Below are 72,089 nucleotides of genomic sequence, written 5' to 3' on the forward strand. Positions count from 1 at the left end.
TCGGGCCCGGCAAACAGGAAGCCACCTCGGCATGGGGCGCCCCCCCAGCCTCCCGCCGGCGCGTGACTGACAGCGCGCGCGGCCAGTAAGAGCGGCAGTGGCGGCGCGCGCCAGCCAATGACGGCGCGCGCGCGCGCGGGGGGCGGGAGTTCCGGGCTGGCAGGCGGGCGGGCGGGCGGCGGTGTCGGCCGGGCCCCCTCCGCCGCGGCAAGCCCCACCTTTCGGCTTTCCCGCACCGTCAATCAAAATAGGAAAAAAAACCCGGAGCGGGCTCGGGCCGCCGCCGCCGCTTCAGCCCGCGCGCACAATAAGCATGTCCCCGGCGGCGGCTGCATAGCCCCCGCCAGCGGGGCCTGCGTGCGAGCGACCGAGCCTGCCTGCCTGCCCGCCGCCCGCCCGCGCAGCCAGCCGGCCGGCCGCCCGCCGCTCACACCATGACCGGTACGTACGTAGCGCCCCGCGGCGCTCCTGCTGCGGCCCTGCGCTTCCCGCCGAGCGTCCGTGCGCGAGCGAGGCGAGAGCGGCACTGAGAGCAGCAGCAGGAGGAGCAGGGGGAGGAGGGAGAAGAGGGGCAGGGGCAGCAGCGCGGGGAGGAGGAGGAGGAGGAGGAGGAGGGCTCCGTGCGGGAGGGCGGGGGGAGCGCCGGGGTTAGGGGGGGGGGAGCGGGCGGGAGGGAGGGAGGCCGCGAGAGGGAGGGAGGGAGGGGGGTGATCGCGCCCGTCAGTGACGCTCCCCTCCCCCTCCCCGCTGCGCCCGCAGCTCCCGAGAAGCCCGTGAAACAAGAGGAAATGGCTGCCTTGGACGTGGACAGCAGCAGCCACGGCGAGTACCTCCAGCACGGCAACGGCAACGGCGCCAACGCCGCCTCGGCCTCGGCCGCCGCCGCCCCCCAGGTAAGCGCGGGCCCGCCCGCCCTCCCCCCCCGCCCGCCCTCCCCCCCCGCCGGTGACACGTTGTGAGCGGGAGCCGGTGCCGCCGCCGCTTCCTGTGCGCGCGTCTGCGGGGAGCGCGGCCCCTGCCCCGCGCTCACCGCCACCCCCGTCTCTCCCTGAACCCGCCCCTTGTGGGTAGGACGCGCAGCCGTCACCGCTCGCTCTGCTGGCGGCCACCTGCAGCAAGATCGGCCCGCCGTCGCCGGAGGAGGACGAGGCCGCCGCCGCCGCCGCCTCTCAGCCTGCCGGAGCGGTGAGTGCCCGCCCCGCCGCGCTCGCACGGCCTGCCGGGGGGAGAGACGGCACAGCCAGCCCGCCCGGGGGGAGGGACGGGACACACGGCACTGCCCGCCCGGGGGGAGGGACGATAGCAAGGCCGACCTGCCAGGAGAGGGGTCCCCGGGCTCCCCTGCCTCTCCAGGAGGAGCCTCCTCCCGGGAGCCCGGCGCCCCCCCTCCCCCGCCGCCGCTTTCCAGAGCGGGGGCAGGCGGGAAAGCCGCCTCCCCCGGGCCGGGCACGGGTGAGCGGCGCCGAGGCCGCGGGCATCCCACCTCCACCTCCACCTGAGCCCGCCTGCCACCCGCGCCGCCGCACAAAATGAAGGCTGCCTGGCAGCGGGGCCGCTGCCGCATGTAAAATGGCTGTTTAGGAACCACCGCAGCGGTGGAGAGCTGCTTCCTGTGTCAACGCTGTCTCTTCTAGGTACAGTTATCGTGCGGCCCCTTGTACCACAGCCAGGGCTTCTGTCCTCATTTCTCCTGTACTCGCTGCTCTGAAAGGAGCCCTCGTGACCTTGGGACCCTGGGTGATGAGATGGATCTTGTAGGTTAGAAACCTACATTGGTGGAGGCCGTTTTAACCACCTCTGTAGCAAGAGGCTTCCAGAAAGCTCCATGTGCCTTAGCTGGTCAAGCCAAACTTTTTTTGACATGTGCTCATAAAGCTTAACATAGCCACTGGGAGTTAGTAGAGGTAGGGCATTTTATAGTAACTGTGGCCTAAAATATTGGTATATAGGAAGGGAATTACTCACGATGGCTAAAATGAACAGATTAAGTATCTTTTGATCCTGGTCCTAAGAAAATCACATATATTACCTCACTATAAAGAAGATTTTAAAACAGTCAAAAATAATCTTTTTGTATTTAAAGTAAATCTGGTGTCTTTTAAACTTGCTATAATAGTCTTGAACATAGTTGTGATTCAGTAAACTGAAAAAAAAAAGACTGCAAAGCACTGTACTGGTGGGCTGGTACAGTGATAGCTTTGGAAGACTGTTAAGAAAGGTCAAAACATTAATGATAATGTTAAATACGCTAATTTAAGTACATAAACTAAAATATTCAATGTTTTCACTTGTATGTTTTAGCATACTTTATGTAAAGAGAAACTGAAGCAAAATAGTTGTCTGCAGTTGTGCAGCAGGAATAAAGCTAATGACAGAGACTGCTCTTAAAAAGCTTTCTAGGCATTGCTAGGTGCCTAAATACCTGTGAAATCATGTTGTGTAATATCAGATGTGCACAGTGCTGCAGTATAGAGTGTCACCTCTCTTGCTTAAACATGCTCATTGTAATATGAATGATAATATAAGATAGTTTCTTCCCCCCTTATCTGTCTTAAACCTTATACCTTATTGAAGCTGAAATGAGGCATTTTGAAACTGAGTTTATTGCTTAGTATGAGCAGTCCTAAGGCTTGAATGGGTGCTGGAGTGCTGGTACAGGACAAGTAGTTCTTAGTGGTTCTAAATTGACAAACTAATCTCCAAGAAGAACATTATTCTTATTAAATTTGTGTACAATTATGTTTGTGTGTAACGGGGCTTTTTGGGCAATGTGGAAGCAATTTGTGAGAAGCTGAAACCTTGGTTAAAACTTACTGTAAGTACAAATGCACTTATTAGTGTTCATACATGCAGAGAGGCCCCTCCCATGGATCTGAATGTGGGACTAAATATGAATTGGATACCTACAAAAACTTAACTAAACACTGGAGTTATTTAAGATAATTTTTAAAAAGGAAGGGGAGGGAATCAAGTCCCTGAAACATGTTCCTTTTTTTTTAATTTAATGTAATTTAATGTAATAAAGATTTTTTTTTTTTTTTACTGGTCCATGTATGCATATTTTCAAGGAGTGGGAGAAGGAGGGAGGATCTAAAACGGTTTGAATTTTAGGTAACAACGTGTGTGGAAAACAAAACTTAAGTGCAGGGACACATGTATTTTGTCTTCCTTGGAACTGTGATGTTCTTCCATTTCCCAGGATTATAGATGTATCTGTTTGATTTGTGTGTATAGGTGATAGTGCCTGAGTAACTGCAAGTGCCTTGCAGTTGGGAGCCTTTCCCAGTATCTTCCATACTTGGATTGCAGTTGTGACTGCTGAATGTCTAGTAGGGTTCTCAAACCATGTAAGTGGACAATAGAAGATAAATGAGTAGGCATTTCCTTTTAGAAGCAGTACCATGGTTCTCACATGTGAGTATAGCAGAACTATGTTCTGAGGTTATTTGTTAATGTTTTACTGACATTCCCTCGGTAGGAAATGGCAGGGCTGGAGCCAGTATGCTACACTAGCCAGTTATTGCACACTGCTTTCCTGTCTGAAGTGGTATGCTGCAGCTGCTCCCCAAGAGACCGGGGGAGTGATTTAAAAACAACAGCAACGGCAACAAAACTCCCATAGGAATGCAGGGAATATGGCATGTCTGGGATTTGGGGAGGAGCTGAAGCAAATGCGGACATGTTTGCTGTGGTCTGGTTGGCCCTGTTCTGAGTCCAGAAGTTGGATTGAATGACCTTCAGGGGTCCTTTCCAACTGAAATTACTCTATGATTCTATGTCTGTGTACCCCTTGTATGCCACTGAAATAATTAGAGTGGGAATAAAGAGACTAATGAATATGACCACTGCTGGGTATTAAAAGCAAGTGAAGAAGACGGTTTACAAGAACTAGACTCAACCCTCTCTTCCTGTTGATCCTTCTGTCAGTGAACTGAACAGACTATCTCTAGTCCACAGTTTGGCTCAGGATTCCGGTTACAGCTGTACTTACTTTTGAAGGAGAAAACATTAGCAGACATTACTACTGATCTTGTCTTTGTGTCTTGATGCTGGAGACTGCACTGCGTCTGCTTAGGCTTGGCTGCTGCCTACAAGTTTTATCCTGTCTATGAGTGTCTGACACCAGTGCTTTGTGTCCTGTTATTTGTGTGCCTTTTTTTTTTTTTTTTTAATCTTTGTGTTCATGACTCCCCATCCCCCCACTTGAGACTCTTTCTTAGTGATATACAGCTGCATCTGTGGTTGGTTCAAATGCTGGCCACAGAAACTCCTGCACAGATTATTCCTGCCTGCTTGCATGTAGGAAGCCTTGTTGGAATGGCATGCACAACTGTCTGACCTAAAATGACAGCCCATGTATTTTTGACTTCTCTGTCTGTATTTCTGTCTTGGACATTTGAGGTTTTTTTTTAAAAAAAATATTTATCATTGAATAGTTTCAATATTTATGAATTTGGGGGGAGGGGAAAGGAATGTGGAGAGGGCTAGTTGTAAATACTTATGCTTTAGTTTTCTTTCAGTTCAGACATATGTAAAGATTTTTAGCATGAAGTAAGGAGAAGTAACACAGAAGATGGGAGAGCAGTACATAGGGGAGAAAAGAAGAGAGGAAATGTATTCTAAAATTAAGGTCCAATGTAGTCTTGATAGTCAGACCTAGCTTTAAGAAGCAACAAAGCTGAGATGGAAGCCAGTCGTGTATGTGCTCTTACTTGATTGCAATGCAAAGTAAAGGAGATTCTCTTGAACTATCGTGTTTCCAAGGGTTGTTCTTAACAGTTGTGGTAGGCATGGCTGGGGTAGGTGTTGATACAGTACAAGACTGATGGGAGCAAAGGATGGAAAGTCTGGTGGATAAATTAAGCAGGCTGGCAGGCTGTCTGAGGAGGCTGTTGGCTCTGACTGCAGCCGAAGAATGTCCCAGTTGTGGCAGAGTTAATGGCATCCAGCCAGTGCTCTCCAGGTTGTCCTGATTCTTTAGTGGATGTTTTCTTTGTTTGTATCATTTCTCTATTGTAGACAAGCATTTTGTGTTTTTTTTTTTTTTTTTTACAGATAAAGATGGGACTGTTCTAGGGCTGTGATGGGTTATACTGGACTTTAGAGTTGGCTATCAGGGCTTTACAAACTTAACGAAAATCTGGAATTCCAGTTTATGTTAGCACTGGAGCATTACGTAAGCCCTTTGAGAGGCTACCTGCTAGATTTCACTTTGGGTTGGAATAGTGGTTGTGCTGATAGGATAGAGAAGTGTGTGGGTATCTTAGATTTCATGTTTTGCAATTGGCAAAAATAAGGATGAATGCCTTGCCCTGGTTATCTATGCTTTTCAGCTCTCTGACTTATGTGATGGTTCTGGTGACACCCCAAATACAGTTGTTCTGACATCCACTGGTGATAATGTGGATCCTGATGCTAAATTTATTGATGCACTAAAATGTGTTTGGTCACTGTAGACAACTCTACACAGGATTGTCCTGTATGTTTCTGATTTATATTTGTGCAAACCAGGCAATCTTCAGGTAAAAAAAGTAATGCTTAACGATATTTTTGTTCCCAAGTTGTTCAGAAATTTGTCTTTTAAAGTGCTAATATTGATTTCCTCATTTAAATGATATCTTCTTATTGCTGAATCAGAACCAAGTGTAGAAATTCTTTTACAAGTTTCTTTAGGGCTGATTTTAACAATTTATTTTTATTCCTTCTCACAGTTTTAAATGTAATAGAGCAGCTATGAAAATATACATATTTAAAATATTTGCATATTTAAAAATGACATAAAGAGCATATATGAACAAGTTGTCTCTCAAGTATCAGATATTCCCTGACATATTGGTTGAAATTTTACTAGAACAAACGGTTGAGGCTTGAAGGGGCCTATGGAGATCCAGTTGAAACCACTGCTCAAAACAGATCTAGGGCAAGTTGCTTAGGACTGTGCTCAGAGTTCTGAATGTCTGCAGGGATGAGGACTCCACAACCTCTCAATTTCTTCAAGTTTTTAATCACCATTACAGTTTTTTTTTTTAAAAAAATCTATTTATATGGAATTTCTTACATTCAATTTTTGCCTGTTGTCTCTTGTCCCTTCACTGGGTACTGCTAAGAAGAGTCTCTTCCTTACAGCCTTTTAATCAGGTGGTTACATAAGCTGAAAAGATCTGCCCTGAGCCTTCTCAAGGCTAAACGGTCCCAGCATTCCCAGCCTCTCCTTGTATGTCAAATGCTCTGATTCCTTGCTCATCCTCGTGGCCCCTAAGTGGACTCGCGTGCATTTGTTCATGTCTTTCCTATACTGAGGCTGCCGTAGCAGGATGATGTTCCAGATGGGGTCCCACCAGAGCGGAGTAGAAGAGAAGGATCCCCTCTCTTGGCCTGCCAGTGATGCTTTTCCTAATGGAGCTCAGTTTGTTGTTGTTGACCCCTGTTCAACTCTGGTATCCAGGACCTCCAGGTCCTTTCCTGCAAGGTGCTTTCTAATTGATCGGCTCCCAGCCTATACCGGTGCGTGAGATTAATCTTCCTCAGATGCATGGCTTTGCATTTGCTTTCTTCTCCTTGATGAGAGTTTGTGTTTCCTCATTTCCCAGGCTGTTGGGGTCCTCTGAATGGCAGCACAACCATCTTGTGTATCAACTCTTCTAGGTGTGTACCATCTGCAGACTTGCCAAGGGTGCTCTCTGTCCAGTGTCTTGGCCATTAATGAATATGTTAAACAGTGCTGGCTCACGTGCCAGCTTCTGGAGTAAACTACTAGTGACTGATGGCCTTTGTGTCAGACAGTGGATCGCTACACTCTGAACCTGGCAGTTCAGCCAGTTTTCAGTCCACCTATCCAACCTGTTCTTCATCTGTTTTTCTGTAAGGATGTTAAGGGAGACTGTGTTGAAAGCTGAGATGAACAATGTCTCCTCACCCTTATCCACCAAGCTGTTTAGCTGGCAGTCAGGTTGGTTAGCATCGTTCGTCAACTATCTTGATCACCTTGTCCTCCATATGCTTGGAAGTTACAGTTACTCCTCTGTGGCTTTCCCAGGGTCAAGGTGAGGCTGACCAGTTTGTAGTTCATCACATCCTTCTTGCCCCTTCTGATGATTAGGTAGAGCCACCAGAACCTAAGTTGAAGGCATAAGGAATCCAAACTGTTTAATGCAAACTTGTACTCAAAATTCTAGTTACTTATGCAACTAAATAGAGAATAATGTTAAAAAATGAAATGAAAATGAAATGGAAAAAAAAATGCCGCTTCCTCCTGGTGTCTTATTCCTTAGTACAGTAGTTCTCTTGTTTCTCCTAGGGATGCATCAGGGATAGATCATCTTAGCCTAGATAGGCTGCGAACTTCTAGTGATAAAAACAGGCTAAAAAAAATGAAGGTTTTGGCCCAGTTGTCTGTCAAGCAAAAAGAGGTGCATCTTCCTTAAATAAAAGTGTTACGTGTTAGGTATGGTTTAGCAAATTAAGGATGTCTTTAAAAATAGCATTATAAGCAGCCCCAACTAATACTTTTTTCCCCTGAAACAGTATTTGATTCTCTAAACTTTCGATACTCGTTAATGTATTTCTCTGAGTTGAGTGACTTCATTGGCAGAAGAAGGCTGAAACATGCAACAGAATTAATTTGGCTTAACGAGCACCTTTGTGTCAGTGGAACCACAGTGACTGACAGTGAGCATGTTCTTAACCTAGGGCAAATACAAGATAGAATGCATTAGCTCATGGCTTAATGAAAGAGTTGAAGCAAGTACATTTTATCTTAATATTTGTAATAACCTAAGAATGCACAGATAGTTTGCTGTAGCATGGTAAACACATGGTATTAAACTCATGCATTTGAACACTCAGTCTTTTGTAAAACAACAATTTGGATGAGACACTGGTCAATCTTGTTCATTAAGTATGTGATGCTTCATCAGATTTCCTGATGCTCTTGTTCCTAGACTAACTGGAGCAAAAGTGACTTTCTGAAGTGTGCTGTAAAAGTGGTCCCCAGCAGACTGGTATAGATGAATTAGTGTTTTAGCAGCCAAATACTGATTGCTAAATGCCATGTGTCCAGTTCATCATGTATGGCCTGTTGAAATGCAAGTGCCTACAACATGCATATGATGATGGCATCTCTCCCCTTCCAGTTTACTTTGGTGAAGAGTGTTTTATTTTTTCCAATCCAAGTCCCATCCCTCAACATGTTTTAAGTCGCCTTTTAAGGGTATTTATCTTCTGTATGAGCTTGTCTCTTGTCATCTTCTTCATTTAACTTAATCTTCCTTTGGTTTCTTCTGAATGGATTGAACCAAATGCAATTACTAGAGTTTTACTTATTATGACTCTTCATTATTAAGGGATGGGAATTTCAACTTGGGGAGAGAAATCACATTGTGTTACCTAATGAAAATAATAAAACCTTATTTAAGAATCAAAAGACAGACTGGCGGTCAGTTGCTGCTTCCACGCTTTGGGATACTTGACCTTTGTTCAGGTGAACCTACCATTTGATTTTAATTCTTCCAGTGTCCTGTTCCAGCTACTTTTGCTCTGTTCCTGTCTCGTTCTCTTGTTTCCTGACACTCCTTCCAATGAATTCCTTGTTGCTTCCTGTTCCTTCCTCCTTGGCTAAGCAGTGCTAATGCTGAACTTTCCTCAGATCTTTTCCCCTTCTCTTGACACACGACCTTTGGATTGCAGGCGGACGGCCTTCTCTTAAAAGAATGGCTTCCAAATAACTCCTGTCTGTCTATCAGTTGATCAGAATCGTTGCTTTATCTCTATCCTTTAAGTAATTCTAACACATGGCTGAGAGAGAAAAGCTGTTCAATTTAGGACTGTGCTCTTAAGGATCAGTGAGTGAGTGAGATGTAGATGTTGCTGCTTACAGGACTTTGAGGTTCTAAAGTAATTCTTAATTGCTTCTGGATGTGAATGATAGCTATGTTTTAATTAGGAAAAAAAGACACTCCAAGAAATATCTGACCAGCAGTTCAATCTTTGAGGAAGGATGTAACAGTTGAGCTTGTTATGACAAAGCAATGGCAAGTTGAGGTTAGAGATCATCCTCAAACACTCTTTTACCATAGAGGGTTCTTTCCTGCTTTAATGCTAGTAATTTTGATAGCTGCCAGATAGGTTCTTGAAGGCCTCGCCCTCTTTTGCCCCTCCCTCTTCATAATTCATGTGGCAGTCCCTGATAACAGCTAGCTATGGAAGCACCGTGTGAATAGCAGGCATTGCACACACCATCCACAGAAGGGCTTCATGTGCATGACCACCCTGTCCTTCATCCTCAGGGACCTCTGCAGCATCTGATAAGAAAGAGGCTGTGTTGAACTAACATCTTATAGAGCAGAGTTGGGGGCAGATTTTAAGAGTATTGCAGAAAGGTGAGGAGAGGTGTGTGCCCAAGACGCAAATGGCAAAGGCCATTGATTGGAGATGTGGAAATCAAGATACTTTGGGGTAGGAGTAGAGAATAAAAAAGTAGGTTGTGTCTGCATAGTGAAGAAGATAGGTTCTCTTTGTACTATTGCTAGAAGGGATGCACTTTGTATAGATATACTGTTGCTTATTAAGTGAGTGCAGTTAGAGTCTAAACACTTAACACTTGGTTATACACAGCAGTCTTAGGTAAGCCGGGTGTGTATCCTATTACTTTTTATTTACCTGTTTTAATGGATATTATCAGCATATTAAAATACATCTCTTCTTATAATCACACAGGTCAAGTTGTCGTGATGATTTTTTGGCTTTTCGTATTTTCGGATTCCTGTTTACTTACGACTTTTCTCAGTCTTCTGATGTTCAATAAAATGTTCAGTTAATAAATATTTATGTACTGCTTGACTGATCAGTTATGAACTTTCTTTTCACCATTTCAGCAACTAGTAGCTGCATGTAAATATTGCTCAACATCAGAGTTTTTGTGATAACAGAGGAAAGTGGATTTTTTTAACCTATTTCTATATAGGATGGTACAATATAGAATATTGCAAAAACTTGTCCAATCTCATAAGTGACAATCTTGAAAGACTAAAGGATTTTAATTGATCTTTAAATGAAAGGATAGATAATCACCATGAGAGGAAACCAAATAGTAGAATGAGATTGCCAAAACCCCTTTTTTCTTCTTCTGGTTTTTAAAACGTTAAGATCCTAAAATTAGTTGTTTTTGGTGATTCTGTACCTACTTACTAATAAACTATTTGAAAGCTTATATGTATCTTTCAGGGTAAAAGGAAGGTATTTTTACAGCTATTAAAATAATGTAGAACAGAGATGTGGCTTTTCTTATCAGAAAATAATATAATTTATTTTTTAGAAATAAATAATGCACATTTCATTTTGTATATATGAATTTTTCAGTTTTGCAGCTCAGAATAGAATAAGAAGGTGAAACTAGCAAAGGCCCAGCTTAAGTTGTGGGGTACTTGTTCCCTGATGCAGGGCGTGGGGTTGACTCGGGCTGGCTAAATCCAGCCACATGTTAGACGAGAGTTGCTTCTGGGCTGTTTTTGTCATACCCAGGTTTTATTGTAAAGGAAATCAGAGCACAGCATCAGAAGGATGCTGTGAGATGCTCTCGGTAGGTCCTCTAATAGGAGTGATCGCAGAGTCAGTACCAAAGGACCCACTAGCTTTTATTCCTGTGTACTGTCAACTCTGCCAAGAGGAATTAGTTTCACAGTTAATGCTGAATGAGTTGTAGGACAAGTTACTTGATTATTACTAAATATTAAGTCATTCCACTGAGGTGCTGGAGGACCAGTAGTACTGTATTTAGGATAAACTTACCTGCATGTCTGCATCTTTTTAAAACTGATGTCTGCTTAAAATACCATGTTGGCTGACTACGGAAATCTGAGCTAAGCACTGTAGGATGTTAACTCTAATTCTTAATACTCTATTCTGAAAAAGCTTGCTTTGGTAAAGAAAGGTAAGTGCAATTTACCTTTCCTTTACTGAATAAGAAACAAAGGCGTAGTACATTTATCCTTAGGGTTCTTCAATCATTAACCATCCATGGGTCTGCTCTGAAACACTGACCTGTTCTATTGTTTCAACTTAATGAAGACAGATATTTTTTTTCCTCAAACACATATGACTAATCAAACTGTCATTTCAGTGTAAAAGTCCTTAGTTTTGGAGACCTTTTTTGGTAGCACAACCATAACTCACATAGGCTTACAAATATTAGGGGTTATCTTATGTCCAATTTAAGCAGGGGCTATCCAGTCTTTCCAACCTCACGACTGAGCTAGTTTTTAACCTTCTATGTTGCCAAGAGACACAGACACTCGGACACAACCTGCATGTGCACATGCAGGACTGTGCTCACGCACACTAAGTGATCACACGCACACAGGTGTGCGCACCAGAGAGCCAAAAAGCAGTGGGACCCAGGAGGTAGAGGTGATGTGGCTTTGCTGCACATGGGTGCAATAGGTGTCGGGCCTGGTAAAATGTATAGCCAAATCCCAGGGTGGCCTGGTGATGCTAGAGCTTAGCGGCCACTGCCAGCTCACTTCTTCCCACTGCCAAGGATTTGGATTATCCAGCAGCCCCCCCACCAGAATTACCCTGCTGCTGGTCACGTGGCATAAACATGGCATAGGAGCTGCATTTGACCTGCTTGAGAGCCCCATGCAGCTTGCAGTGCACAGGTTGGTTACCCTCAGTTAGGCATTAGCTCACTTAAAAAAAAAATCTGTATTTTGTGGTTCTAACCTAGCTGCTGCTGTTTATATGGGCTGCATTGCATGTTTCTTGGTAGTTCATCAATCTCTGGTATTGAATTGCATGATTGTTCTAGCATGTACTATATATGTCTTCTGTTTTAACTTTTTCTTTTCTTTTTTCATTCAGACAGGGGATTTGACTTCTGTACAATTAGCAGGAACTCCAAGTAGATGGGAGGTCTTGTCTGCAGCTCCTGCCACTATAAAGGATGAAGCTGGTAATATAGTACAGATCCCAGGTGCTGCCACAGTAACTTCAAGTGGGCAGTATGTCCTTCCTATTCAGAGTTTGCAAAATCAACAAATCTTTTCTGTTGCACCAGGATCAGATTCATCGAATGGTACAGTGTCTAATGTACAGTATCAAGTAATACCCCAGATCCAGACGGCGGATGGTCAGCAGGTTCAGCTTGGCTTTGCAACCTCTTCTGATAATAGTGGCATAAATCAAGAAACTGGTCAAATTCAGATCATTCCTGGCTCAAATCAAACCATAATTGCCTCTGGAGCACAGAATATCTTATCACAGTCCGGTCAAGTCCAAGTTCAGGGAGTTGCAATCGGTGGTTCGTCTTTTCCTGGCCAAGCACAAGTAGTTGCAAACGTCCCTCTTGGACTGCCAGGAAATATTACTTTTGTACCCATCAATAGTGTTGATCTAGATTCTCTGGGACTTGGCAGTGGTTCTCAAACCATGACAGCAGGCATTAATGCAGATGGGCACTTGATAAATACCGGACAGGCCATGGATAGTTCAGATACTTCTGAAAGGACTGGTGAGCAAGTTTCTCCTGAAATTACAGAAACCACCGCTGATAACGACTTGTTCGTGCCAACATCATCTTCATCACAATTGCCCGTCACCATAGACAGTTCAAGTATATTGGAACAAAATGCAAACAACTTGACCACAACCAGTGGCCAAGTTCACAGTTCTGATCTTCAGGGAAATTACATCCAGACATCGGTCTCTGATGACACGCAGGCTCAGAATATTCAGGTCTCCACCGCACAGCCAATTGTACAACACATACAGCTTCAAGAGTCCCAGCAGCCAACCAGCCAAGCCCAGATTGTACAAGGCATCACGCAGCAGACAATCCATGGGGTGCAGGCAAGTCAGAGTATATCGCAGCAGGCTCTTCAGAATCTTCAGCTGCAGTTGAATCCTGGAACTTTTTTAATTCAGGCACAAACAGTGACCCCTTCTGGGCAGATAACCTGGCAGACATTTCAAGTGCAAGGAGTTCAGAATTTGCAGAACTTGCAAATTCAGAATGCACCAGGTCAACAAATAACTCTCACACCTGTGCAGACTCTCACTCTTGGTCAAGTTGCAGCAGGTGGGACGTTGACATCAACTCCAGTTAGTCTAAGCACTGCTCAATTGCCAAACCTACAGACAGTTACAGTGAACTCTATAGATTCTGCTGGTATTCAGCTGCATCAAGGAGAAAATGCTGGCAGCCCTGCAGGTATTTACTCTTTTTGTGTAAAATTGTTTTTATTGCATGTAGTTGGTTTGAACAATGATAATCATAAGATTATTGTTTTGCTACAGAAAGCTACAAAATACAGTGAATTAAAGTGATGGTAGCTTTTATTTGAAACTACTGTTTCACAAGAAACAACGGTAATGATAGCATATACTCCCATCCTACTTCTTAAATTATAAGCTCATATTAGATAACAGCACTTCTAATATAATGTCTAGTAGTGCTTATAAGTGTAATAAAGCAGAAAGTCTATGTTCTGAATTGAGAGGAAGGAAATCTGACTGTTGGCTACCACACGTCCAGGACAGTGATGTCATTAGTTTACCCCTTCCTTCCCAGTCCTGAATGGATAAAGTTTTCTGGAAGATCGATTGCTATTGTTTGTTAGTTCCTGAAAAAAAAATGGACTTCTGAGGTACTCTTACTGATCAACTATTTTATTAAATTAATTTTGTACCGAATTACTATCAGTTTAACCAAGATGTAGAAAATCTCACATAAGCAGAAGTGAAACAAGGATGCAAATACCAAAATGATGGCTATGCTTAAGAGCATACATGATGTTCTAGTACTGATTATTTGCATAGTTTCAGTATGTGCAAGTTTTGGTAAACTTGAAAATGTGTTTTATATCCATGAGCAGATAAGAAACATAGTTTTCTTAAAGCAGGGATTTCTTAAAAGGAGGGAAATTAAACCTGCCTGTTTATTTGAGTAAAATAGTGTGATACAGTGCATTCTAAAGCCAGGGCGCAACTGAGATGATTGAGGTTCAAGACATCTTGCTGTAACTGGAACTGTTTATAATCATGTACTAAAGCCCTGCTTCATTAACATATTGAACTATAAATGTTAAAAATAAATGTATATATTGTATGCCCATTGAAGCGTGTGAGAAGGATGTAGTTGCAAGTTTAAAAATGCCAAGGGGAGCTGCTGAATTGTGATTTCTTTCAAAAGCCACTTGTTATACTGCTCCTATGGTTACTACTTTTGGTAAATCCTCTGTCAGGAATGTGGGATTTGAATTTAAAATAATAATTTGGGCTCTTCTGCTTTTTGTATCGGAAAAGACTTCTATAGGACTGATTTAACAATGAAAAATTAGCTGGGCCAGTGGTCTCTGCTGTTCCTTGGTTTGCAGGTGACAGCACTGAACAAGATGAGTATGTTGCTCACAGCATTAGTTATGCTGGGTAATCTTGATTCTTAACTTCTCTATTTCCTGTGGCTGCAGAAATGTTGCTTTGTCTCTTCGCATCTTGTTACTGATGAGGAAAGGGAGTCTAGAGATGAGAAGCAAAATGCATGTATTATGCATGGTATTACAGCTAAACTCAAACATCTGTGTAACACTTTTTTTAAGAACCTTATGACTAGTATGATATGAAATATAAGAGGAATCAGAACGCCTTTATTCCTTAGGTTTGTATTTGGTGCAGGATCAGTAGATCATGTTATTGCTTATGCAGTAACATGGCAGAAACTTGAGAAGAAAGATAAAAAAGAAAAGCAGAGAGGAGGAACCAAAAGAAAAGACATGTGAGAAGTTGAATCTGCTATGATTCTAATTTGTCTCCCCACTGTCCTTAAGCTGAGAGTGTTCTAGTGCTTGTTCATAATCAGATACAGAGGAGTTCCATCAGGCATTCCTTAATGGTATTTCCCTGTAAGGAATCTCATATGTGAAGGGAAGTGAGTAAATGGAATATATGAAATGTGATCAAATGTGATCAATAGTAGGTGAATAACAGAAACTATTGCCTGATGTGAATGGCTATAAACAGCTGGTTGTACTAGAGAAAGGGTGGAGGATTTATAGAGACATTTTTTTCTGACATGTCTAGAAATACTACCATCCCCTAAATTTGGAGAGAATTTAATTGGTCCCTCCTTATAGTATAGAAAGCTACCTTTTCCAAAGTAACTGTATAAAATTGTTTCTAACTAACAGAATCAGACTGTGTTGTCTTGATTGACCTTCAGTATCTTTTCCATATGCATCTGGTGTTCTGTCTGTAGCTGGGTGGCTGAAGTATCATCTCAGCTGTCTGCTGCTGTTCAGTGGTGTTCTTATTTCTAACTCCCTATAATATTGCATGGCACCCTTTCTTTAGAGTGAAGAGTAAGTATGATGCAGGTAGCTGAATACCTGCAAATAGACGCAGATAGTTGAATAATCATTTTTACTGGAGTGGGAAAATGCATTGCTCTTTTGACTCAGAAATAAGGAAAACGGGTCTTTCAATTTTAAATTGAAAGAGGAAAGATATGTGTAAGAAATAGGATGAGAGAAGCTAAAGCTAAAGGGTGAGAGGTTACATTATGTTTCTTTTCTGCAAACTACAAATATGTTTTGACATGAGATAAAGAGTTTATCTCTCTTTTTCCCCCCCTCACTTCCATCCTCTAATGAAATGCATGCGAAATACCCATGAAAATTATGCTTTTCCTTCAATAACAAATACAATCAAAATGTATTTTCTGTTTTCAGTTAACATTTTTTTTTCTTAAGTCTTGCTAATTATCTGAATTCTGAATAAAAAAGCTGTTACGCAGCTGTTAGCTGTGTAGACTGTAGTTTCTGCTTTAGAGATGGGAAACTGAAGCCTGTCGTGTAAGAGATGTTCTTCTAGGCCTTGCATTTCAGATAATCAATGGTAGACATCTTTACTGTTCTCATAAGTGTTTGAGAAAAAATGTCTTAACCGAGATCCTACATTGTATTCATACAAAAGAAGGTCTTTGCTCTTTGCAACCTTTTTATTTAATTTTTTTGATACTCCTTTTGATTATTCCAGTAGCATTTGAAGAAACTCAAAAGTGAGCAGAAAAAAAATAGCATTGGCTTGAGAAGGGACTTGCTGTTTATCAGCCTGGACACATTTCATCCAAAAGAGCCACCTACATAAAAGTGTAAAACTACAAGCTATTTTCCAAGGTGATGGGGCCACCGTTGGAAGACAGAGGGGTTCATCTCAGCAGTTGACTTCAAGTGCCACAGCCAAACTCTGTTTTTCATTTCTAACATCTTCTTAGCTCCTCCATCTCTGGGCTTATACACAGCTATTTATAGACTTGTGTATTTGCTGCTGTTGCAAATCGTACCTGCTGATCAACTTGCACTGGCAGAGAGTGGGACTGGTTGGCTATTTGTGGTAGGGACTTCATTCAGTTCCTGCCAGAGCCCAAAGTCTTTATCATGCTGATGTAAAGCTGAAATAACTTTAGTAGTCAAAAAATTGCCAAACAGTTTTCTCGGTAAATATTTTCTGAAGTGACTAACAAATTTCATCTGCTGGTATCTTGTGAGGCAGATGTCTAACATCTGTTAGATAAAATACAAATAAAATGGAAGAATGGAGTATTTACGGTTGTATTCTGTGAGACAGTTGAATCAGTGTTTTAGTGCTTCTAGTAACATACTGCAATTTAAAACATAGCTTTCTTCTGGCATCTAGAACGTTGCAAATGATTTTGGCTGATTTTCAGTATTACCCAGCTTAGTTTTTCTGTTTATGTTCCTGTTTCTGACCTCACTGATTTTACTTTCAGTTTTGCTGTTCTTTCTTTTAAGGCATTTTTTTATAGCAGGCTTTTGAGAGAAGAGCAGAGTGTCAACATGAAATTGAATACGATTATTTTAAAAAAATCTTATGAAAGGCATAAAGTAAACTGAAGCAGTGACTTTTAAGTAAATATTTTCATCTGGTAACATCTGTTTTGGGATATCTTTTTTAAATTTGTGGCTATCTGTTTAGCTTGCATAGCATGAAATCAGAATAGTTTAAAAATGATTCTCCCACTGTTCTATTTTTAATATGAAAAAAATAAATTGGAAGCTCTTGACATATTTAAGTTAGTGGAAGAATTATATCTATTTATGTACTAATCTTGGGTAAATAGTTTGCTTTCAGCAGGCTTGAATTAGATTCCCTACTTCCTTATCATTTTCAAAAGGAAATTAATAAATTGTAGAAGAATTAGACGATGATGGTCTTATGCGTTTCACAAGCTTGCTTAACAGCATATGGCAAATTATCTCATTTCAAGTGTAAGTAAGTTTCCATAACTTTAATTAGTCTGACTTTTTTTTTTCTTTTATTAAAAATGCAGTATCTACTGCCATGAAATAGAATTGCATTTTTTTTCTTGAATTCTTGAGAAGATTGAATTGTGGCACAGGTACGGAGGGTAGATGTTACATACTCTTTTTCCCCCATCTATGTTCCAAAGCAGATGAGTCCAGTTCACTTCCCTCTTGCAACCCTTGGTTGTGAGGGGAAGTTTGTCTTGGGCTTGGAGATCCTCAGGATGGTAACAGAGTGTCTTATGCAGTTTGAGGTACTAGCGCTTCATTTTTTCTCATAATCTGTTTTTGCAAAGTCTTCCTAAAACAAAAGGAAAACTCCATTATGTATCTAGGGATGAATGGAGAGTATTCTTGAAGTTAGAGGCATTCTTAATTTTTGAAGGATTTTATTTTCACTACTGCATTACCTGGAAAAAGAGGCTGAAAAACCATGTGCCGTCTTCTACAGTCAGCACTTCTGGTGCGTTGTTTCAGGTTCTGCCCCTTGCCTGCTGAATCTGCTCCTGGGATCACATGCTGAGAGGTCCTCACCTCTCAAACTAACTTTTTCAGGGCATCTGGCTCATAAAAAGCATCTGAAATTTCTACTGAGGATATCAGCAGCCTTTTATAAGTACTGTGAATGCTCACCTGGATCCTATCAGTGATTGCCCTCTTGAAAAGGAAAGGCTCTTGATGCATCAATGTTTAGATGCTATGTTGTAGAAGGGATCAGGTAGCATTACTGCTTGTAGTAGACAGGTTGTTTCAAAAGGTAGAAATCTGTAAGGACAAAAGGAGGGAAAGTCCACATTTTTGGTGACCACGTGCCCTTCATTATTTGTTATACGTAAGTAGTAGTTCTCATCTGCATTTAAAATTCATGCCAATTTTTAACCTGTGTATTCAGTATTCATTTTGTATTTGTTTTTTCTTAATCTAAATGCTGTACTGTACTAAGTCATTTGCTATGTAGAAGTCTCAATTATATTACATCACCTGTGGTGGCATTGATTAATAGTAATTAAAAAAAAAAAAGTATTGATTTAGAATCCAGTGCTCATAATCTCTGAATCTGGAGTTCCCCTAATCTCCATTTCATTTTGGGGGCAAAAAGGGAAGCACCTGTTTGTAAAAATAACTGAATAGGTATGACTGATGGTGAAGCACTGGAATTGCAGACAGGCAATTCATGATGCTGTAAGGGATTTGGTAAGAAGTTATGTGCGAGCTCTGGTTGGGATCTTGTAAAGATGAGTTAAGTAAAAAAGCATGGTGGCTTTCAGCATCTAGGAAAAGAAGCTAAGCTAGAAGCCCACAGCTTGGAGAAATGGCAATTCTGAGAATGTTGTTAGTGACAGACATATTTAATTGTTAAGGTGGTGGTAAAGCCTGTAAATGAAGCAATTTTCCACTGACTCCTTCCCCATTCTCAGTTTATCCATGTTTTATGGCTGGTGGATAAACTAATAACTTTTCTCATAAATGAATAAGATCCATTTTCTTGAAGACCTAGTTGAGACAGAAGAAGATGGAAGGTAAGGACTTAATGCATCTGCTCTGAATCAGTTTAACTGATACATTAATCTAATACATGATGAAATAAGTAAATGTCCTGGCTGTGTTTCTCTCTACTGTAGATTATGGCCAAGACTGGCTCAGGAATATTTAGCTGTGTTTACATCTGCACCCTTTCGGTTTTAGTTACTCCTCTCTCAAACTCTATAAACACATTTCTTAGTTATTATTTTGTTCACCCAATACACTTAAGTTTGCTCCCTTTTGTAGTCAGCTCTGGGTTTTCTGTGACTATGAAATACTCCCTTTGGAGCTGAATTATTGTACACCAAAATCCCAGTTTCATTCCTTGGGCAGGGGGAAAACAAAACCTAAAGCAAATCTAGCTCAGTAGCTGCCAAGTGTATATTTTCACAATCAGTTGACAGTTTGAAACAATAATAATGTCAATTTTCCCCTTCACACTGGTCTTGAACTAGGAGAAGTAGGGGCATATGGAAATATAAAAGCATGGAAATAAAATAATAATAAGGAAAAACGTAACCTTCATTTTGCCGGTGCTTAATTGGTAGAAAATAAAAGTTACCTCAAATTTACCAGTGATTTCATCAGCTTGTCATGAGATTTAGGGGTTGTGGGGAATGTTTGTTTGGATTTTTTAGGCCCAAGGTCTATTGCAGAGAAAGAGAGACCTACCAGTGTGTGAGTTGAGACAGAGCAGCAGCCTGGCTGGTTCGAAGGGCCCTGTTGAGGCTCTCGCATGTTCCCTGTGGGATTCGATGCAATGCACTTTAGCTGTACTGTATCCTGGAAAGGCTGAGCAAACGCATCATCTTTTGATAATTCTTCTAGTTTTGTTTTATTTAGAACATCTGCATAATGAAATATTTAAAGGGCCTTTTGGGGAGACCTATTCATAAATTGCCAGTTTACGTTGTGCTCATCTGTGTGCCTGGAGTGGGAGGTGGCATCTGTGAGTAGTACCTAGAGCAATAGCTCCACTTCCTATAGTCTAAAGGTAATCTAGAAACATAATGTAAAAATATTAACACAATGCTACTTTTGACTTTTATTTCAAAGAGTTTGGCAATTTTTAAAATTTTAAATTGTGTTCTATGGAATGTGACTTTAATAGTGGTGCTGTTTTTTTGAGGAGAAAACCATACTCTAATTCAGTCCTTTCCTCTTCAAGGAGACTTGTTGGTGCTTGTGTACTTGTACTTACTGAATTTAGCTACTGACTTTGTAAATATATTGTGCAGTATTGTTTTAGTATGAGGATAATCATGAAATAATGTTCTTAGTACAATAAGTCATTCTGTTAACATTCCTCCCAATTTTAACAATTTTTATTATTAATATTTTATTAACAAGTTTTATTTAAATTCTGTTTTTGCTTAAATACATATTTTGCAGAACATTTGATTAGTCAAATAATTATAAGCATGATGCTTGCTGCATTTACTGTTAATTTCTCTTTGTGGTAGTTGTGAAGCTGCAGGAGTTTGCGGAGCGTGCTGGTGATGATGGGCAGTGCAGAACGTTACTGCACTGGTTCTTTTGCTGGGTCTTGTTGCCTCTATAGAGTCAGCAAGAGTTGAAGTGGAACTTGAGTCCAGGATGAAAACTCCCATCTTAATTTAATTCTGCAGGGAATGCCATCTTCAATACCTCTAAAAAGACATCTGGCCTTTAGTTTGAAGCTTCAAGACGAAAAAAATCAATTGATGGTTCACTTATTAGTTTGTGATAGTAGCTAATCATTTTTGTGGAAGAAATACCAACTCCTGCACACATCTTAACATGGGATTGAGTGTTCAGACTTCTAAAATTAAAAGTAAAAACTTTTTTTTTTCTTCTTTTTTTCTTCTCTTAAAATCTGACCTTACAGCCTTTCAGCTCTTTTTGGGAATCCAGGATAGTGTCTGAGGAGAAAGAGTACCTATTAAAAAGTAAATCTGTAGTTCTTTTCTCATGTATTGCAAGCTCTGTAGCAGTAGATTTGGTCATTTTCCTAAAACATCTACTATTTTAGGGCTTGTCTGGGGAGTGGGGGAGCAGATGGTACATAGACTTGTGAATGTTTTGGCTTTTGAGGATGACTTGAGAAACTAGAGGCTTTCTTTGCATCCCTGGAACTGCAAAGATCTTGACTACTCAACTTTGTCAAAGTTTTGGGCTACTAGCTTGAAGTTATCTTGCAGTAGTTCATGTGTTATTTAACTTTTTTTAATGCTGAATGGCATTCTGCCATTAATGTTTTCTGTGAATAGTGTAAAAACAAAGGCTTAAATATTAGATGAGAAAGGAATAGTGGATCAAAAGACAGCAGTTTTGTGTTTTCCTCAGATATTCTGGTCCTTCTTAGGTCAAAACATTTTATATACTTGCTGGGTCTTTTTTATCAACACTGAACCTGCCTCATGATCATTGAGAAGGGCTGTTTCTATTGCATGTTATATTAGTTGAGAAATCCTCTGCAAACATAAATTGCAACTTAGGAACATTTGAAACGAGTTTAGATTTTTTTTTTCAACCTCTGTCCAATCTTGTTTCTCCTTTTTCCCATCTTTCAAGCAAGGAGAATAGTCTGGTGACAGCATTCCCTAACAAGAGCAGTTCAAACTTTGTTATAGCTTGTCTTCAACTTCAAAATATATAGTAAGATGAACCTTTTAAATACCTTGTGGGTTATAAGGGCACAGAAGCAGTATCAATATGCACTAAAGGATGTTGACTTTTGACTGACATATTGTTCTCAGCCTTAAAAAGATTTGATCATTATGGTTTTCTTCTCTCTATTTAATGGGTACGTATGGATCTGTGTTTGTTCTTTTCCTCAGATATTAGGATTAAAGAAGAGGAGCCTGATCCAGAAGAGTGGCAGCTCAGTGGTGACTCTACACTGAATACCAATGATCTAACACATTTGAGAGTACAGGTGGTAGATGAGGAAGGGGACCAACCACATCAAGAAGGAAAAAGACTGCGACGAGTAGCTTGCACGTGTCCCAACTGCAAAGAAGGTGGTGGAAGGTATGTAATATTCACTGTGATCGAGTGCGTGTAATGCAGCAACCAAAAGAAGCAAGAAAAATAGGATTCTAGTTAGTGTCTGCAGTTAAGGGAGAGCTACAGGTTTATGTGAAACGGCTTATACAATAAGAGACTGCTGTCTTTGTTTTGTGTTTGCAGCTGGAAGGGCAGGTTATTCTCTCCTCTGTGCAGCCATTAAGATTAATTGGAAAAGCTCTGGAGTAAGATGCCACCTACTACAAGTAAGGGTTGTGGGGTTAGAGCATGGTCCTAAATAATATGAAAATGAGGTATTTTGGAAAATGCATATCTGTGATTGGCTTCCTATCATATGGCAAGAACTTGATTAAATCTTGTGTTCCTGCATTTCCTCTCTGATTGAGCAGGGTGTTTTTTTTACGATTTGATTGCCTTGGAGTCTTATAAAAAATACAGTTATCCTACCTTTTTTATTTTTTTTTATTTTTTAGCTCATTTCCTAAGAAGACCAAGGTTTGTATAACTAAATACCAAATTTTGAACTGAATGGTTGTTTTTTCAGTCAAATTTAGTGGAAATATGGATGATTCAAAGATATGAAATACCTGCTGATTTCAGCCATGCTTCGTTGTTACACATCTCATGAAACATTTTTTCAGCTTTTTGTTCTTACAAAGAGTTTATTCTATTTTAAAACATTTCCTTCCAAATATCTTAACTATGGATATAATATGGAAAGGGGGGATATGAGAGTGCCTTTTACAAGGGAAAGTATTGAGGGTAACGTTATATTTGGTACAAAGCAAAGACTTCCCTCCAGTATAGTAGAGTTTTCATTTTTATGGTATTTATTTTCTCCTCTAAAAGGGAGGCCTTATTTATGTGAGAATTATGATGTAAATTACTGAGTTCTGTTTGAAGAATTGTCAGTGTCCAGTGGCTCAGAGTTGTAACAGTGCTGACCAAACACTTCTGTTGTCAGGTCTAATGTGATTTTGTTGTATTTTCTAGATACCTTCTTTGCAGGCATAGTGAGGTGATATAGTAGATGATCATGCTGAGTAAAACTTAGTATTTTAATACAAAAATACCTTGATACATTTTCATCTGAGGGAAGATGGTAATAACGTCTGTGTTTAAGGCTGTGCAGCATCTTTTCCTGTCAGTTCGCTCGTGTTGAGATGCTACATGCAGTTCAGTGGAACACGAACTTGGACATGTAACCTCTGGGGGCACCTTTGTTCTGTCCATCAAAATCTGTCCAGAGTATAAACTGGGTTGAGATTTGCTTCAGCCTGGAAGAAAACTGTAGAGAACGTTTGCACAGATCATATTTCTTTGAGCCACAGTGATTTCATATGGTCCATCCTCCTCGTGCTTTATTCTAGGCTCCAAGAACTTTAATTTGGATATATCTGTACTTTATATCTTCTTCCTATTAAGAGGAGTTGCTGTAGCACCAAATTTTGAAGTTGAAGCTTGAGAGACCGTCATTTCAGAGATGCTTTTGATAGTAGCTGAGAAGTGTGTGGTCTGACCAAAACTCAGATAGGAATTTGGGAAAGAGTTGAGAAGAGTTAGAAGGGAGGTGAGAGAGATGGTTGTCTGAAATCTGCTCTAAGGAAAGGCCTGGGAGATAACAAATGTCCAACGCAGGAGAAGTACAACAGGAAATCAGGCTGTGAGTAGAGTTTAAGACAAGAATAGAAATAGGATAATGGGGAGATGGAGGAGACTAGTAGTAAATGTCCATATGGGAAACAGAGAAAGAGTGAAAGTACTTACAGTTGGTGGAGCAGTTTTCTGTGAGCCCACTGGAAAGTGTCTCCCTTCTCCTGATGTACTTTGATCAGGTTCCATGGCTTCTGTAGTTACTCATATATCTCCAGTGCTATAATTTTGTGTTTTATTTTATCTTTCAACTCTGCTGGTGATTCATCTGGGAGTCTATACAGTTTCAGACAATAGGACATTAGCTTTTATAGTTTCCTTCAGATAATGTTCACAATAATGTTGGGACTGTGAAACTGAAGAATTGAAAATTGGGAAATGCCAAAGTTAATATTTCTTGTGCAACTTTAATTCTAACATTTGTGCATATGCATTATGATCTGGTTACTAATTACATGACTTCATGCTATTTTTTCCATGTGACCTCCGTGCTAGTTGGTGCATATGATACATGATGCCAAGGGGATGAATCAGAGTTGCGCAGTGAATGTGATCTCATTCATGTATTGCAGAAACTGCAAGGCACGTAGGGAATGGAATAGGGAACTTAAGGAAATCTGAAAGTAAATCCTTCACAGGAGGTTACTACAAGAGCATGTTCCTCATTTTTTAGAGGCTGAAATATTGGGGCTCTGAAGATTGGAGGATGTTTGTCCATCAACCCTGTATTTTTCCCTGCAGAAGTGCTGAGTTCATTGTGCGAAGTAGTAATGAAGTCAGTTGAGCTGCACTGGGAACATTGCGGTACTCTGGCAGAAAAAGCTCTTGGGGTCTCCAACTTGACCCAGCCCCTTGGTGTGTGTTTGGGAGTTTGGGTCTTAATCTCTCTCTGCCTCCTTTTTGAATTACTGAAAGCGAGGACGCTATATCAAGTTCTCTACAGGCATGTTGCAAGATAAATTTGTTAGTGCTGATGAATGGCTTAAACTGTTGCGAGTGTCCATGATGAGAAAGAATCTCTGGGGAAATGAGTAACTGTGTTTAATGCAATATTTAAATAATATAAAAGTGGCAAGAAAAGGAAAACACACATTAAATCAGTATGGAAGAAAATGAATAGCTCTTTATTCAATGAAAACTCTCTCCGCTGTGTACTGAGTGGGGTAGGAACAAGTAGCATGTTACTTTACATATGCAGGCTTTGCCATAATTTCATGTGTTGTATAGCCATAGTTTTTTGGCATTTTATGCTGTCTTCTTTTTCTCTATTTTTGTCTTTTTTTTTCCTTCGCTTTTTTTTGACTCCTGGTGCAGAATTGGAGCACATCGTAGTCTTCAAAGTATTTATATTTTTACCACTTCTGTGAAGCAAGGAACTACTATTGTCTTTATTGTATTTGGCATGGGGAAAGGAAGAAAATAAAAGAGCCATTTCTGGTGTATTGGATGTATAAATTATAGCCATATGGCTTTAAACCTACACAGTAAATGGGGAACAAGAGAAGAGAAGGATGCACCTCAAAGGATGACTTGGATCCTGAATGGACTGGCTAGGATTGAGGCTTAGGCGTTAAAAGTTAGGTGGAAATTGCACCCTTCTCTTGCTGATCTCTGGAGAAACTGCTGTCTAGATCTACAGAGGAACAGTGCTCTTGAGAATCACTTCAGATCTATAACTCTAAAAACACATTCTTAAAATCACTGGTAAACTTATGCCTTAAGTAAATATCTAGTGTTCCTCCTAGAAATTAAGTACTGCTGGACTAAAAGTTTTGTTCTTCATAGATGAAGGTCTCTACTGCTGAAGCCATTGCATTCTGCATGGTAATTGAGAAATGTAGTGTCCAGTCTATGAAATAAAAATGTGCTATAAAAACGGTTCAATATTGATTGCTTTGAAGACTCCAGGCGAGGTGTAGACCCTTAGCTGGTGACTGTGGCTGCAAGACAGCGCTGCTCCAGGCCTCTTGGCAGTTAGGCACAGTGCCAGAGAGCTGCAGCTGCAGAGTGGCCCGAGAGATCCTGGCTCCTGTCCCGTCAGTTCAGAGCCCGTGACGCGCACAAGCAGTTGCCTATAGCAGAATGTATAGGTAAATAGTTACTCATTGCCGGTAGTCTTGTGGATTTCATCCTGCAAATCCCTGAACTTCCCCTTACTTTGGTCATCACACTCCACTAAAGAATTATCTTTCCAGTTGGGTAAAGTGTTTAGTTACACATATTACACCACCTAAGGAAAGTAAACTGCCCAGGAGTTGAACCTTGGTTTCATTAAATCTGGACTAAAACACTGACCTGCTGTTTCCATTCAAGCCCCTTTGAATGATTGGCTTTAGAATCTTAAAATCATTCTAATGGCATTTTGATAAGATTTCATGTAATTTATGTATGTATCATGCAACATTACAAAATATTTACGCTGATTATTGCAGAAGAGAGGAATATAGTAAATTTTGCAAAAGGTTTGAGGATTAAATACTTACTAAAAATCTGATTGTAGAAGCATTCTCCACTTCAGAAATATATTTTGTTATAATAAACATGAGCTGAGCACGTTCTAGGGTTGCTTGGAATAGGACAGGCAGTTAAAGATACAGGATAGCAAGGGCCTGTAGAGAATTCTTTCAGTTACCAAGACAATAAAATGGGGAAAAGACACAGATGTTCTTTGCCTTTATTGCCAAAAAAGCAGCACTGCAATTGCTGGATGTCATGAGCCACCAAAAAAGAGAGGCTAGAAAAAAGTGTCTAGAACCAGATCATTAGATGATGGTGAACCTAGAATCTGAGAACCAGGAAAGTGGCTGCAGTGGGACAGAAGGAAGAATATATTAAATTTCTTCCTTTGAGTCTAGAGGATTGGGTATTTTGGGTGGCTGCTATGAGTACCCTGTGTTTTTTCTGCTTCAGTTTGCTTTAGTTTGGCTGTCTGCAGGATCTTGGAAACTAGAAAAGGGAAAGTGGGAATCTAAGGATGTTTTGCTAAATTGCTTTGAGATTGCCTGAATGTTCAAACCTTGTGAATACTGGACTACTTGTGTAGGTGACATAATGTGAAGGAAATTGTTTGACGCTAGAGTTAATTTTTGCTTTTTTTTTTTTTTAATTTTTGAAGGGAGGCAGTAGAAGGGTGTGATCCTGTTAATTTAGATGTAGTAAAATTATCAAAAAATGATGCTGCAGTTGGGATAGAAAAATATATGAAGTAAACAAATCCAAAAAAGTCTGGCTTTGTCCAAAGAAGTGATCTCCTCTTGGGACATTTGAAAAAGACTGAGTCAAAAATATTATTGCGGAGACTAATAATGAGGGAAGAGCCTAAGGTAAGAGGTGCAGGAAATTTAAAATGAAGTTGGGAAGAACAGAGAGATGAAATTTCTGTGAGGCTCTAGATTGAGGAATGGCAACTGAAAAAATACAGAGATGAACAGAATCTCTTCAGGCATCATATCCATAGGCTTATATGATTCTACTGCTCCAACATCAGGACTTGAAAGTCTTTTTTTCACTTTCTAGTTCACCTGCCATTAAATTTATTCTGAAGTAAAAACCTAAATGTCATGAAAAAAATTAGTACGTAAAAGTGAAAGCTTAAAGACAGGCCACAGTGATGAATAAAACAGTAGCAGGATGGATCCCACTCTAAATTGAGATTTAAATTCTTGGGAACACTTTCTAGGACTTAATTGGTTTTTATCTCCTTGCTTTCCTGGTTTGTCTTGAATGTATTAGTAAAATAACTAATTACGTTGGAAATCCTTTTAGATGCTGTGAGTGTTTTAGTGTGCGTATTTAGAAATGCCTGCTCCAAGTCCTAGCTCCATAAAATGTGTATGCATTTTACACTGAACCCTCACTAGACATACAGAGCTGCTCTGGCAGAGGAGATGAGAATCTAGGTCTTGTAGCTGCTTTGCAAATCCTTAGGCCCTAGACAGCTACGCCGATGCCGAGCACCCCAAGTTAAGTTACCATTGCTGGTGAATAACATGGCCTCATGCTTGGCTGCGTGTTCCAGTGTCCTCCCTCTGTACCCGCATTTACATGTGGCTGCCTTGTCAGCCAGATCTGCACCCTGGAGGGTCCCTTTCAGTGGCAACAAACACTTAAATAGGCATAAATCGGTTCTGAAGCCCTGCACTGGCCAAGCTCATCCTTTTCTCTGGGTCTTCAGAGGCACTTACCTCTCTGGTGATTTTCTAAAAAGCTTTTGTGTAGAACTTTAGGTCCTTCTGCTGAGTCAGTCACCTAGCATTTCTGTAGGGCAGCATCTTAAATTAGGCATCAAGCTTAGGAGTTTGGATTATACTCCGTGTGAATTATGTGTTAATTTTAATGGATTTCATTTCTGAACTCCCAAAGAGCCAATTTAAATGTCAGCAAAATCAATTGTTTCACTTCTGCTCCTTTTAGTGGAAATACTCAGGTAGGTATGCTTATCTTTCAACCCAAAGCGTTTTTCACGTTTTCCCAGCATGCCAAAAGCCCCATCTGTTCTCTTTCCACTTGCCAAACTTCCTCTTTCCCTTTTGGCAATTGCACTCATGTGTGTTTTTCTTTGCCAAAACCTTCTTTGGCATAGTAAAAACTGAAACTGGGAGAAATCCAAAATATAGGTACTTCAGGATTAAAATAGTACGAGTTGCTATAATGATTGTATTTCCAACTGCATGTGCATATCCATTAAAGATTACACTTCTGTCACTTAAATCTAACTTGCCATTGAATTTAGTTTGCTGCAGAAACTGGATATTGTTACACAATGTAGTTCCAGCCTCTTATGGAGTATCCTTGGGTCTGATTTTGTTTGAAACAAAAAAGAAAAGTTGCTCAGACTCATTTGCAGATCTGTGGTTTTTGTGACCCTATTTTTACATATGACCGATATTTAGGAAGAATTTATAGAATGATTCTTTTCTTTTTTTCTTCCTTTTTTTTTTTCTTTTAAACAGGGGCTCCAACTTGGGAAAAAAGAAGCAACACATTTGTCACATACCAGGGTGTGGCAAAGTGTATGGCAAAACCTCACATTTGAGAGCTCATCTCCGCTGGCATTCTGGAGAGCGTCCCTTTATTTGTACTTGGATGTACTGTGGAAAGAGGTTCACTCGCAGCGATGAGCTGCAGCGACACCGAAGAACACACACAGGTTTTCACGCTCTTAACTAAAGCAGTGTCATGGAGGGCTCTTGGATAAATAATTTCTGAGAAGAAAACAGGTTGGGGTGGGGGGCGGGGAGGATTGATTGTAATGTTGTACGAATTTTCTGAAATTGGCTAGTACTTAGAGCTGTGTGTGCATTTTAGCTTCCTTAGGAGATCCAAAGAGGAAAAACAGCACTATTTTGATTCAGAACTGGCACTTAAAGCTAATATTAACACAGGTTAATGGTTGATTTACTTTGATTTAAGCATATGTTATGTGTTTGAACCAGAGTAGAACTGTTGTTCCAGCTTTTTTTTTAAAAAAAAGCTTTTTCTCTTGTTTATTAAATAACAAAGTTAAGGGTTAGATGGCCAAGGGATTAGATGTCATTCACAAACCAGGAAGGAGCCTTTTTTCACAGCTCCCAGCTTCACGCTTCCAGTACTCACTAGAGATACAGGCACCCCAGGATCTCTGTCTTGTTGTCTAACATGAGAACAGAAATGAAACTAGTGCTTCCATCTTTCCAGGGAGTAGATAGAGCCAAACTTTGCAGGGTGGTGAGAGACTAAGGGAAGAAGTTGAAACAAGACTGTTGGATGGGTTATAAAGAAAACTTTTTCACTGCAGTAATAGCTGGGTTGTGCAGTCTCCATCCTTAGAGTTTTTCAAGACCAGAATTGATAAAGCCCCAAGCTGCCTGGTCAACCTCTGAGCATGTGAGCAGCCCTGAGTAGGTGAGCCTTCTTAGAGCAGGAGGTCAGTATCCAGAGGTCCTTTCCAGCCTGAATTATCTTATGATCCTGTGTCTGTTGGTCTCAACAGACTCTGGAGGGAACAGATTCTGGAGGGAGCTCAAGTGATCCTCCCTGTCCATGATTCTGCAGGATTTGTTCTCCTCTTAAAATGTTACTTATTGCAGTGAAACTTAGACACAGCAAAACATGCAGCCTGAGGATGTTAGATGGTGCTGTTATTTAGCTTCTCTAGAAGAACTTACAAAACTCAGCAAGACAGAAAAATAAATGAATCCCTTTAAAGGATTTGTCGTGCGTGCTTAGAAATTCTTAAAAATAATTCAAGTTCATAGTGTCAATTTGTTTTATTTTTTCTTCAGCATAGATGGTATTAGAATTCTGACTCTTACAGGTAATAAGTTATCGTGATTATTACTGTTGTTTGCATGTTTTGTTTTCTTAAAGTTCTTGAAAATAATTTTTCCTTCTATCCAATGTGACAGGTGAGAAGAAGTTTGTGTGTCCAGAGTGTTCAAAGCGCTTTATGAGAAGTGACCACCTTGCCAAACATATTAAAACACATCAGAATAAAAAAGGTATTAACTCTAGCAGTACAGTGCTGGCATCAGTTGAAGCAACACCTGATGATACTTTGATTACTGCAGGAGGAACAACGCTTATCCTTGCAAATATTCAACAAGGTTCTGTTTCAGGAATAGGAACTGTTAATACAACTGGCACCAGCAATCAAGATATTCTTACCAACACTGAAATACCTTTACAGCTTGTCACAGTTTCGGGAAACGAGACAATGGAGTAAATATTACACAAGATACCTATTAATTGTGGTTATTTTTATACAGTAGTGAGAAGAATATTGTTCCTAAGTTCTTAGATATCTTTTTATTGATGTGCAAAAATTTTTGGATTGACAGTAACTTGGTTATACATGACACTGAAATGCCTTACTTTGTATGATATTCCATAGTATATTAAAATGGTAAAATTGCATGGGTTTTGTAGGTACTTTTGGAATCTAGAAGAGATGAAATTTTACCAAGTTATATTAAAAAAAAATGAATTTAACGATGGAAATGGTAGTCTAACCAAATGCATCAATCCTGTGTGGTTTAGTGTAAAAAATGAGAACATGTTGGTATTTATCTATTGTAAGATAAAAGAAGTTGATGGGTGAAAAGAAATCATGTTATGATAAAAGAAATTTTGTAATTTTCTTGATGACTGGAATTTTTATTATGCATAACTGACAAATCAAGTTTCCAAGCAAATGTTACATAGTGTAGGCTTTACTTAGCTCATCAACTTGTCATTTTGAAGCTAATTATTTTAATTAGGTTAACTATGTACAATATTTTAAGCATTACTCTTGTAAGATTTTGAAAACTACATTTTAACATGGAACTCTAGGTATAGTCACCTTTTAAATCCTATTGAAAAGCCATGTTTAAGATTTAATTTGCCAAAATGATGTCTTGTTAATATTCTTTCAATAACCAAGGTGGGCAATATAACCAATGTTTAAAAAGTTTAAAATGTTAAAAAAAAAAATGTATAGGTTGAGGCATTTGGGTGGTAAGGCAAATGTTATAGTGAAGTATATCCCTTCTCTTGAACATTGGAGGACCAAAAATAAGGTGTATTGCGTCTCAGCAGTGATTTTTATCAGATCTTTTTCCAAAAACATCTGTCTGCCAGGGCCTTAAAAGCCATCATGTAAATTACCAGTAAAATATAACATATGCAAATACAACAGAAAAATCACTTCCATATTGACAGTACTCCCAAACATATGGATATAGTCATAGTGAACTAGGGGTTTTATGAGGTTTTTATTTGTTTGTTGTTTAGTTTTTGGTTAGTCAATCTGCATTTAAATATCAGCCATCTTTCCTTTTTGCTTCTTCCCTTAAAAATTGTATGTATCCAGTACATTTAACTGATAAACATATATGTTTTTTTATTATGCTGAATTTTCTTTTTATTTTTTAATTACTGTTTATATTTTCAATTATAGAAAAATGTACAAAATGAAGTTACATAGCCAGTCTGTAAGTGCTATACCATTTTCCAAAACTGTATAACAATAATTACTGCAGTTCACCTATTTACAAACATTTGGAAATCTGTTCATTTGTTATTCTTAAAACCACCTCAAATTTAAAGGCTACCTTATTGTACGTTTAAAGTGTATTATAACAGTGTGGTAGTTAATAAAACACTATTTTTTTTCTTTTGATTTGAGTTTACTGTAGTTTTTCTTAATGGGTAAGATGTGATTTGAGGATACATTATTTGTAATAGCCTGATGTGTTTTTCTTTTGTATTAGGTGGTGGGAAATAGAGGCAGTGTTTGCTCTCCTCCTGGGCATCCTGGCCCCGTCTCGTCCCCTCGCGGTGTGCGCACACGTAGGTACCGATGCTCTGCTGGTAGGTGCTGCCTGCCGAGGCTGAGCAAAGCATCGGCTCTGCGCGGCGCAGTGAGACTGACAGGCCACAGTACCCATGGCCTTGACACAGGTGGCTCTAAAGAGGGTGGTGTTTTGCTTAGAGGGTAGGAAGAAATAGTAAGTGCAAGGGGAAGAAAAACTGTGAGCTGGGAAGAATAAAACACAGGTTTGAAATGGAGTAGGAAAGACCAGTGAGAACGGTGACATTTAGGAGAGTAATGGTTGTGTGTGGTGCTATAACAAAAATGAGAATCCTGCCTATGTGATTTATGTCTTGGAGCACTGAATGGCCAGAGGATAGACCAGGATAACTTAGGATAAACCAGGTTGAGCTCAGCCTAGAAGAGAAAAAACTGGAAAAGTGGTGAAGAGCATGTGTCCTCTGCATTCACAGGTGGATGGGGAAAAAGGTTGAGAGCAGCAGGAACTGATAGGTTCAGTGAAATATAAGTTCATCAGTTTCATCTTTTATTTAGTAAAATGGGAGAGTGAAATCTTTTCAGAAAGCACAAGAACAGCAGCTAGGGAAAGAAGAAAATTCTATTTGGACTTACACCAATCCATGGCTGTAGTCAATATTTTAACATACCTTGAGTCTTCCTCCTTTGGATGGATGAATAGACTTGGTTTCCAAAAACTTTTCTTGCTCTTGGGGAGCATTTTGGTGTGAATTATTTTAATTATTAATGCTTACATTCTCTGCTTCATCTTTCCAGACGTTTGTGGCTATACTAGTCCATTGTTTTAAAGGTGGTGGAAGAGAGTTGCTTCCTCGATGAAGCTGCTCTTTAATACAAAAGTTTTATAGAGTGATGCTTTCACCTGGATGCATCTGTGCCTGATGTGTTTTGGTGCTAAAGGTTTTTGATGCCTTCTTGCTGGAGAAAAAGTTGCTTGATTTCTCAGAATCTCAATGCTCAGTATATCAAGTTGTTAGTTTAATTAATGTTTAGGTGAGACTTCTTTCTTTCTTCTAAAGTTATTCTGTTTCTACAAAGTTCTGGAAGAAAGTAATTCTGGAAATCTCTGCAAATGAGATGGAAAGTGTACAGTCTAAAAGTCTGAGAGTAGGGATGAAAAGCTTTTCAGTGCGTTTGATTGTTTTGCTTTTTGTAGCAAGCCAAAAATTCAGATCGTCCCTTTGATTCAAACCTTATTTCCATAGTGGCACAGCGTTTGTGCTTGGAAAATAAACATAATACATTATCTATTATATAGAAAATATGCATACATTTTTCTGGGTGTTATATAGTTTGTGTGTGTGTAGGGGTTATGTGTTATTTGAAGATTTTTCATTTTCATCCAGAAGCCAAAACTGTTCATAGTTAGGAAAATTGCTGTTCATTTCATTGGTAAGTCTATTGACAACTCTCGGCAGCAACAAACTATATAATAAATCTTGTAGCTTGGTGGGCATTGGGTCCTGCAATTGCTTTACAGTGGAAGTGCAATGAAATTTATGTGTTCTGAAATTAATGGAGGCAAAAAAACCCCAAAGTCTGCAAAATGATAATCCACGGCTGTTCTTTCCTAAAACACCTTTCAGAGAAACACCCTGTGCTAACCTTGGCATTCCTGCTAGGTAGGAATATTATCCACCTTCCACACCAGTAGGTGTTGCTGGTTTGTATAGATGCTTTTTTTTTTGGGAGAGATTAACAGGAAACCTTTTACGTAAGGGATTCTACATCTGTTAACTTCTTTAGGCTTGAATGCAAGCAAAGAAAAGATGTTTCTGACTTTCAGGTGGAGTCTCTGTGCAATTTCAGAGCTCACCCTGAGGCTGGTTGAGCGCTTGTCTGGGCAAGCTGGTGTTCTCAAGCCCTGTTGGTGTTAAGCTGATGGAAAAACCCTCTGAAAATTATCTGTGAGGAAATAGCTTTCTCCTCTGCCATGGTCCCTTTGGGTGAGTCCAAAATCTACACAAGTGGTATTCTCAGCATGAGATGGATACTCACAAGAAACAGCTTGCAAAGCAAGACTTGGAGCTTTTTGTTGTATTCGTTTTGTCTTTTTTTCCTCTGAAATAAAGACTAACAGCTTAAATCCTGGGCATGCTAGTGTCATGTTTACAGATGGAGCAAGATGGCTTCTCTATCCTCAAGTGTTTTTGTGCATTCCTCAGAACTGCAAGAACTCAGGAGCAATACTTAGGTGAGGATTATATGCTGCTATGTCACTGCAGGGAAACGATTTTGAAGTAACTGTGATTAACTGATAATTGGCACTTTTTTCAGGAAAGGGCTTTCAAGTACAGATATCTCAGCCCATGAGGAAATAAGGAGCATTGGAAACATGGCTGAGCTGGGCATTTCTGTCCAATGTATTTCTAACAGCTGGGTCCCCACTGTAGACAAGGTACCACTGTAGCTTTTTGTTATCCAAAGCAGTCTGATTTTTCACATACATTAACCACCCACTCTCTAAGCCAACCACCCACACATACTCTTACGTACCCTCTTCTGTTTTCATATAAATTACTCCCCCTTGAAGGCTATTCCCATATTTTTCTTCATAGTTTATGGACAGAAAACACAAATGGCTGCTTCATCAGATGCTTCCTAACTGGATTTTTCCCTCCGTCGGATTGTGTTTTGATATGACGAACATGAGATGTTATACTCCAAGCAGCCACTGCTGCTGTGCTAAAAAACACTCTTACTGAAGTTTGCAGGGAAAATCACTGAGGTTCTGCGTGTGTGTTTTCCTCCTTCAGTGCTCTATGCTGGAGACGCCACAATCATGTTTTTGATAAGACTGATCTACATTTACTACTGAAATTAACCCCTGCCATTCATCCTTCTTGGTGCTAGACTCTGGTTCTACTACTACAAAAAGCGCAGATGAAAGGTTTACTGGGGAGAACCATGAAGGTAAGAAGTGCCCCGGTGGGAAGATTTGTGAATAAAAGAGTGAAGTGGGGACGGTGGGACAGAGGTGGAACCTGCTGCATTGGACAAAGGGCTCGGAGCAGGGCTGGAGAAGCGGCCACAGTAGCTAATGCAGTTCATGAGAACTAATCCTGCTTGCCCCACGGCTGAAACCTTCAAGTCCAGGCCCCAGTACCACTGCTGCAGGCGCAGATGTAGGAGAGGGGGCTGGAAGGTCAATTTCTGTGATGCATTAAGCTTTTTGGCGTTGATGCTGCTTTCGTCGCAGTCTTTACTTGCTCTTCATTCATTACAACTTTGTGCTCCGCTTGCTTCCTTGGCACGTCCTCTGCTCGGCCACCTGCTCCATGAGGCAATGTTGCAGACCAAGCAGGAGAACACATGCTAGGAGGCACTTACCCCTAGGAGCTTTGCGTTACTGCTTTAGGATTAATACAGCTTTTATCTGGCAGTTTGGATTATTGCAGGCTCTTTATGAGGTTGGAGGAAAAAAAAAAGATACATGTTAAAAATTGAACTGTTGCTTGAGACGTGTCTTAGTTGAATCCCATCATTTATTTTAAATAGAGGAATACCAGTGTTTAGGAGCCGGCTTGAAAATTAAGTCCTAGAGGGGTTTTGCCTGGTGGGGGAAAAAAGAAAAAAAATCAAGCTTTTTTGCCTCTTTACCTCCATGCATCTTTTGTAGGTTAGCTTTATTTACTGCCTGAAAAAGCATTTTCCCCAGGCGCAGATGATGTATTTGCCTAACAGGGTTAGCACCAGCCTGATGCCTCTTGCCATTATAAAGAAATAGTTTATGTTTCCTTCTGGTTTTGTTTTCTTTTCTTGGCTCCGATGGGTATTAAGTTGCCTTGAGGGGCAGCAGGTCCCTCGGGCTGGGCAGGGCGGGGCCGGGTGCAGCTAGTGCGGGCTGGTCTGATCCGGCCGGGTCCGGTCTGGTCCGGTCCAGTCGCTGCTGTGCGGGTGTCCGGGGAGCCTCAGGACCCGGTAACTGCCTCTCTCTGCTTCCTCAGCGTGTCCTTCCGTAAGCAGATAGAAACAGCACCCCCCTTCAGCACTTACCTCAAGAGTTAAAATAGCGCCATTTTCAGCTGTGCCAAATACGTAATTGGTCATTTTTATACATATAAAAAGAAACCCAACAACTAATTACTCATCTGAGATTCAGAGTGAGGGATGCGTTTCCAAGCTCTCCTTGAAATCTTAAGAGTTGCAGATGCTATAAAAAGGCACTGCACATCTCGGGATCAGAGCACGTAAGTAGATGTAAAAGATTACAGTAAAATTAAAAATAATAAAGTTATGCAAATTATACACACTATAAGCAGTTTGCAACCTGAATATTTAGACTTGTGTGCATGCATATAGTTTTTTTTTCCAAGAGTATTGTTTAATACATATAAATAATCCCTGTAATTTAAAATGACGTTTCCTTTTGAGCATACTTTAACCTCCCCTTAATTTATGGAGTACTTGAAATAGCTATAACTAAAAAACAACAAACCCAACCCCCCCTCAAAAAAAAGACACCACAAGCTTTCTTCTCCTTGCTTATTTAATTTGTACGTTTGTCAGCACAGTTTGTGACCACTGTCTAGCGTGCGTAGAAGATTTGTGCTCAGCAGACATGCAAAAATACACATTTGTAATCCCAAGACTTCAAAAAGAGGCTGAGGTTACGGGTGCAGTATTGGATATTTATCGGGCAACATGGAACTTAAATGTTTATAAAAGGGGCCTTGTATCCTTTGAGATGTTCAGCAAAATGTAAACTTACTAAGGCAAAGATAAACTATTACTGCTGGCTACCTTGGATGCTTATTTCTTGGAATATGAAAATGTTGCCTTCTGAAGAAGGCAAAGCTGGTACAAGGCTGCAGGACTGGAGAAAAGCAGGGGACTGAGCTAGGAAAACATTCTCTCCTGTTTCTCGGGTGAGCATAAATACTTGCATGAAACTGCTCAATTATTTACTTTCATGTTCTTCTCTCCCATTCCCTTTATTTCAAGAAAGACTACAGAAAGACCTATCAAATTGTTTTTATTTTATGATAAAGAATAAAATCCTGTCCCATCCCTCCCCGAATGTTCAGTGGGTGCAGAATTTGATTTTAGGCATTCATTTGAGACAACTGCTTTAGCAGGAAGAATCTGCCACATTTGGGTCAGAAGCAGTCTTTGTCTGTCATCTTCCAGTTCTTAATATTTTATTTCTCTATCTTCTTCCTCTTACTTCTCTCTCAGTCTTTTCAAATCTCTGGACTCCTTTCCTTTGTCCTCTTAGCAGGTACAAAGTATACCTTTCTAGGTATACTTTTATACCTAAGTATATACTTACGTGTGTATACATACAAAGTATAACTATTTTAGCCTTTCTGTGCAAATTTTAGTTTTCAGACAGAAATAAATTGTATACTGATTTATTGACTTTTGCTAGATTCCTCTTGATACACTTTCTGCTATTTTTATCCAGAAATTCACCAAATATTGAAAGAGTTGTTTGTTCCATTTTTATAGTCTCTTGAACACTGGAGTTTGACATGACTATGAGTGTATTTGAGGATGTAATGATTGAAAATTTGTAGCTTACACTACTGAAAATCTGTGGGAGATCAGAATTTTTCTCAGGTAAAGTTTGGCTCTCAGAGTACTCAGGCATGTGAAATTGCCATTTATTCGCACGTTGTGGTCATCTGTGAGAGGGGAGATGGTTTTGACTGCCACAAATTTTGATGGTTGGAATTCGAGATCCATCTCGCTCCTTTCCCCCCTCCCAAAAAAAGAGCTGCAGAAGCTGCACAGAGAAATAGAGGGGCACTGGCTGCAAAGACAGCCTGGTGAAGCAAACTCAGCCCCCACCTTAAAATATGCTAATTACTACCAAAAAAATGGGTCTGTTTCTGAAATCCTGAGAACACTTAAGAGGTATGGCAGGCAAATAATAGTCTCAGTACTGCTCGTGCAAGGAGTATTTTGCTGAAATGGAGCTGCTTTGCTGCTCCTTTACCCCTCCAGAAGAGAATGAAAGCAAAACTTGGAACACAAAGGCTGCATGGTGGGAACAAAACTCTTGATTCAATTTAAAGGAAATTATTTAATAATCCTACCCTTCCCTCATAGAAAGAAGGGAGAGAAGCTCTGAGATATCCTAAGTGATTATTAAGAAAGTTGAAATACTTTTCTGTATAATTTGGACAGCTTGCATAAGAGCTACCATTTTTCACCGTGTCTCTATTGGATTCAGTTATGTTCTGACTTCCTTATACTGGATTTAGCCTTGTTGGAAAGATGTTAGATTAGCATTTTTGGCCCATGTACCTATTTCTGAGATTCCATTAAACTGGACAGGAGACAAAGTGCAGAAGTTTTCAGACTAAACCATTTGCTAGGACAGTATCAGAATCGATTTTGAAAGAAGAGGTGGAGCTACCTGGAAAATTGTGATTCTTCAGAAAACCCTGCTTGGAGGGGTGCTTATAAAAATATAATGAGAGAAAAATGTAGCAGCTTTGTCTCTGGCAGAGAATGAGGGAAGGAAGCTGAAGGAAACAAATTGCTAGATGAAATAAAAATATTTGGCAAAGCAGCAGAGGAACACAGATTCTGCAAGACCCCTCAAGCAGCTTACTATCCTCAGAGGCCAATTAAACCTGAATCAGTCAGAAAGACACAAAGAGCCCTCCTCAGGCTCAATGAAAATTTATGTCAGCCCTCAGGTTATTGGCATATAAGGCATAGATTGCTAGAAGAAACAAGGTAACTGGGCTATTAGTGATACGACGGTGCTATTTACATTTAAAACAAAATATACTTGTAAGATCTTTGAAGATTTTCTCTGTCCATCTGTATATGAGCAAAAAATCAGCTCCAGCTGACAAAATAATATATGTAATGAAGCAAATATGCCCCAGCTTCCAGCTGCCCAAATATCCATTTTAAGCCATCTGACTAAGAAGAAATAAAAACAAAACAAAACAAACAAACAAACAAAAAAAAAAAACAAATGAAAATTTCAGAAAAATGACAGCCCAGAGAGCAGATCTTCTGTATTCTGTCTTTCTACACTTGTGTAGCAACTTGTAATAGTAGCCACTTCTCTTAAAGAACAAACACCTTCTGCTTTGGGAAGCTGATTCATTGCTTTTCATGGGTTTGCTAAAGTATCTCTTAAATTCAGTTGTTGTATAACTGTTACAATAAACCTCGCTTAGAGTAAGGCCACCAGTTGTTGAGAGTGGTAGACGAGAGAGACAATGTTTGGTTGCTTGCACTGTGTCCCCATACTCAAGACTTCCTGCAGCCACTTTAAGAATCTGTCAGCTACAGGCTATTTTACTAGCATGCCGATTCCTGCAAGATGAAGTTTGCAGAGGAAATACGTCTTTGCCAGGGCCCTACAAGTCTCCCTTGAGGGATCAAACAGAAAAATAAATCGGAAAGATTTCCAAGTCGGAGTTAAAGGCAATTCTCCCTGTTAGATTTGCACATCTCAGACATAAAATTTAAATCTTTTTAAATGAAGAATATATCAGAACGCTTTGTGACTGCCGTCTTAGCTGACTGAAAGTCATCTGTGGTCTGGGTTGGTCAGCACTATTGACCTTCCCCAGGAACTTGCAGAGAAAAGTGAAAAGTGAAAATTCAAATGGGCCTGAATTTACAAACAGATGGGTTTAAAAAAACCCAAATTACAGAATGTATTGGGAACTAAGTTATACTTGATCTAAAAATAAGTATCTAAATCAGATTATCAGATTCCATATTGCATTGTTTAGCTGCTTCTGGGAATAGCGTTTGAGCTCAGTAGAAAACATTACTCTCATCTGCAGGATTTTTTTCTTGTTTTTTTGCTGTGGTTTGCAAAGGATTTCCTATATTTGCTCATTGCTTGTTTCTTGATCCAATTGCAAAATTTCCAAACGACTCTGCATTAACAACCATATGCTTTAGGGTAATCCATCCGACCCCTGTTTTACTACACCTATCAGTTGAAGTACTCTCTCTAAATATACAATGCTGTAATTATTTTCTACACTCATACAGTAAGTGATGCCCTTAGAAGTAATATATAATTAAACATTATTTTAAAGACTAAGAATATACATATATATATAACTCTATGCAAGTAACAAATTCAAAGCTGATCTGATTATTTTTTGTTGTTGTTGTTGTTGCTCTAATTCTTATAAGCCCCAAATGCTATTCCAATTCTTTTTCCTCTATTTATTGGAATCTCAAGTATACAGAAAATTCAAATGTGGACCCACTTGTGCTGTAACCTTCTGTTAGAATGTTCGATTGTCATCAAAACCGAATTTTTACCAATTACTGAGGCTGTTTCTCAAATGGTCTTACGTCTTTACAAAGAACACTGCATCAGCATTCTCTTTTTGGCTTGCCAGATGTAATTACCTGAAATAAGGTGCAAGCTGGATGTTCTCACTTCGTGAAAATTTTAAAGGCAGCCCCAAACGCTTCTGTGTGAGGGAACGGGAGAAAGCAGGAGAGTCCTACCATAAGATGTATCAGTTAATGGCTTTGTAGTATGTTCTGCTTGTGTCCTACCACAAAGCAACCAGGACCCAGGAAATAGGAATAAATCCTTCATATATGAACAGCTGACATTGGAAGGGGATTTTAAATGTATGTTATTGTATTATCTCAGTTGCTGCACAGTCATTGTTGAGCTTTTGATGCTGAGAAGTTTCTTCTGAAATGTGTTATTCCCTCGCCAGCTCCCAGATTCGTGTTTTAGAACCTCAATTATTTCCCTGCCTTTGTCTTATTGACAAATTCTACTTGATGATCTTTCCAGCCCAAACAATTATGGTGGCTGGCTACAAGCAGTATCAGAGGATGTAAGGATACATATTGAAAGCTAAAAAATAAAGCAAATTCCTTCACAAATTAATGGCAGCACCATCTTATTTACCTTTCCCTGCATAGATGGAAATTAAGGCTGAAGCTGAAGTGAAAATATTCAATGTGTGCTCTGTGTCTGGTTATCCCTATCAGCCACAGTTTTTCAGAACAGGGGTGGGTGGCAAGAAGACATATGTGAAACTCTCACTATACTTTTTTTTTTCTTAGTGAAATTAAAATAAGCCCTTTTTAAAATAAAAAAGCTGTAGGTTTTTGTTGTTGTTGTTGTTTTTGTTTTCCCTGACCAGTAACACATGACAAGAGTAATAAGACCAAATAAGCAATTTTCCTAAAGAGCTATAATAGGAAATATACACACGTGTTGTGCGTGTACATGTGCACATATATATAGTATGTATGTATAAAAAAAATCCTGGGCAGCAAGGGCTGGTTTTGTTCTCTAATAGATAAATTTCAAAGAAAGTTAAATGTTTGTTATTGAATTGTATGTTATAATCAGAATTATATAACCCACTAATTATGAAATATTCAGCTCCAGAAGAGATCATTATTTTTATCTTATTTGCACCTCCAAATTCTCATACGTGAGTTAAAGATGACTATTCCAGACTGTTTACCTTTTTCTTAGTTCTTTCTCTTTCATCCCAGACTTTGCCACGAAAGCCTGACAAAGAAGTTAGCTGAGGGAAGAGAAGGGGCAAAGGAAGATGGTAAGTAAATTAGATTTGTAAGGGAAGGCAAGGGTTAAGCCCTGAGACCAGGGAACAGCTGGAATATGTTAGTCTTAGGGAAGGCAGCCTGGAGAGGCAGTGTGAACTGCCAGCAGGTGGCTGGGAATGGCTGAATAACTCCGTGGTGGGACTGGAGAGTTCTGCCTCTCACTGCGACTGCTCCACCAACTTCAGCAAAGCCTCTCTTTCTTATAATGATGGGCCTTTGTTGAAGCCCATTAATATAAATTTAGTATTTCCTTTAAATGTAACAGGTTCTGGATTTGACTCGTGCTTGTTTTGAAGGTACTGTTATTGTTTTCTGCATCTTCTAATGCTTTCCCTCCTCCTCTTTCTGTGGAGGAAAAAAGGGCTGATTGAAGACTAGACAGGCTTCCAAGTACGAGATGCTAATGTGTCCCAGAGACTGCCTCCACATAAAGCAAACACTGTTTCACTAAGGGAAGCTGCCAGTGGACAAATGTGGGAAGGAAGGTCTGCAGGGATTTCATGTTCGTCTGCTGTCTGCGCTGACAGAGACAGCTGTGCTTAGCAGTGGTGCTTTGCTGTGGTTTACGTACTGCAGGCTGGTCTGAAGCTGTGAAGTTCACAGGGCTTTGCTCTGGTTAGTGCTGTAACAAAAAAGACCATTCTCGGCTCTTAAGACTTTGCAGTGTAGGTACAAGATAAGAGATGACAGATGGACCTCGAGATGGGGAAACATAAGGAAACCATGATGGTGTGGATCTAGGAGCATAGCACATCAGTTTTCTCAGTGTTTAATTGGCACAGTGGTTAAAAAAAAAAAAAAAGAAGAAGAATTTGAAGATAGATAACAAGATCCCGCACAGCTATTTCTGAAAAGCTCCTCCCAAGTGTGAAGGGCAGCATAGGATAAAGTGTGTGTTCCTATTTGACAATCTAACAAGGTAGCATTTGGCAGGTTCATAAAAAAAAGGATACTAGAATAATCAAGGTGTGAGATGATGAGAGCCTGGAGAAAAAATTTAGCTGTATGGATAGGTGGGAGAACTTTATCTCACTAAGCAATACAGCTCTGCAATAGTTATATTTAGCTGTTAGAAAAGGACCTAGAGAGAAGCTTGAGTTGAAGATGGTGTCCAGATAATGTGTCTGAATGATGGGCAGGATGGCAGTACTATCCACTATGGCGGTGAAATAGAGACCTTGAGCAAGGTTAACTCAGAGAGCAGGGAGAATGACTGCTTTATTTCTGCCACAGACTCTTTGCTAATGATCCAGAGGGAACTGTCAAAGTAGATGAGAGTATACGTCTTGAGGAACAGAGGTAGTTTATGTTTGCCTGTATGTAATAAAAAAAAAATATTTTTGAGGGTAAGAGAAGTAGGTCCAAAGTAATTGCAGCCTAAGTATAAAATTAGAGACCTCAGATGTGGATGGAGACAGGGGAGGACAAGGAAACAAGACGCTTGATAGGGGAAGAGTAGGCAAGCTTCAGGGCATAACTGCAATAATTTTCCTCAGACTTCTGGAGTAGTATATAAAATGTTCGGATATTTATTGAGACTTAGTGTTTATGAATCTTCTTGGTGTTTGTTAATAATACAAACATTTCGTCAGCTTTATATTCTTCCAAATGGACAAAAGAACCCTCATCTGAGAATTTATGAAAATGCTTCATGAAAAATAATTTTAAGAATTGAAACTGTGTGGATCACATGTAGTCCAAATTTTTGTTCCAGAATCAATTCCATTAAAACCATGGCACTGTAGTGAGATCACAGTCATCTAATGGATTAAACTACTATTATCTACTATGTTAAGGTAAGATGCAGTGTGGATTCCTCTTTTAAGGAAATATAAAAGGATTACCTATTATAAAATAGTTTTGTCAAATGCCAAATCGTAAGTAGTTTGGCATTTCTAATCAAGCAAAAGACCGCTTTAAGCTCATATGTGGATAATGAGCTTGCAGTCTGCATGGAACCTATCATGACAGTAAGATAATAAACACTGACATGGATAAATTGGCATCAGTCGAACAAAAAAAACCTGTCAAATTATCAGCTTGATGAGGGTGGTGCATTTGGTTATAATGAAAACAAATGTGCTGGCAACTCCTTGCAGCAGTAATTTTGCTGTCCAAGATGACAGAGTTAGTTCTGAGAAACTTTTTAATTGTTTTATCCACATAATGGCGTACTGATCACTTTTATGTCACTGGGCAAGGAAGTAATCTTAAGAACAAAAGCTGGATTTCATAGCAGAGGTACCACTTTTATCTTTAATTCTTTATTTGTGTCAGCATAAATGAAAATAATTGCATAGCATGGTGAGTGGCATAGTGGGATCCATTCTGTCCCAGTGTTTGAGCTGGATAGCATCCAATACTGTAAGTGTGTACATATACGTGACTTACGTTTAATGTGGAAGCATTTGCAGGGGGCGCCTTTGGTGGATCCCTGGGGTATTTACCCTGAGCAGCTTGCATGCTCTGCACGAGACACCTGATTTCAGTAGAGCTCAGGGGGATTCCTCCCAGCAGATGCGCGTTGCGTTCGGCACTGCCATGTGTGTCACCAAGCAGTGTGGATGCAGGAGCACGCGCGTGAGCTTCCTTCCCGGGCTCACTGGTGCCTGGAGGCGCTTGCACAGGGAGACAGAATGGCTTGAGGATGGAGCCACGTGGCCACCTTCTGCACTCTGCTGCAGTCGCTGCAAGTTTCATTAAGTGTGGTTCAGTTTTCCTTTGGGGTTTCCCTAGGCACCTCGGAGTGTGTTTATTTCAGATTTTTGTGAGCAGTGTTACATGAAATAGAGAGTAGCAACTTGAAGTGTATGTTCTTTTATTGATATTGCAGCTGTACTGCATTTATCACTTTTTTATAGTGATTAAAAAGTTAAGGGTTATGGGAGGCCATACAGATTAAAAAAAAAAAAAAAAGAATCAATTATTCTAGTTTCAAAAACTTATCTTGAAGTGTAAGGAAGGTATTTATATTTATACACAGTAAAATATTTTGGATTATACAGTAAGAGATTATTTTGATACCTAGCTTCTGTAAATATTTCAGATTTCTTCTCAAAAATATAGCTGATTATGGACTTAAGTTGGAACAAAGTCAAAAACAAAGCTGATTAGGCTTAATTGAGAAAAAAAGGTTAATCTCATCATTTCATCATTATCTTTTTTTTTTAAAAAAAAAAAAAAACAATAGCAGAAGCTCAAGATGCTGACCAATTGCTTTTTCCTTTAAAATGTTACATTGCTACCCAAACTTCTCAACACTGAACATTTCAGTGATCCCCCTTCTCTCTACCATCTGTCTGACCTGGACTCATGCCAAATAATACTGCTTTTCCAATGTTATGGTTGTCCTAATACAAGAGGTTGTCCTGATACAATATTGAATGGCCATAGACACTTACAGATGTATCCTGGAAAAACAGCTGTTTGTCTGAACCTCTGACTTGTGTTCTACTCAGTTGAAAATTTGACATTGACTGTGAAAAATATTTGTGTTTTCTGTCATTATGTCCTATTTTTGTTTATTTTGACAATTACTTTATTACAGTATTTTTTTTTCTGAACAGATGTTTTGAAATCTGTTTGGCAGGTTAAAAAACTGTCAAGTTCTAGTTTATATACAATATTGCAAAAGTGCTAATTCAAGATTCTGAAAAAAGATGGTTTATGTTAGAAGTTCAACTTAATGTCTTAGTTGATGTAATGTGTTTTGTGTATTTTAGAGACTGCACAATTTGCCTTGTGTCCTTTAGAAGACAGTCTAGTTGGGCACTTATCTCTTCTTGTCCAATACCTTAACAGTTTTACATTTATTTAATTATGCATGACCATTCATGGCCTTAGATGTGTCTAAGAACTTCAACTGAGAAAACAGATCAACTAGATCTAAGAAAATGCAATGTCTTACTAAAACACAAAAAAGCATTGTATTTTTACATGATCAACTGCATTAACTGTGGAAAAGATGGAGAGCTCTCATTTCCCCCCTTTCCTTTATATGAGAATCACTTTCATGCTTGTAAGTAAGTAGTGCATTTCATAGTGAGCAATTGTTTCAAAAGCCCCTCAGATACTGACAGCTTCCTTCGAGAGTAGCATATTACATTATACCCTAAGCTATGTAGATCATCTGTGGACAGTGATAGGATTACTTGTTGAATGATTAACTATGTGTATCCGAGAATATCCCACACATGATCTTTCTCATTTTGTTTGCTCTTGTATGTTCTTTCACATTTAAGAGAGAGTATTACTCTTCTCTAAGAGAAAAATAGGTATTATATAGGTTGCTTTTCCTTCTAGTTTCAAGAAGCAATTTTCATCCATTCTAATGAAAAAGCTTTTTAAGGATTGCTAAAAATTACAAAACAATCTTTTTAATGTAATAATTGTTGCAGGGGCAAGACCAAGGCCACTCATTAACCTGTGTCAATGATAGGTTGAACCTCTGGCTCTTGGGACCTGCTGCTGTATAAGAATCATTCTGAATTCTTGACTAGGGTCTTGAAACAACTATCTTCTCAGGCTACCAGCTCCAGTGTAAAGTCTGAATCTCAATCTACAATTTTCCAAATTTTATTGGTTTTTCATATGTTACTCTTATTTATTATCGCAGTATTGCACTTTTTTCCCCCAGTGATAACCTGCTCGAATTGTATCTGGATTCTATTTTGAGCAATTATGGTATTGGTTTACTATATTTTCTTTACTAAACAGACATTCAACACCCAACTCTCAGTGCAGGGTGTAGCCTTACAAACAGATAGTATCTTTTACTCTAGAAAGCTATTTAGAAAAATAATAAAACACAAAAACAAACGAAGCAAACAAACAAAAACTTGCCTGAAAATGAGCATATTCTCATATAAATTCCATGAGAGAAAGTTGACAGAATTAACAACTATGAAAATAGAGAGTTTGCTCACTTCACCAAAGTTTGCCCAAAGGCTGGGAAGCAGCTGAGTTGCTGGGTAATATTAATATCTTGTTTTTACTGTGAAGCAGATGTACATTGCCAGATCTGGTTTCCATGGCAGAACAGCCTCAGCACATTATATATGTTACATAGAAACAGTGTGATCAATTGCAAATCTCAACTGGCAATTCTGCCATCAGTTCCCATGAAATGAGAATCAGGCCTTGTATTTTCAAGAGGTTCAGTGTAATATAATTATCCATATGCATTCAGAAAACTGTCTTATTGACCAGAATATGGAGATAAAAGAGTATTATGACTTTAAATATATAGATCTTTTGGATTAGTATTGTTGACTTTGAGGCCTGCTTTTGTGACTTGATATCTAAAAATATGCTAATTCATGGAATTTAATTGAAAATATTTGAAGGGCTTTTGGGGAGATTTGAGTGGAGATATTGGGGGGTGGAAATCAGGTTCAGAGTATTTGTAACAAATGCAAAATATTTACCAGCATTAGTTGCTTTTGTAGGCTCTTAATTTCCAAATTAATCTGAGAAGTGATGAGTGGACAATTAGCGGACTCATTGTTCTCATGCTTCTGGCAGTGCTCAGACCATCGTCAGAGCTCATCATGCCAAACCCCAAGGGGACATGACTGCTGGGAGGGCAAATGTTGCCAGTAATCCAGTTCCTACTGTCCCTGCAGACTTGGGCCAACTTGCTTGTTCTGCAGAGAACCCAGTTACTCTGCGTCTGAGGAGCTACGCTTGCATGTGGAGGGTTCTTGTACTAGATCTACTCCACAACAGCTGTAATAACAGCCTGAAACCTGCGCTCTAGGAAGGAATCTCCTGACAGACACTCAGCCTGGCTAATCTTTCTTCCCCACGCAGACACCAGCGTAGCTGAAGCTCTCTGGAGTGTGACTGCCACCCGCCTGCAAGGACGCGACGTCCCTGCGTGCTGCGCCCATGGCAGAGCGCTAGGCTGGCTACCCAGGCCCAGGGCCCTGAGCACGCCTCGCTCACGCCACCAAAAGCCTCGCCGTGAGGGTGAGCCTGTGCCAAACGCTCTGCCTTTGGCGGGTGGAGGGTCCCTCTGAAGGCAGCAGGAGCACTCGCTGTACAGGCAGCGTTTGCCTTTGCCTCTTGAAAATGGGTACACTCATCCCAGGTTTGTGTTTTATAGCACTGTGAAAGGGAGGGATGCCCCTCCCAGAGCTGCACACACAGAATAGTCTGAATAGCCAGGGCAGCAGAATAAGTCGGTCACGCTACCCTTGCACTCCCCAGACATCTGTGGAAATTTCATGCTTGTGTGAGCAGATTCTCCAAAGAGCAGAATTTGGCTGGAAGTCTTTCCGAGAATCCTTCCATTTTCCCTTCTTGAGCCTTTTTATTGTGTGCTTTTAATTGTCCCTAGTAAAATAACATTGAAAAACACAAATTGAATAAAATGTATAAACAACAGGAGGGGGCAGGCTTAAGCAGACAAAAAGCAGGAAAATCAGATGGGCTGTAAACATGGCAGGCTGCTCCCTCCCTCCCGCTAGCGCGTGCAAGAATTGCAGCGCATACAGCAGGCACAGTCACCTGCAGTGGGCCCTTTGCTGCACCTGGGCGTAGCAGAGCAGAGATGCAGATTTTAACCCTCAGTTGCCTGGGGTAGGTCAGCATAAGCCAAACCTTAGATGTGGCCTACAGATCACAAATGTAAGACACTAACCACAGGATTAGTGCTAAATGGTGCCTTTTTGAACTTTAGCATGAATAATTATTTATTTTTGTTGATAAAGCTTTCAATATAATTTTTTCAAGTGTTAAGAATAAATACATGCGAGTGTATCTTTTCCTGTAGAAAAGTTGACTTTGATTATGATGACACTTCATTTATGATGTTCCTTGCAAAAGCTGTTTCTGATATTATTCTTTTAAGTGAACAGCTCTGTGTGCCTTACATTTATTAATGAATCAGACTTCAGATAAAGACAGTGCAGGCATGGCAGCATATCATTAGTCAGGGGAGTAGAGTGAAGCATCAGCATATAAATATTTACTACATCTTGCACAATGTTGGGGGAAAGGGAGCTCCAAGGGTAGAGCATTTAATTGATTGATTTTTTTTCCATTCATTGTATAGTCACCATGAAGTAGAACTGATATCATTCCTAGTATTTGCTCACAGCTGGCAAATATTTTTTCCAGGAAAAGAAATTGAGAGGAAAAGAAAAAAAAAATAGAACATCTGATTTTGGATATTTGACCAGAGTTCTTTTTTTTGGAAAAGCTGAATTTCTCTGAGAGTTTAAAGATATTTCTGCTTTTTGTTTTCTTACAGAATTTTTCATTTATTTGGGAAAAGAGGAATAAAAAAAATTTAAACTAGACAAAATGATTTCAGGTTGCTTGAAGTTTGTATGTATATATAAACTATAAACTCACTCTCTATATATATATATATATATGTATGTGTATATAGCACTAGAAACCCTCAGATTCCCAGAGACTGCTGTTTCTGTCTCCCTACTCTAGAAATTGGTTTCAGTTATTCAACCTACTCTATCACAAACCTTCTGGACACTACCAAACATATGACCTTTCTAGCATTGTAATGTGTAATCTTTGGTCAGTCTTTCTGACAAGATTTACATGTTTTCCTATATTTTCTGTTCTTCTAGGGTAAAATGGGCAATAATACTAATTATTTTACATCAAGCACAAAGTAGTCAATTTTGGCTTGTTTGTTCTGCAAAGTTGTTGTCATTATCACAGGCAGCTGTTGTACAGATACACGATTAGCTGGTATCTTATATTTTGAAATATAGATGAAGATTTCAAACCTATCGGAACAATTAAATATAATTTTAACCAAGTGAAATAATTTTTTATCTTTCCGATTTATGCAGAGATTTTCAGAATAGATCTAGAAGAAGGAACAGGAGAAGTTCAATAAATGCTGCTTTATTCAGAAGTTTTAAGAATGCTTTTTACACTTAAAAAGAAGGTGATTGTTCATAGAAAAAGGGAAGCTGTTAAACTGTGAGGCTGTCCCTCCGCGCTGGTATTTTCTCAGTGTGATGTGATCTATGAAGGGCTGCTGTACATTGCAGCATTATAATCACTCTGAGGTTTAGGCTGAGTACAAAAATTCTTCTGCCCTCTGCTCCGAGCTCTGGACACGAGGTGCCTTGAGTCTGAAAGCTCCGAGCTGTGTGTGTTAGTGCTGGTTTTCTTTCCTGAGCAATATACACTCCAGCAAATCTGTGACTTTTGGACCAAATCTGCCTTGTATTTGACTCACCTGAAGCACTAAGCAGAACAACTTGTATCTGGAAATCAAAAATGTATTTTCAGTGAAGATCTTTTAGTGATTCTGACCCTACTGCTACGGTCTGACTTCTATGTCTGCACTGAGCTTGTGACCTGGTGCTAAGTAATCCCCTCTTTGCGGGGGTCGGTGCTATGTTGTCAGGATTGCGTTTTATGGCATCCCATTTTTGTTTAATAATTGAAATTTGATGCAAGTTCTGTAAGTGTGTTGCAGACTATCTGAACTAGGAAAGTGAGAATGTGAGATTCAGCACTCACTTTGAGATCTGATAGCTTTATGGAGGAAAAAATATTGAAGGACAACAAATGTCCTTCAGTTTAAATTTTCCTTTCAAATCCTGAGTGACTTCTATATAATAGAAGGTACAAACAGTATGCAGGGCTGCCAACACTACTGCTATTTTACAGACATTGAAGCCAAAATTTCGTAACAGGCCCAAGCTGCTTTCTGAGTGGGCATATACTTTCGGGTTGTCTCAGCCTGCGTTTTTTCAGCAGACAGACCTACCTACTGAAAGAAAAAAGGAAGAAATTTTCCAGGGCTAATGGCACATGGGTGGGACGCTGTTTGGCTCCCGTAGGTTGCAGTCACTGCGTGCAGAAGGGGCTCCCTCTCCAGGTGCGCTGTGAGCCATTCCCATCTCTTCCTTTGGCTTCACAGGCTCTCTGCAGCTTGTCCAGCCACTCCTGATCTGTCTGGGATTTTGTGGCCCCCAAACTTTTCCCTTTCTAATGACAAGGTGCAGTAAGGTCGCTAGTAAAAGAAGTATTGATGGGGAAGGTTAAAATACCGTGGATTATCATTTCTGAACTATGCAGAATTATTTATTTTCTGACTATTCACAGGCTCAGACTATCAGATAAATTCCAACAATTCACTTTCACAAACCCTGACCTTTTAGTTTTGTTACAGAAAAGTTGAGAGAGCCCTGTTTTACTATATTCTCTCACTGTCTTTGAAGTATTTCATCGCAAGTGTCTTGTTAGAAAACTCTGTAAAAGGGAGAAATACTCACTTAAATCCAGGAAACTGTTTCTCAAGGAGAAAGCTGGTATTGGTTTTTCGACTTGGATTAGAAGATTTTAAACATCGAAATGTTTGAAAGTACTGGACACCATGGAAAAAAAGCAGTCTGAGTCTAACTAGTTTTTGTCCATAGCATTTTTATTCAACATTCTGTAATAGTGACATCATTCTTAACCCATTTTCCCACCTAAATGCTCCTTTGCCACTTGATATTTTTCTCTTGGTTGTAATGCCATTACTTGTTAAATCACCTGTGTTGTGACTAAGGTGGTGGGCTAAGGATCTAAAACTGGGGAAAGAAATAGAGAAGCGAATGCTGGGTTGATCCTGCCTGTTTTTGCCTGCAGTGGGGTGGCTGATGTCAGTACACGTGCAGACGGAAGAGCTTGCAGGGTCAGGAGCCAGGGAGAACATGAACTGAGAGATGCAGAGCAGTCTTAGGAGCTGGTGACTGCACCTTGTCTGTTATTTAGGGTCCTGTGTTCTCAGTGGCACTTTTAGTTTCAGCCAGGCAAATGGAACCACATACCTTAGAGAAAGAAAATAAGTAAATGGATTGTATCATTCAATTTCAGCGGATTTATTCTATTCACCTTATCTTGTAATTTTTACTTACCAGTGTAATCTTTACTTTTACATGCTTAATTTGAATGAGATTACTTGTATTAGTGTTAATGTGAGTAACAGGTACAGGATTAGTTCCTGTGTTTGTCAGTGATGCCAAAAGCAGCAGAATATGCAATAATTTGGTTACACTTTCAATTATAATCTGAAATTAAAGAGCTTTATTTTGTAGCTGTTGCTTTGAATAGCAAGCATTGATATTTGTAATTGAATTCTGGCATAGAACTTTCTATACATTTGTAATGCAGGAGTTTCTCTCTCGTTATATGAGATTCATATGGCAGATGAATGATCACTATTTAGAGGCAATATTCAGTCTTGCATTTCAAGAGTCAAAGGACTGGAGTCTGCTTCAAGGTAAAATATTTAATCTATTTCATATCTCAAAATTCTATAGTCTGAAATTACTAGGTTGAAAAACATTTTATAAATATTTGAATACGTGCTGTGATTAATTTCTATTAGAATTTTATTTCGATTTAGTGTAATTCATTTTAGTGGGACCACCTGATGAGACAGGTCCTGATCCTGAAAACTGCTCCAAGCAGACCTCCAATAAAAACTTCACCTGCCTAGAGCAATTTTCAGGTCTGGGAGCTAAAATTTGGCACAGTGTGAATAGAGGTGACAGAATGAAAATAAATCATGTTGCATCCAAACTAATTTCCACACCTACAGCTTTTTTTCTTTTTGTACTTATAGTGCTCTTTTTTATTTCTTTGTTTCATTCATGTGTGACTTTTAGCCTTCATGTAATTGAATAGATGAATAATTTTACTAAATATTCATTTTTTCCCAACACCCTAGCCTTTTGTTGCTGCAAAGATGTTCTCGTATGGTATTACCTCATTGCATTATGTGGAAAGTATTTCTCACATAAGCTCCAAGTGTCTCCTGCTGAAAGAAAAAATCAAGGTGAGGAAAGAAAATCTGGAAAATACAGAGGAATGAGGTACGCCTCCTCACTCCCAACTGAAACCAGTGCTAACATCTGAAAATATTTTTACATAAAAGCCTTGCAGTAGTTTGAATCAGTCATTAATGGTTGCACATCACTTTACAGGAGGGCACACATGGTGATGCTGCCTTCAATCATAGCTTATTTGTCTGAGAAGCAATGATAGATAATGGATGTAATCCTGCTGTTTGCTCCTGGCATGTGAAACTATATAGATTTGACACAGAGGATACCAGAAGTTTTGTGCCTCAAGCTGCCCAACCCTTTTTGGAATCTGAATGCTCTTCTCCATGGTCAGCTTCTTCACTAGGACTGGGAAGCTGACTCAGAGCTCTGTGGACACCTTGGTCTTTTGATCCACACAGAGTATGCAGTATCACAGCAGTCGTGCTCAATGCCAGTACATTATCACATCCTTACTATTTTATTTTTCTTTCCTTGAAATTACAAGAGGATAATACTTGGTCTGGCCCTAAATAAAAGTTTCAATGACTCATTCATGCTAGATGTTGTGAATGTTGAATGTCTTACTGAAAATGTTGGATTGTCTTTAAAAGCTAAAACCCACTGTTTTTGACTGGACTAGCTCTTGGAGCTCAGCCAAATAAAGTTTGGTGTCTGAAATGAAAAATGGGTACAAAAATACCCAGGTTTGGAGAAAATGCCTTTGGAGATGCATAAAGTGGATGGGGAAAAAAGACATTTTTTTAGGTGGCAGAAGCCGGCCAGTAGATTGTAGTCTTCTTGGAAAGAATGCAAGATTAAGATGCAGAGGAAGGGATTATTAGCAAAAAAGCTCACCTGCTCTTCTTAATTCTGTCAGTTAGTTTGTCAAAGTGTATTACCTTTTCAGAAAAGCCTCCTTCTCTTATAGCTGGTGACTGTGTAAGATAAAGTGGAAGAATAAGAAAACAATATGTGCAAAAATACAGGAGAAAAAAAAAAGTTTGGTATTCCAGTAAAAATAGGAGTTTCTGTTGAATGAACAGTAGACTGTCTGGTAGAGTTAGATAATTGTCTTAGCATCGTTAATACCTCTAGTTAGAAGAAAAGATTTAGGAAATTGAAGTTGATATGTCCAAATATTGAAATGAAGAACAAGATTTGCATATTTTTGATGGCAAAGTCATTCATTATTCAAGATGTGCTCATCTGCAATATAAGGAGGAAGACCACCATAGGCTGCAATAATAAAAGCAAGGACCACATTTGGCCATGACTCAGGGAAATGACTAATCTTTCTTAATCTGCTCTGAATCTAGACATGCAGAGCTCAAATTCTCTAACTTAAATGAATGTCATTTTTGGTCCCTCAGCTATTGAAAGTTATAATAATATATACATCAGAAAACAAATGACCAAAAGGCTTTAAAGAGGTCGCTTTTTACAGAAGTGCTTCTGAACGCCTACTGAAAGAAGGTATAAGACGTAAACGATACCCTGCAGATTCTGTATTTGCAGAGTTGCCAGGGAGTTAGCCACAAAATTCCCATTAAAGTCAAAGAGAGTTATTAAAATTGGTGGGAGTTGGGTACCTGGATCTTGTGTGCCCTCTGGAAATCCAGAGGAAAATTACAGTCCAAATAGCGGGTAAAAATATAAACTAGCTGAGTAGATAATGCATGAATAAATGAGCCATATATCTAACAAAATGAAAAAGATGATGGAAAACATAAGATGGATGGAAAAGAAATGGTTGAATACATCAAGTTATGTAAGACTCTGAGAGAATTCGTAGGGTTTCAGGAAACACAATTTTATGAGAAGCTGAAGGAAAATGAAAAGGAAGACATCAGATATAACTGGTGTGAGGAACAGCTTCCTGCTGAGACAGGAGAGTTTTACCATCAGTGCTGTACAAATGCCATCCCAACAGCTGCAACAAACATAAAAGCAGAGGTATCATAAAATCAAGAAGCTGGAGAAAGAGACTTGTACAAGCATACAAAAAGAGCGAGAACAAAGGGAGAACTGTTGTGGGGGGAAAGGGGGAAAGAAGTAAAACATGGGCAAAAATGGACATTGTCCCATGCTTGAGGAAGAAGGCAGAGGACTGATACAGTATGGCTGACTGAGGAGCATGGGAAGCATGTACTGTCCCTGTGTGAGAAGGGTGAGTGATGGAAACGATCAGCATGCTTCCAGCAGCTCACAAATTTTACCAGCTGAGGAGAAGCTGTCTATGTACAGCACTACGTTTTACCCAGCAGATAAATTCAAAAAGGTATCTCACTGATCCCATAAAAAGAATAACACCAAAACTTAGGACTTTTGGTAATATAAGTGTTGCAAAATCAAGTTCTAATTCACTTCTAATAAATAAGATTTCAAACCTATGGCGGAATGTTTCAGAAGAAATAAAGGGCCATTATGACCTACATTATTTTTACTTTAATAAGGCTCAGATATTTATGACCTTTATAATCTCACCTAAACAAATGTGTCATCAATTGGATAAAAGATCTCTCCTAAAAAAGACATTGTTTGCAAATGATCTTTTAGAGAGACAAGTGAATAAATAGAAAGACCCATTGATATTCTCTTTAAAAACCTTAAAAAGAGAAAATTTAAATGTCATCAAACTAAATTCACTAACTATTCATATCTGTGCAACTGTTAAAGTGAATGAAGTATGTGAATGAATTTCAGCCTCTGCTGAGATTGTGGTGTAATCTCAAATTCTGTGAAGAAAAAACAGCAGTTTAGCTGAAGACAAACTACTGACTCTCAAGATTTGCACACCAGAATTGCCAAATGAAAGCTTTGAATCATTGAAGCTTTTCAGATCTAGGGAGACGGTCCTCCTTCAAGGAAGTTCAGAAACAATGAAGTCAATGTCACTGTTACAGCAGGGAGCAAACTTAGATGCTCCCTGGAAAATACCAGTTTCTATGCACGCTGTATTATGAGAACACATGAAGACACATAAAGAGCAAAAATAAAAAGTTCTGAAAAAATAAATGGACAAAGCACAAACTGGTTGAATTATGAATTGCTTTTAGACCACATCAGTATTTCCTATGGCGTTTCACTTAAATTTTAACTAGTGAATTAAGCTGCCTTTACGCTATAAAAAAATCATATTTACAAGCGGTGTTTCATAGACTGTCAAAATTGGTGGTTTAATAGGCAGGCTATTTTTGCAGCTGTCTAGCAATTTATAGGCACATTTGCGTGTCATTGAGAGACTGCATAAGCACTCTAAACTAATGAACTTTGTAGTGTATGAAAGTAAGAGATATTGCTCTGAGCACAAAGCAAAAGAAACTACAAAAGAAACACAACAGTTTGCCAGAAGGACAAACAGCAGGAGGACACAGGTAAAGGTTTTGAACAGATGCCAAAAACTAGAAGGCACAACAGAGATAAATAAACTACACAGTGAAGATGCAATATAATAAAACACTGTAATTTTGGGCTGTCAGCATGAATGTAGTGAGTTTAGAATAGAAGAGAGTGAGTTAGCTTTTATGGGATATTTAACCACACACTGCCATAAACTGAGGCTGCTGCTGGTAATACATATTCAAATAAAGCAAACATATTATTGGGGAAAAATGATATAAAATCACTCTGCAAACTTTCTGGTTGTATTTGCTGAGTTTGTCCACAAGATAATCTGCAATTTGTCTGTTGCAGACTGTGTTTGCTGACATCTGGAGAAGCGATAGCTTCAGTACTGTTTCCCGTAGTATCATGAGAGAAATTTCTAAATACATTTGCATACCAGAAACATATAGTTGGCCTGTGAGTACTGCCATGCACAACCTGCATTACCTGCATTGTCACGGGCTCAGAGGGCAGTTGGAATGCTATGCAGAACAGTTAAGAACTTTTAGGATTACATCCTGTAGCATTTTTTCCAACTGGTCTTAACTGAAAGGTGCAATAAGGTTGGAAGAAGAATTTTTTTTCCTCAGTCCATCAAGATCTCTTTGAAGTTACCTGAGTATGTGGAGTCTCTGTGACTGACTTGTGCCAGTGCTGAAAAATACCTGTTCTTTTTTCTGATAGTAGTTTCCTCAGAGCTTGTGCCAATGACTTTTTGACCTATTGTTGTAGAATAGCAGCTAGTGATAAACATGGTTAGCACTAATGTTGTCTAAACGAGAATCCTTTCCTGAATGATGGCTGCTTCAGAGACCACCAATTTACCTAAAGGTGCTGCTTCACAATTGGCTCTTCACATCTTGTATGTCATTGCACGGGTGTCCACAGTTTGCATAGGTCTTCAGTGGCTCATGCAAGTTAAGAGAGGCTGTCTCTAATAAAAGAATAAGAAGTCTTTTTAATTAATAGTATTTGTAAAGTCACATTTTTATATATATTTTTATTTATTGTAATTTTTTAATTTATCGTTCAGTGAACTTTCTACAGATTTGCAGATATTTGGTAATTACTGGAAATCCTTGCCATCATTTCCAGCCGTTGTTCCAAGTTTGCTGCTTTTCTTTCAGTGTTTGATGAAGAAATTACCTGCTACAAGATCTTTCACAAATAAAAAGTAAAATCTTCTCTTTTATGCTCTCACTCATTATATATGTTACATGTTATTGCTATATAACTTATATAATTAATTATCGTTTGCTATATTTTAATTTGCTTGGTGTTTGACATAAATTTTAAGCAATTAATTGCCTATTTTTCATTTTTTTTAACCTCCTTTACAGTTTATATGCAGTCTCAGGAACATAGTAATTTCCTTTCATTTTTTTTTCTTTTTTCCCTCGAAGCCTATTGATTTTCTCTCTTACCTTTAGACAAATGCCGTATTTTCAAAGCAGCATAGCTCTACAAGCTTCTTTTGTTTTCAAGTGTGCAGTATTTTAATAGTATTAATGTTCTGCAAATAGTGTGATTGTTGTATATTTGTTATATGTTAAAGAAGAGAAAAGATTTTTCAGTTATTTTTACTCCTTGGTCATAGAGTTTTTATTTTATTTTTCTTAGAAATACCATTTCTCCTTGAAAATGAAGATGTTTAGAACACTGTTCATTTTCAAGTCTGTGATGAAATTTAATATGCCCAATACCTTCTTTCCAAAAGTAATCAGAAAGTCAGGAATCACGAAATTAACCAAATGCCTGGAATAAAACAGAACAGAATTCAAAATAAAGCGCCAGCAGATTTTTGCTAATCATGTCTAAATGCTGACATGGCTTTTGGAACATTGTTCATTTTCATTGTCAAGTTTGACACTACACGGAGCACTTCCTGCTTCCAAACAAAATCCAAATCAGATTTCTTGAAATGTTGTGAAAGAGGCAGTTGTTTATGGTATTTATCACTTGATTACAGGCAGATTTAGTGGCGTTTTCGTGTTTTAGCTTGTTCTAAGGAGACTTTATTATTTTGGAGATTTGTGGAAACTGGCCAATCCTTGTGGCCAATCTGTTGTCTCTGGAATCCAAATATATTCAAATTCTATCTTTAAAGGTCCTAAGGTTTCTAATGATATCTATTATCTATTGTCTGTGTGGAAATAAGACACTATAAAGTGTAAAAGATCCTGCATTAATATTTGAAAAATAGGATAGAGTATTTTCTTCAAGCTATCTACTTGCCAGAAAAGAAAGGACAAGGAGATTTTAAAAAGCAAATGCTTTTATGACCCAAGAACAGTCTGTTGAAACGTTCATGGGAAAATCAAAGATCTTTGAGATCTGAACATTTTCTCATTTTATTTTATTGAAATTCAAATGATGTTTAACTTCCACTTAAAAAAAACCCAAAATTCAGAATTCTTCCTTTGCTTCACAACCAGGTTGCCTTTTCTTGAAATTCTGTGAAAGCAAAATAAGTATAAATTGACTTAGGCAAAAATTTGACAGGCTATACCCATTTTTTTCCCAGCAGAAAATAATTCTATCCCAATGGAAAATAATTAAAGCAGAGTTTGCATAGGCATACAAGAAAGCTAGTGTGCCCAGCAACATTTTCTATTTGCTTTCTCTAAATGCCTAGATCTGGACAGTTTTATAAACAATTGCATTTTCGATCTGAACGTGCATGGATGGAAACATGCTCTTAGATTTCTCATGGGATGCCATTTTATTTTTAGAAACTGTTCCAGGAGCAGGTGTCATACTTTTAAATACCATACTTATAGATTTTTTTCTGATTTCTGCAAGGATAATCTGGAAGAGAGGGAAATTCACATTTTGTGGAAAAACCTGTTTTCTATAAGAAAAATCTAAAGAACAGTTGTCTATTTTGGCAGTTATAGCCAAAATCTGCAAAGACAAACAAATTCCAGAATGATTTTAATGTGAGGATCCTAGATGTGTACAGTAATAAAATAAGTAATGTTTGATGATAGATCCCTTCTCTGAAGATAGGTCTCATACAACAGTATCCTTATTTCTGTTTGCAGTCCACTCTGTTTTAGTGTCATCCATATGTTTATGCCCATATTTCTGCCAAAGAAACACCCTGCAGTTCTCCAGCTTCAGAAATGTGTTTTCTTTTCTTGTGGTCTGTCAGAAAAGCCACTGGGATTCCTAAATGACAACTGGACTTGCCTGCAGCTAGCAGAAGGCCTCACTCTTTCTGGAATGACAGATATTTCAAAGAGCGAAGGAATAAAAGTGGCTCCCTGGAGTACCTGAAACTCCTTTGTCATCTGCTGTGACTTGTTCCAGGAAGTCCTTGGGAATTTTATTCTGAGCCAGAGAATTTTGCATCTGAAGCTGTTCCCCCTTTAGATATTGAGAGCAGGCTTGGTGCATTATTTGCAGCTTACATAATGACAAAAATGTCAGTTTAATCACCATAAATGTTTCTGTTTATTTAAGTTAAGGAATGGATGTGCCTTCCACTTCATGAAAATATGTCATTGATTGCAGGCAGTTTAAAATGGTCTCAGCCGTCTCAGGCACAGACCACATGTTAAGCACATCAATCACCTGTAAGTATTGCTGTAAAACATTGTACAATGGGGCTTAAAACACTTCAGGCACTTTCTGAAGTTACAGCCTTACTGTGTACTTAGAAATGACATTGAGGTGAAATCTCTTCTGTCTCTGTAGGTTTTTGCACATAGAGAAAACAAATCCTGTTTTGCAAAAATGATGGAGAGTGTTGGAATGGCTGGGTGGGTAAAATGAAGAGATACCCTTTCTTCATAGACACAGTCAAAACCTTCTCTATGCCTCAGACCTCAGTCTAATCATTCTTTGCAATTTGTATAACATTGTTTTACTTTCTGATCAAAAATTATCATACATCTTACTGTACTATTATAAAGCATTTCTTTTAATTGTCTCAGCAAATATTTTGTTTTATGGTAAAAATTCTCCTTTGCTGTAGAGATAGTAAGTTCAAACCATGTGTCAGATTTCATAAATTTTTACTTTAGGGTAAAAAATAGTGTAAAATGACTGTGCATGTCTATGACAATATTGGTTCAGTGAGAAGCATTAGTGGTTTGAAATAAGAGAAATACTATTCAGATTTTCATTAATAATAATAAATAATATTATGCATGTATCTAAATGAAATGTCTGGAACTGAAAAATGATGATGGCAAAGACGTTTAGCTTTTGGTTTCGGGAGGCTGACAAAAAATTTGCCTCAGCAAATTCCATAGGATTTATTCATGATATGGTAATTTGAGCAAGCCTTTTAATTAATGTCTGATTTCCTCATTCTTATAACAAAACCTTTTGTGATTTTGCAGCTTTCTGCTATTTCTCCAAGAGGTGAAATATCTCGAGATTTTAAAGCATCCTGCTAACACTAGCATTTGCAATGCTCTTCTATTCTGAGAGAGAGAGATTTTACAAGGTAAATAAGATCCTTTTTGAAAGGTGGGTATGAATGTAAAGACATAGTAGAAAACTGACATAACTGTAATAATCTCTTCAAATGCAACTAAACCAGAATCAAACTGTGTTCAACTATTTCTTCAAGTTTTCCTTTCTAGTGAGGGGGCTGTTACTCTGTACTTAGTAGTTAATCATACGTTCTAGTCTTATTGACTGTATATGTATGGGTGTGTATGTGTTTCTTTGAATACACAAGAGGGACTTCTAATGCATTAACTTGTAAATTCATAGACAGAACTAATTCCTCCTGTCAGGAAATGTATGAAATAAGCCTGTGTGGTGTGTGAGACCAGTGATGGATGATAAAACATCTTCTCTTACTAAAAGGCTTTTCAGGGATTGGAATAAAAACCATTGGTGTTTTTAGTCCAGTTGTCAGAGATACATGATGATAAAACTAGAGCCGTTCTTGTAGTCAGTACTGGTTGGGAGTGCCATGCTTGCTTCTAACTTGGCAGAGTCAAGATCTCTGGATTGTAATGAGCAAATAGAGGGACTTTGTTTAAAATGTGGGTGAGAGAATCTGCAAATACAAACATAATGTGAAATTGGCTGTTGCACAGATTTACGCCCTGTTTTTGCCAAGAAAAATGGCAAAAAGATAATACTTCTGTCCTTTGATGACTTAAAAAGAAATATTCCAACTATGGAGTATAATTCGCAAAAAATTAGAAAAGATCCACCAGATAGTCTACATAATAACAGATCCAGCGAATGTTTTATACTGAGTGGTATATATTGTCAGTAAGGTAAGGACGTGTAAATCCTTAGGAAAACCAGGATTAAGTAGGAGCTAAAAGTGTTTTCAAATATTTGTACTTGCTGATGCAAATCTAGCTCCAAAGGGAAATAGTTGTCAGTAATTAGTTCCAGATGTACTTGTAAAAGTTACAATGAAAAGGTAATTATGTTGTAAATAGTGGGAATGCTTTTCTTCATCAAAGTGAGAGTTTCTTTTTTCCTGGATTGATCAGTTAACTGGAATAAGAAATCCACACAGGGAAGAGCAATTCTAGCCCCCTGTTACTGATTCTCTAAATTACTCTTTCCAGGACAATCAGTATTTGCTCCAGGCAGATCCTCTTTCTGATGAATGGAAATCCTACCCTGAATACAAAGACCACATGATTGCAAATGGGTTGTTCAAGCTATCAAGTGTTCTCTTCAATATCTGATGGAAAACACTGAGACAATATTTAAATCTATTCCTTTATTTGAAGTACAGCTTGTTCTTCATGGCAGTGAAATGACTTTTAAACTTATCTGGACTTAATTACAATGGCATTTTCTCTGATATTATGGAGGAATTAATCAAAAACATCTTCAAAAATGCATCAACTGTAAACAGATTTGTGAGATACCTCGGAAAAACTCTTTTCAGGTATTGTTAATTTTCCTTATTTTCTCTAAAAAGTATCACAATTCACCTATCCTGTAGACTTCGAGAATAACTGTTTTCCCACTTAAGTCACCCCATCCAGTGGTTTATGCCAAGAAGGCCAATATCTCACAAGAAGCTGTGAGGCTTATTCCCATCCACTCACTCAGACTTCTCATGTTTGTTCTTTCCCTCTGTCTCCTCTTATATTCTGAATGTAATTTCTGTGGATTTTGATTTATATATTTACTATACTGTATATATATACTATATACATATGTACACACACACATGCATATAAATATACATATACAATATGTGATTCATGGTGCCTTGGATACGACCTTGGGACAGCCCAACTTCTTTGGGCTTAAGTTTCTCCCAGAACACTGATAAGCATCAAGCCCACAAAATTATTGCTGTTTTTAAGGTGCTAACATTATTCTAGAAATAGTTGTTTCTTGATTGATCAAAGTGGAGTAGAATTTTAATTCATATTAATTCATATTAAGGGTTTCTAGCATTTCTGTCTTATCTTCGGTATACATTTACATCTAAACTGCACTTCAAAATGGTGTTCCTCACCATGCTGGAAAGCTAGAGTAGGAGAGTTTAGAGCAAAGAGCTCTCTCTCTTTGATTTGAGAAGCAATCCTGGATTGTTCTAAAAGCTGGATATGGATCATGGTGTTATACACGTGCCCCTCAGTGCCCACCTGAACTCTTTCGAAGTGCCAAACAGCTCCTTCCCCTCTCCTGCAGTTCGAAGCTGAGATCACAGCCTGAGTCACATGCAGTAGATATGCAGTAGAAAGGAAGAGAGCGCCAAGTGTAAACAAGACCATGATATTTCTTAAGAGCATTTGGTTATACATGTGAAATGTAATTCTTGTTTTGCTTAAAAAAAAAAAGCCACTAACCAAACCACAGTGCTCTGTGTTTGATTTGATTGCATTTACTTGTTCATGAATAAAATGGAAGTATGGTTTGCCTTAACTTTTGAGGTGTTCTGTGCTAATTAAGTTGACATTTTCTCATGTTGTATATTATTAGTGTTACTGAACAAACTTATGCATGAAACCAAGACAGGTTTGACTAAGAAAGCATGAGGTGGAGAGTGTGTAACTCTGAAATAATGGAACCACTCATGACTACACAGGACCATGGATGACAGGAATCCATAAATGACATTTTAAAACCCTTAAAAATGACCTCTTCAGAACTTGTGTCTAGCAGATGCCAATACAGATGTATGAAAACTGGAGGTAAGGATTTAGCATAACGTGTAAAACTTCGGCACATTCTGAAATGGAAGCAGGACCGATAATAATCTTGAATGAGCTTTTAACTTTTTTTTTTTTTTTGGTGATGTTTACCTTAGACAATTTGTCTCTATACATAGGCAGTATCTGCTGTCCGTTCTCACTTTTCAGGTAAAAGTTCTGTAAGTTAACTGAGTCTGCAGAAGGAACAACCTAGATTTTTTTCAGTGTTCTGAAGTTTTTTTCAAGAGTCTTAGTGAGGCTTGTTTACCTGTCTGTGTCCTCCTAGGAAGCAATTGAAGTGCTTGGGAGAAAATATGATTAATCATGGGGAGGTAGTGTTTTCCTCCAAGTGGACACAAGCTAAGGGTACTGAGGCCCTGGAACTTCTGTTAATAGCACATTGATTTTAAGCACAGACAGCATCGTGAACTTGTGCAATCATCCTTTGGCAGAACAGGATTTCCAGTTTGCCCAAATTTATCTTGAGGAGACATGTGGAAATTTTTACTTTTTTAAGTTTTATTTTCCTGTTTGGATTTCCATTAAACCTTAAATGCAATGGCACAAACATAATCCCTGCTGCCCTTGCAGTCCTCGGGACTAAGAGCAGAGTTAGGAGAGAGGGACTGTGTTCTTCAACTAGCCAGATTTTTGGTCAGGGGTTCAGATGGGATATGAGAGACTGTGGCTTTAATCCACAAAGTGTCTGATTTAACATAAAGCCTTGGATTTGGTGTTCTCTCACTTTCCAAATAAATTCATGAAACATAGGGCAATACACAGCTGCATTTTTATTTATGTGTTATTTATTTACCTATTTTCATGAAAGCTCTTGACAAGTTGGTTCCCTCTCCCGTGGGATAAAATTTTTGATATTTTTATATAACTGATATTTCTGATTAAATGAAATTTTGTTTTCCAGATGATCTTAGCTAAGGGTGCTTACAGGGTACATTTGATTTGAATTTCAATTTTCAGCTACTAAAAAGGTATTAATACTGCCTCTGTCACTGAAATGAAAATACTTATTTGGGTGTAATTAGTGCGTGAAATTGTGATGCTGTAAAAATTTATTGAATAGTCTAAATCCTTGGAGAATCAGGGTATTCCTTGTTTGTGAAGGTAGGCTGGGTCATTAGCAGCTTCATTACTTTGCTTGTGTACATACTCTAAGGGCTCTGAGTGACCTAATAGGCCCTGTGATGGCTTGATGAGTTTCACCTGGGACCTTCTCCCCAGCCCTTGGCCCAGGGGCTCCATTTAAGCCCAGCCTTCGGCATTGGCTAAACTGGGTTGTAGCTGTGCCTGAATTGAGTGCTGGCCTGGTGTGTAGCCAGCCTCCTGGGGCTCCTTCTCCCTGGTCCTCTCTGTTCTGGGTCCTGACTGCGCTACCTGGAGAGACTCTGGACCAGGATCATTACTCATCCTTCCTCAGGCTGTGACCGGCTCAGACCCTGTGACTGGCTCGGGAGTGTGCCCTTATTGGTGAGGTCTGGCCTGACCTGGCTAGGGTCATTCTCTGCTCCTCTTTCCTTGGGGAGCCACACGGCTTTGTAGTACCCTCACAGGAGACAAATAAAGTGTCTGTTAGTATATGAAAAGTATCTCTTCAAAAACAGAACCATTGCAAAACATAACATATCTTTAATTAGGAAAGGATCGACAGACTAAAGCTGTAGAAATAATGTCATTGTAAAATTTGATATAATTGGTATGTAAAACACCAGTCTTCTATAAATTATAGCTTTACTTTCAGACTGTTTTTCTTGTCTTATACCCTACATGACTAAAGATGTTTCTATATTTGTTTTCATAGCATGTTTTGCAGGAAATGTTAAAAAATTATATTGCACATGGAAGTGAGAGACCTTTTTAAATCGTTACTTTACTTTTCAGTTCTAATCTTTCATACCTCTTAGTGCTGCTGAAAAATATACTTTTACTGTGGAAATATCTCTTTTAAAGTACAGTTTATAGACATATACTTCATTGTGTCCTTATTTCTGAATGCATTGTTAAACAGTTGCTTGTGTTGATTAATCTTCTAGACAAACATGTCAAATTTTGCTTCAAATAACAATCAGATATTGCTCAGAAAGAGTGTATGACTTGCAGGGAGATAATAGTTCACTTCTATCACAGAATTGTAGAATTATGTAGGATGAGGTTAAGCTAAAATGAGGTAAGCTAAAATGTTTGAAAAAGCCTGGTATACATCTTCCAAAGAACAACAGGAAGACTTTAATTACACAGTCTTATTATGTGTGCTATAATCTAGTTCTTACCATATTCAACTGCACTTGCTGCTGCCTTTGGAAGGCAACAGGTGTTTCTTGTAGAGCAGATGAGTCTTTGGTTGTGGAAAAATCATCTAAGGATTCAACTTTTGTGGACAGGATTGGCACCTTACTAAAAGCTAAGTGGGGTTCTAAAAGCACTTAACAGCATTCCCAAGTCACCAATGGATTTGGCTGGTAGTGTGTGTGTTTTTATATACTTTTTTTTTGAGTCAAATTAATAATGTATTTATCAGAGTATTTCCCAGTGAGTTGCACCACTGGGATGTCTTTTGCATTGCTGAGGTTTATTTCCAAAGATAATATACATAAACATGCTTTCACTAGAAAATACAGGATATTGTGAACAAACTTAAATCTTTTGCATAAATTATGCTTTGCAAGTTACCATGAGTAACGAATCTGTGTTTGTCACGATATAAAGATATGGAAGATGAATGACATAAAGCCAAAAATTTTATTTTAAGGAAAAAAAGGGTGGGGAGTGGGGAAATAAACTGTGTATGTTTGTTTCTGTGCTGGGAGGGTTTTTGGCTCTGAAAACTGACAAACAATATCTGCTTGTAATGTTGTCAGGAATTACCTGAAAAGTGGAAGGATCTTAAAAAGATTGCCTTCACTGTAAAGCGTGAAGTGGTACCTCTGCAGTCCAATGAAGTGTCTGTTATCAGAAGAAAACGTGTATTTTTGGAGGTGAGATCAGTTCTGTGCTCTGAACCGAATGATTTTTCGTTTTTTGTTCTGATAACAAGCTGGTGGCAAGCTTCACTGAACTGAGAAATTGTAAACTCTTAGAAAAGGCTGTCTAAAGATAACAATTCAATGTTTCTCAGTAATGTATTCTGGATGAATCTGATAATTTAAAGCCCACTCCACCAAAATGGGAGTGATGCTTGTGTCCTCTTTATCTTCAATTATGTCTAATCTGTTTCTAATTCAAACATGGTGCTGCTGTTGTCAGATCAAATATAGATTTTAAATGTTTTACGCTTCTCCACTGGGAATGTCTTAAACGTATGCAGGCTGTCTGTCAGGTCTGTACAGACTGAATGTAATAAAGTTTTAGGTAAATTTAAAGGAAATAAAAGAGTACTTAAAAATGAAATGATTCATGATTCATGAGATGGAACATATTTAATGAATGGCAGCAAAGGAAAAGTTATGGTATAGTCTCCATGGATTACCTAGTTAACCTCTAAGGAGCCCTACTTCAATATATCTTCAATGTATCTTCCAGCATGGCTTTAGAAAAAGACTTTGAAATGAAGTCATCTTTAGGGTAGCATCCAGTATATGGAGAAGTCCGAAGGCTGCTATAGATGAGGTAAAAATACCATATTAATTCATAGAACAATGGTTGTATCTACTATTGTTAATAATTTGGAATACTAATCATAGTTTACAGCCAAATTATGAACTGCATTGGTGTTATTTACTAAGGTCTTTTGAAATTCTTAATACTCTCCTATATGAGAATGGAAAATGTAATAGAAACTCCTTTCCATGTTTGAAATAGCTTTTTATAAATGGCCTGAATGTATTAATGTTCCTTTGCATGACCTCTGCCTTGAGGAATGCTCAAGAATTTCAGCTTAGCAGCAAATGACAAATTCAATTGTGCTTCCTTCTCTGCCATGATCAAGAACTACAAGGGGAATACATATGTATATTTTCAGAATGCTATTTATGAAATACTTTTTGGATTATAAAATAGGTTTAAATTGCAGATGGATCATGAACTTTAGACTCAAGTTCAGTGTTTTGTGGTCAGTGTTTTCCCTGTGCCCAGTGATTTGTCGCTCGGTTGTTGGGTACCTTGACTGCTAAATAGACCAACAAGTAGGGGGAGGGGATATAAGACTTTTTATTTTAATTAAACAAGGCTAAAGAAACTAGCGTTTTTGGTTCAGACTTCCAGAGGATTGTACCTTCCTTCATTGTGTTGCTGATTGTAAATCAAGGCTGGTATCTGCCTGAGGTGCACTCAGTAGAAATGTTCTAAAGGGCTATAACCAAAATGATTGAAGAGCAGACAGCGTGAAACTAAGTAGATTTTTAGTTAACTACTTTTAAAATTAAGCTCTCATTTGAAGTTTAATTTTCATATTGCTTAGATTTGTTGTTCTGTAATATAAGGGGACGTTTGAAAGAAAATACTCTATGCTTGAAGAAAACCGATCTCAGTTTTCCAGATCACTCTGATTTTGGGGTATGTTAGTTGGGGAATAAAAACTGCCATCAGTCTGCCATGCAAAGCAGTACTGTGAGAATGTGTTAGATTCTTCTGAATCCCTTTATACTTTCCTAGGGAAAACAGGAAAGCTGAATAAGAAAAAGAAATGTCTTTAATTGTTGGTAATACATGCGGAATTACGCTCCTGAAAGTAGCCCCCTCTGGATTCACAGGGAATTGGTCATAGCCTGTGATTGCAGAACAGAACCCAGATGACCCCATGATGGGTCCAGCTAGGAAAGAACCGCAGCAAGCTGCAGTGGGTTCAGCATCCTGGACATACTCTCTGTCAAACCCTGTGTAGCTGTGTGCTATTCCAGAAAATATTGTACAAGTGGAATCCCCCAAACTTAATTTTGACTAGAGCAGAGCTGTTCTTTTATCACATTTCCTAGCACAAGAGCCAGTAAGGCCTCCTGGAGAGGGCGAGCACAGGCGTGGCATACGTCAGCGTTGCCCTGTGGCTGAGCCTTCATCCTCCTCTGCGCCTGCTGGCGGAGAGGGCTCCTGGAACAGGCTTTAGCAGCTGATGTGCAGTTTGGGGTCCCTCTCTGCGCCACCGAGCCTGAAGTGAGCTGGCCAAGGCTGTGTTCTTCTGTGTACTCATCCACGCTCATCCAAACTGGCGTGCTCTAACCCGAAGTACCAAAACAATATAGAAAGTGTGGTTCAAATCAAGAACTTTGTTTTTTTCAAATTAAGTTCAGATCCAAATTTAAAATGCTTGCTTGTCTGCTCTCTCTGCCACTCGAGCAACAGACTTTATCTCTGCTTCTCCATAGAGTATGTTTAGAGGACTAATGTGTTCTTATGGTAAAATAAAGGTATCCAAGTATTAACTGGCATGAAAGCAGTTTGTAACATTCTAATAAATTAGTAAGTTTCATTAATGACAATGACTGATACCTGAACTAGTCAATGTGGATTTAGTTTACAGTCAGTGAAAAGAAATTGCACCCAGAAAACTCTTTATCTGTCCTATTTAGATCAATGTTAGGTCCTTTATAGCAGAATCACACCTTAAGCACCCGCTGACTTTTTACTAGATCCCTGCTGACTGTAGACTGAATTATATTGTTTGCCTGAACAAGGTTTTTGCTTCAGGAAAGGTGTCTGACTTGAGAAAAGAGAGTGCATGTTTTTCCTGATAAAGATAAGCCTTGAATATACATACATAGGTTTTGACCAAACTTATTACTGTTTAAATGGTAGATTCTACCTGCTCTAAACTTTTCTGTATCCCTTTGTACCCACAAAGAGTTTATGCATTTGAGTGAGTAATTAGCATCTGTTCATGACCAAGAATAACGGGCAACAAGAGCTGCTTTACATTGCTGTGCGTAAATAAACTTTTGCAATCTAACATAGATGCTTTAATATGCCAGGCCCAAGAAATAAGACTGTGTGTGCACTTGGAGGACAAATGTGTTATGCGATATTTTATTTATAATGCAACAGCATAAAATGATACTTATGGCTACAACTTCCAGTTTTGGTACTGCCTTATCTCTCTGATCCAGTGCCAAATAAGATTTTTTTTTTTTTTTTTTTTTTACACCTCTAATGGGGAAAAGTTTGACTGGTTTGGTCAGCAAAGGTCTCACTCACTGCACTTCTAAGCAGCAAAGTGGATACAAGTGATTAGAATACTTTGTTGTTGTTGTTATTTAATAGAGAGGATGGACTTCTACTTGATCCATTTTCAAAGCTTGGCATGTGAACACCTGCTGATTCTTAGAAAGAAAAGCAAAACCTGCAGTGTCTGCAGCATGACACTTCCAATGCATAGAGCATAAAGACTGGCTACAATGAGAAGCCAACAAACATTTCCTCAGAAGAGGAATAGCTTTTTCAATTAGTCTAATACATTTTCCCTCAAATACCTTGTTCAATACAAGCAGCTCCTAAAAATTCACTTCCATGGGCTTATTTACAGCAGTTAATCTCTTATTGAACAAATGAATGGAAATGTTTTTGGAACTCTGTGGCATGGTTTTGCTTAAACTGGGTAGCTAAGTGCTCATACTAAAGTAGTCGAATCCTGTTGTGTCCTGATCCCCTAAGGTATTTGCAACCTGTTTGTCACTCCTGTAATAGGACAACAAACTCTTCAGGACAGAGGCCATCTACTTTGTCTTGCTTTCAAGTCACTATGCAGGCTACATGATTTTAGAAAGAGACTATGTGTGTATATGTATGTGTTCCTACACTTGTTTTTAATGGTATGGTTGGCTACTCTGGCAGTTGGTTGTGAAGACCTGACAGTGAGCAGCCTTTCATTTACTTGCAGAAGGAGGGGAAAAAAAAAATCGGTAAATTGTGTGGACCTAGTATTCACACTCACCATCAACTTTATGCATTACTGACCTCCACAGGCATTTTAGGAGAAGGCACAGCAGGAAACGAAAAGGTCATACAGAAAGCATTATTCCTTTTGCAAATGAGTAACGTATGCTTGAATATGGGCTTATGCCATTTTTAAATACAGAGCTTGGCTGGTCTTCCTGGGAAAATTTGTTGCCCATCAGAACTTGATCTTTATTTCAGAAGCAGTGTTAAAGAGCATTGTCAAGTTCCGCTTGGTTTATGAATCAATTTCAACTGGGTTTTGAAATAACAATCACATTACATAAATGGGAACAGTTTACTAGTTTAATTGCTTCACTTTTATACATATGGCACACTCAGTCTGTTCCATGTCCTAGCCTGTTTTCTTCATGAAATACCTCCATACCCTTATGGTGTTTCCTGGTATTGTACCTTAGTTAGTTATTTAGACTTTTGAAATGAATGAAGTAAAGGACAATGGTAGAGTCAGATATTACAAGCTGTGACACGATTGAGAAAGAAACGTTGAAATATGCAGGTCAGGTTTTTGCTCAAATATTCTGAACCTGTGAACTTTGTTCTCAAGTAGTCTAAAAAACAATCGGAGATTATTCTATCTGTGAACTATAGGGTATTATAAACGTGGAGCTTAGACTTAACTCTCCTTGCAAAATAAGCACCGGTAGTTCATTATCAAAACCCTCCTTTGGATGAAAATGCATTAGTGATGTCTGCACAAATAACCAATGAAGAGTAGTGAGAAGAAAAAGCCTTACACAGCACTGTGTGCACCCACAGTGTCAGGCTGTCTGCCTCAATTTGTACCTTTTCAGAATCTGACAGTGAATGATAACATTATTGCAATGGTATTTACAGGCACTGCTGGAGTATGGGATCTGTCATTTCTGCTATTATGAATTGCTGCACATTGCTGTAAAAAGTGCCCAAGGCTGAAATGTGTTTCGGAGGTCATCAAGGAGGAAATGTTGCCTTTTTTTTTTTTTTTTTTTTTTCTTGCCCCCCCACCCCCACCCCCACCCCAACAACTATTTTTTTGTGGCATTTGGCAAATCAATTTGGAGTTGGAGAAGTTCCAAGCCTAAATGCATGTTATTGTGGATTCAAATAGATAACATGGTTCCTGGTGGAGCTAAGTTTCTCATAGTGTCTTTCAGGAAATTATTCAACACTTCCATTCATCTCTATGTTTTTCTTTAGCCCAAAGAAAGGAGGATTTGAGGCAACCATTTAATAATCCCCTGGAAGAATGTCCTTTGCAGCACTCCCATTTTATAACGTAAGAACTATGAAACCTAGCCTTGGATGGATTATAACTGAATCCTCTCTGTTGCCTTATAGTTTATGATTAAGTCACTAATCTGGCTTCCAGCTTCAATTGTATTTTTCTGGAATGACAGGAGTCCCTTTCAGTGGTCATCACAGATTTCTCTTTCACCAGCTTTTTCTCAGAGGTAATTGCAGCAGTACACAAGCCATTCAGGCTCCAGGAGAGGACAAAATTTATTTTAATGTCCATGAGTGCACAGCTACCTCAGAAGTGAAGGCATTGTTGTGGAATAATAGGAAAAGCTCCCTCTCTTCTGAGAAAACAGAGTGCTTGACAAGATGAGGAAGCAAGAGATCTTACTTCTATACATATATATATTTTTAGGTGAACAAACCATAATTTGGTTTGTTTAAATACAAGTTGGTCTAAGCATGAATTTATGAACCCAAATCTTCTTTTTAAATACATTGCAATTAGTTTTAATGTCTTGCACCAATATGATTTTGTCATTGCAAAAGAATTGTACTGATAGTATATAGAAGTATTGCAGCTAATTGCTTTTGTTTTATGAGGGGCATTTGGGGTACGTGATGTTTACTTTGAGCTTTGAATTCAATGCCTCAAGCAAAGCCGCATATTTCTAAATGCTGTGTGGACTTTTACATGCACATTCACTGAGTTATGTGTGGGTTATATTCACCTTGTTCAGGTTGCTAGTATGTTTTTTTTTTTTTTCATACTGGAGTAACTTCTCAGAAATTAAGTCACTTCATTTTGAAAGAAAGCATTCATAGTAAGTCATTTAAAATAGCAATACTTCAGCACTGTTTATTGAATATATATTGTAGGTGATTCTTCCAGAGAAGGTGTCCATGTGAGCACTTTGTTTTTGTGTTAATATTGCTAGATGACCAATTTCACTAAAAAAAATCAAAGTTTTGTGTTAAATCATTGCTTATGCCAAAGTAGGGAAATTATGTATACTTTTATTTTTGGTTTCACCGAGTATCAAACTTTTACCTTCTTGGAACTTTCTTTAAAGTTCTTGAAAAAAATCATACCTAAAAAAGGCAGGAATACATTTTAAAACCCTGAAAGAGACACTTCTTATCTATAGTCTGAATTTTGGTTCTGTCTTTTCTGTTACCTCAGCCCAATTAATGCTACTGAAATTCATGTGGAAAATGAATTAGTTCATAGTTTTTGAAATTTAATACATTTCATACATTTTCTAATCTGTGAAATAAAAATGTGATCAAAAAAATGAAG

At 38.9% G+C, this 72,089-nt stretch overlaps 1 protein-coding gene across 1 annotated transcript; it reads left to right on the forward strand.

Annotated features, from left to right (window-relative positions):
* The first annotated feature begins 392 nt into the window (after nucleotides 1-392).
* SP3 (Sp3 transcription factor) lies at nucleotides 393-31,641 on the forward strand. Its single transcript, XM_088527037.1, has 7 exons — nucleotides 393-441; nucleotides 760-893; nucleotides 1,072-1,185; nucleotides 11,857-13,204; nucleotides 21,659-21,851; nucleotides 28,454-28,650; nucleotides 29,888-31,641. The coding sequence occupies exons 1-7, from the start codon at nucleotides 435-437 to the stop codon at nucleotides 30,202-30,204; spliced, it is 2,310 nt and encodes a 769-aa protein (XP_088383163.1). The 5' UTR covers nucleotides 393-434; the 3' UTR covers nucleotides 30,205-31,641.
* Nucleotides 31,642-72,089: the final 40,448 nt, after the last annotated feature.

This window comes from Tinamus guttatus, unplaced genomic scaffold, assembly GCF_059628265.1.
Source record: "Tinamus guttatus ecotype Peru unplaced genomic scaffold, ASM5962826v1 Tinamus_guttatus_pri_ptg000260l, whole genome shotgun sequence".
NCBI lineage: Eukaryota > Metazoa > Chordata > Aves > Tinamiformes > Tinamidae > Tinamus > Tinamus guttatus.

Excerpts from the sequence above, each read along its gene's own strand:
- SP3 (XM_088527037.1), top strand. Across the intron at positions 13,205-21,658 it reads AAATGCTGGCAGCCCTGCAG|ATATTAGGATTAAAGAAGAG; the intron begins GTATTTACTCTT and ends TCTTTTCCTCAG. Across the intron at positions 21,852-28,453 it reads TGCAAAGAAGGTGGTGGAAG|GGGCTCCAACTTGGGAAAAA; the intron begins GTATGTAATATT and ends TCTTTTAAACAG.